Below are 72,089 nucleotides of genomic sequence, written 5' to 3' on the forward strand. Positions count from 1 at the left end.
TTCGTGGGCATCCCACGCACTTAAGGCCTCTATCAATAAATCAATAAATAATATTATCTTCAATTGGAAGACCACCACAATTTAGAGTAGCTAAGTCTCTAACTCAATATCATCTAAAGTCTTCGACATTGAAAACACGAATTATTTGTCAATTTAAATCAACATTGATGTGATCTTACCAGGAAAATATGGGATTCTGATATCCAATATTTAACACAAAATAAACATTTAGATAATAAGTTTTTTAAAGAAAAACAATGAAATAATTTTTACCTCGGATTAGAGAATTGATACCCAGTCTGTTCATAAATAGATTGTCGAGAGATTCACTTCCGGTAAATAATTCAGCTATAACATAGAGATCGGGTCGGATCTTTCTAGCTACGTCCATCATATACTACAGATAGAATATAATATAAGAACTATAACATAGAGATCGGGTCGGATCTTTCTAGCTACATCCAACATATACTACAGATAGAATATAATACAATAACAATTTTACACAAGCACTGGATCATAGAATGGATGAATGAATGGATGAATTAAATGGATGGATGAATGAATGAATGAATGAATGAATGAATGAATGAATGAATGAAATGGGGTTTAAAATCTTAATTTTCTGCACCAACCAGGCTATGATGGGCATTTCGCCAAGGATTCTTTTACGTCACTAGACAGTGTCCTAGCCATTGACATGGGGAAACCAATTGTGTCATATAGCGCAAACAAGTTTTTTTTTAATATTTATTTTTTACTCTGTTATATCAAGTTAAAGAGGTCTTTAGCAGTGGGAGGAAACTTGAGTAAAACCCATGAGTTTAGACAACCAATCTTACTTCTTGTCACTTATAATCCTGGGATAGAAACCACACCACTTGACTCAATAACAGACCTTATGATCTAAAGCATACGCAACAGATCGCTTGACCATCCAAACCTCCCATAGTGTTCTGGGATAGAAACCACACCATTTGACTCCATGACAAACCTTACGGCCTAAAGCACATGCAACAGATCACTTGACCATCCAACCCTCCCATAGTGTCCTGGGATAGAAACCAAACCATTTGACTCCATGACAGATCTTACGGCCTAAAGCACATATGATAGATCACTTGACCACCCAACCGTTCCATATTGAAAAAAACCAAATTCATACCTCTGCTACATGTATAGGTGTACTATGACAATTATCCAGTCTGACACCATGAAATATTCTAACTGTATCTTCGGTATATTGCTTCATATGTTGCCATAGATACGGACTATCTTCCGGACATTTACCGTATCGTAATTTAACGCTATCACCCCACGCAACTAATTCTCTTCGTAAATAAATAAGAGATCCTGAAATATTAAATATATCAAAAATATTACAAATGAAATGGGGTTTAACATCCTGTATACGCCATACAAGGTGCTATGTGGGGAAATTTTGCCCGGACAGCAGCGCTACGTTTTACTCTTATATCGAATTCTAACTGTTACATGAGTGCCAATGTGTACATGGGACATTGATGTTTCATACACCGGAAATTCCCGATGAACTTTCTCGGTCAACACAGGATTCGAAAACAGGACCTCCAGGTTAGCGAGCCAACATGTTACTCACTGGGCCACCGTTGCTCCCATATGTGTATCTACAATATGATTAAAACACAGGTCCTATTTCGTTTAGTTTTTTTATTTATAGGGCAAAATTTCGTTTTATTTGTCTTTACAACACTAGGATCTGGAAGAGTTGTTATCATTGACGTGTTCTGAATAGTGTGAGGGTTTAGCCAATGAAACGGCCTGTTGCAGCAAGCTTTTGGCATGTGGTGCACTGAACTGTGGGTAATCCACTAGAAACATCAATGTTGATTGGTTAATCAAATATCTGATGCAAAGGGTCAAAAGCTGCTTGTATGACCTCTGACGCGACCTATTGCTACAACCGGTCAGATCTTCATGTAGTATAGGCCATCGAAAGTATAAAAAACAAAACGAAATATAGATCTGTATTTTAATCAGATTGGTATATCTAATGAATCAACGCTACAGCGGATAAATACAGGTAAATCATAAGTCCATCAGACGATATCTTGAAACTCTAGAAAATGTGGGTGCATAAAAATTAATCTAAATATGTACCTTCCTCAGCAAAATTTCTTAGAGGATTATCGTTCATAACCCAACCATTGACTGCAAAAACAAACTTGGCTCCATCTCCTTCGATCATAGATTCTTCCTTAGCAACAGATCCTTCGTGAGCGGGTGGGATCACAAAATACCTGAAATAAATCAAACAGTTCCTTAGCAACATATCCTTTGTGTGACCGGGTGGTATCACAAAATAAATGAAAAAAAAAAAATCAAATAGTTCCTTAGCAACAGATCCGTCTCAACTGGGTGGTATTACCAAATACGTGAAATAAATTAAATAATTCTTTAGCAACTGATCCTTCACAATGGATGGGATCACAAAATACCTGAAATAGATCAAATAGTTCCTTAGCAACAGATCCTTCGCGTTTTGGTGGGATAACAAAATACCTGAAATAAATCAAATAGTTCCTTAGAAACAGATTCTTCATGAGTGGGTGGGATAACAAAATACCTGAAATAAATCAAATAGTTCCTTAGCAACAGATCCTGCATGAGTGGGTGGGATCACAAAATACCAGAAATAGTTTTAACAGATCCTATTGACTGGGTGGGATAACAAAATACCCAAAATAAATTAAAAAGTTCCTTAGCATAACTAGAGAAAAAAATGAATCAAAAGCTTAGCATAGATATAGTTTATGTCATGCAGTAAAAGTCCATGATCATGTGGTATGCTTTGAACGAATTCCTACTTGGTTCTTGGCAGGGATACTAGGCTGAAGAGAGAAAGAGAGAAATGGGGTTTAACACCCACTTGACGCAAACTAGGTCATTTCGGGACTAAATTATGGTACAATTTTATTTCAATAATTTGCTGGTCAGTAGGGGTCTTTAGCAGTGGGAGGAAACTGGAAGATCCGGAGAAAACCCATGAGGTGGAACAGGCGACCCTAATCCTTGTCACATACAATCAGGAAATTTGGAAAAGACAAAAATGTGACTTAGATCGTTCTTCCTCTGGACTCATCAAATAAATCTCAAAATATCGTGATTTTATTTCTTTGTAAATCATAAAACAAATAAATCTCGATATTTTATTACCCAAACATCAACGGTTCTTCGTCTGTCACAGTACCAATCTTCGGTCCATCTGGTGCCAGGAATCTCCAGCGTACATTCGCCAGGAAATTGTCTACAGCCACACCTATATGTACGTCTAATTCTCGTTTTTTCTCATTGTTCAACTCTTCTAGTTTCTCTCTCAAACTAACACAACATCGAGTGATTCGTTCCTGTCGATTCAATGCCCCAGGTCTGAAATAATAACATCATGCTTAGTTTATTGTTACATATTGTAATATACAACCAAGTTTGAAAGGTGAGTCGAAGATTTCACAGGAGGCTGTAAATAAAAGTAGGTTTAACTTTGCGTAAATAAGTTGTAATACATGACAGATAAAATATGTTTACCAGACAAAATATGTTCTACACACATAAAATATGTTTTACGGGTAAAATAGCTTTTACAGGTAAGTTTTACAGGTAAAATAAGTTTTACAAGTAAAAGTAAGTTTTACGCAGGTACAAAAAAAGTTTTACACACAGAGGTAGAATATGTTTTACACACATAGTTAAAATAAGTTTTACACACACAGTTAAAATAAGTTTACACAGGTTAAAAAGTTTTACACACATAGGTAAAATATAGTTCTACACGGGTAAAATATTAAGACAATTATGTTTTACACCAGTAAAATTAGTTTTAAGCAGGTAAAATATAGTTTTAAGCAGGTAAAATATAGTTTTACACAGGTAAAATATAGTTTTAAGCAGGTAAAATCATATGCCTATTGTTAAAAGATGCAGAAGTACTTTAAACTTCAGTGACAAAAGCAAATCAGTAATTTTTTAATTTGGAAGCGATTTAAATTGAACCTATAATTACAACAACTTTCTTCATATTAAAGACTATCCTGGACAATTTATAGAAATTGATAGAATGCCATTTTAAAGTTAGAGCAGTGCCATGACGTGAAAGTGATCAGTTAGATACCATCTTGGTGTTGATGTTCTGGGATAGAAATGAATTATCATTCAGGATATCAACAGACTTTCAGAAGAAACAAGCTTATTGCAACCAAACTGCCTGGTACACAACAAGAAGATCACAGGTCTGACCAATCTGATTAAAACACAGATCTTATTTCCTTTCGTTTTTTATAGTTCAAAATTTCATTTTACTTGTCTTTACTACCTGGATGGTGTGAAGGATTAGCCAATGAAACCATCTGTTACGGTGATTTCTTAGCGTGTGATGCACGGAACTGTGGGTAAACCACTAGAAACGTCAACGCTGATGGATTAATCAATGCCTGACGTCATAAGGTCAAAAGTCGCTCATATGACCTCTGACGCGACCTTCCATTACAACCGGTTAGATCTTCATGTAGTGTTGGCCATCGAAAGTATAAAAAAACGAAACGAAATACAGATCTGTATTTTAATCAGATTGTAAGTCTGACATACCATGCCGAATGGTAAAGATCGATGCAGCGGTATTGAAGGTAGCCTATGTCCCCGGATAAACAAACCAACCCAGAGAACGGAGAGAGAGAGAGAGAGAGAAATGGGGTTAAACGTCCACTCGACACAAACTAGGTCATTTTGGGACTAACATATGGTCTAATTTTATTTCAATAATTCGCTTGCACTTAGGGGTCTTTAGCAGTGGGAGGAAACCGGAGGACCTGGAGAAAACCCACAAGGTTGGACAGGCGACCCTACTCCTTGTCATGTACAACCGGGGAATCGAAACCACGCCAGTTGACTCGATGACAGACTTTATGATATAGCGTGCATGTGCTAACCATTCAGCCATCCAACCCAAGAGAAGGACATCTCTACGATAAGGGTAAACATTCCGCTGCACCGGTTAACTAATAAAAAGACTATTCATGCACTAAATAAAATCTAATTAATAAATGTGAAATTAAGAATGTTTAACTATCAAATCTAAAACTAATTAATCAGAAAGGTTATCAGGCAATGTGTTATACGGCATACGACCACAGCAGCTAAGTTGTCTAAAACACAGAGGTATCTTGAAAATTTTGAGAGGTTCAGATCCCAAGTTTGGAGGTTGAAGACCAGGGATCTTAATCGGCTGTTTTTTGTCGCCTTTAGCCGCTTGAAGTTCAATCAAGCCGATTGGTAAAATGATGAACCGGCCACTATGGTATCATAAATCAATCTACTTTCGACTAATGGATGGATCACCTTGATTCGCAGCATCAAGAGTAATTTAAGGCATAGTATATAATGGAATTTAAATGAGATTTGAGCCATATTGGTATATTGGTAATAAATTATGAGTAAACATCTTTATCAGAGAGAGAGAGAGAGAGAGAGAGAGAGAGTGTTTAACCTCCACTCGACACAAACTAGGTCATTTCGGGACTAATATATGGTTCAGTTTTATTTCAATAATTTGCTTGCACCTCTTTAGTAGTGGGAGAAAACCGGAGGACCCGGAGAAAGCCCACGAGTTTGGACAGGCGATCCTACTCTTTGTCACATACAACCAGGGAATCGAAACCATGACAGGCTTTATGATATAATGCACACGAGTTAACAGTTCGGCCATCCATTTTATGCGTAAAATAGTTTGGGCACCCATATGATTTACGAAACAAATTGGCCCTAGATATTCACTGTGAACAGTCAATAAAATCTGTCGTATATTTAGTCTTTGTGGGTAATAGGAGCATTTACAAGAGACAAATAACTGATCAGGGAACAAAATAACTGTCAACAATTAGTTAGCAGTGTGAAACAGTTTTAATAAATCTTTGCTAATCAAATCAAATCAAGGAACAAAATAACTGTCGACAATTGGTTAGCAGTGTGAAACAGTTTTAATGAATTTTTGCTAATCAAATGAAATTTTGATTAGCAGTTTTGTTCATTTACAAAACACTAATAACTGATCAAGGAACATAATAATTGGTTAGCAGTGTGAAACAGTTTTAATAAAATTTTTACTGATCAAATCAAATTTCGATTAGCAGTTTTGGTCATTTGAATGCAATTACAATCTATCATTAATACTCAATAGGGACCTTTCGCATCGGTACGAAAACGAACACCAAAACGAACATATGTCCGTTTTCGTTTTCGTATCCTCTAACATGCGGTTTCGCGATCCGACGTACAATAATAACTAGATGGCGTTAATTTCCACTCCATGAACTTCACGGTCAAGTCAATGTTTTCAATCAATTTTTTGGCAGATGTACAACAAATTAAGCAGAATATTGCTTTTGAGCACATTCTACGAACTTCACACAATCAACAATATACACAAATCATCGACAAATGGTGCATAATTCAATATATGAGGCAGGAAACATATTCGTTTGCATACCTACGTAAACCCAGGTCCATACGCATAACGTTTTTCACTGGTCGAACACTCATTACGGATTGACGTCACAAGTACACACGAATCGATGACGTTTTCGTATTCGTACCGATGCGAAAGGTCCCTAATATTAATTAAATGTATCAGTTTACTTTTTATTCACCATAAATAAATAGCCGATAAACTTTGGCAGTTTTTGTAATTTTGGAAAATATTAATATTTTTGATCCATATTTTGCACATAACTTGGAAGTTACTGACGTCACATGACATAAAATTGCATTGTGGATGATATTTTCGACACCAATCATCTAAATAAAGTTTCACTAATCAATTTTTCTATTGACTTGCAGTAAAGTTGGAGATGGATCGCAAACTGCGATGCGAACCCAGTTATTTTGTTCCCTGTCAAGGGTGTCAACCCATGAAGAAATTATCAGGAATAATCAACATTTTATAGACTTTCTACATGTCTTTCTTCCTATTGTTCCTTTTGGAATGGTCAGAGATTGTTACGAAAGGAACTTTTCTCCTAACGCTAACATTTATCATATAAACTCTGTACTGGTAATAACATGATAGCCGTTATAGCTGTTTGAGATATTGAAAATCGTTAATAATCAATAACCTTCAATGTCAATTGGATGATAACTTTCAACCTCTAGAGCAGTGGTGTCAAGCATGGCCCACCAAGAGTTTAAATTTGTCCCATGGAACAAACTTCAACAAACTGATGTGTCAATAATTCTTAGAACTAGCAGTGGAAATCATTTATTATTGTTATCTTGGCAATTTGGAAACCAGTCTAAAAACTCACCTGTATCAAGAACGTTTGGCTTCGTTTTTAGAATTCAATAAAGTTCAAGGAGTGGACGTTTGACTTTGTTTTTAGAATTTTTGTATATCTCAAGCCCACTTGATGTAAAATTTTAGTTCATGTGACCCCTGAATAGAGTTTGACACCCCTACTCTAGAGTGTCAACAAGCATTTGTGGACCACAGACAGACAATGGTGACGAGAATATATATACACAACCACATTTCAATATGGGTGTATAAAAAGTGAAAATAAGAACCGTAACAATGATTTTCAAGCTGTAAAAATCTCAACACTGGGGGAATAAAAATAAATTAGCTTTACTCAAATCTATAATTTGGTAATAATAACAACAGCCTTCTAAATCTACTTTAAAAAAAAACTTCAAAACTTAATTCCGTTAAAGTCTCTGATCCCCATTTCAGTGATTTTGTATCCCTTGGAGAGAGAGAGAGAGAGAGAGAGAGAGAGAGAGAGAGAGTTTAATGTCCACTTGACATAAAGTAGGTCATTTCAGGACTTACATATGGTTCAATATTATTTCATTAATTCGCTACCGCGTAGGGGTCTTTAGCAGTGGGAGGAAACTGGAAAACCCTGAGAAATCCCACAAGGTTGGACAGGCGACCCCTACTCCTTGTCACGTACAAGTAGAAAACCAACATCATTTGATTCAATGACAGACATTATGATACAATGCGCATGCGCTAACCTTTTGGTCGCTCAACTCCCCATGATCTCGACAGGCGACCCTATTCCTTGTCACTTACAAGCGGAGAATCAAAACCAAACCACTTGATTCAATGACCTTATGATACAACGTGCACGCAGCCACCCATCCCCCCCACAATCGGGACAGGCAATCTTATTCCTTGTCACGTGGGGAATCGAAACCAAGCCAATTGACTCAATGACCTTATGATACAACGTTCACGCAACCACCCCCCCACGATCGGGACAGGCAATCTTATTCCTTGTCACGTGGGGAATCGAAACCAAGCCAATTGACTCAATGACCTTATCATGCAACGCGCATGCAGGCCACCCATCCCCTCGGGATCTGAGACTTTAACTAACTATATAATAAAGATAATAATGTGCTCAAACTGAAACTGTTGACAAGTCAAGATGGGTGTGGCAAGTCATCTAGAAAATAGAATACTGTAAGTGTGAACTAAATAAAATATAGGTATAAAAATATCATTAACTACCTGTTATCATCATCACTGTTTAAATTAAAAATAAAATAAATTTATACACATATTAATCACATATTCACATTGTTAAGGATTTATGCACCACTCAAGCTAAGGACATTAATATTCATACTCTTGTCAAAGTAAGGATTTTAATATTCACTCTTGTCAAAGTAAGGATTTTAATATTCACTCTTCTCAAAGTAAGGATTTTAATATTAATATTCTTCTCAAAGTAAGGATTTTAATATTCACTCTTGTCAAAGTAAGGACGTTAATATTCATACTCTTGTCAAAGTAAGGACGTTAATATTCACTCTTGTCAAAGTAAGGATTTTAATATTCACTCTTGTCAAAGTAAGGACAATAATATTCACTCTTCTCAAAGTAAGGACTTTACTGTTCATACTCTTCTAAAAGTAAGGACAGTAATATTCATACTCTTGTCAAAGTAAGGATTTTAATATTCATACTCTTGTCAAAGTAAGGACGTTACTATTCACTCTTCTCAAAGTAAAGACTTTAATATTCATACTCTTCTCAAACTAAGGACTTTAATAGTCACTCTTCTCAAAGTAAGGACATTAATATTAATACTCTTCTCGAAGTACATGTAAGGACCTTAATTTTCATACTCTTCTCAAAGTAAGGACAGGCTAAAACGCATCTGTTAGACCATTCGCCCACGACACTCCACCCCTCATATATGACTATGAATAAGCTGACACAATCATTGATGCTTTAACAGAGAACTGTATTTGCCGCTGTCTCCATTGTAACAGGTGAGTTTTGTTTAAAGTAATGTGGCTTCGTTGATTTGGGCAAACTGAAAATCGTTTAATATTGTTTGAACTCTAATAATCGTTACCTGTCAGTATTATACAGACGTAAAACCGTTTCCATGTCAACGGTACTCTTTAATCGTCTATAATTTTTATCTTGTTTTATAATTAACTCCTTCTCGCCCTGTTGTACCAGACGATTATCTGAAATTATTTGGAGACAATTATATTTACGCTTTATGAAACTTGTGAAAAGGATTGATTTTAATATTTTTGAACCAGTATGCCTTTTGATAAGACCGTCATTTAATTATGTCTGGTCCAGAAGTTTGTACAGTGGACTCTGTTACGTCTGACATCTGTCTGGTCCAGAAGTTTGTACAGTGGACTCTGTTACTTCTGACATCTGAATACTATGGCATTCTGTGAAATCCGTCATCATTTTCATGTCCCAATTTTGAGTAGTCCGGATTCTGAATATTCCGAATTATGACATCAATCAGCGGCACATACACACGATTTGTGTTGAATTAACATTGGATAATTCAGCCTTCAATAAAATAAAACCATTAGACAAAATTCAAAGTCCTAAAAAACGGTATAGGCAAAATAGTGTAATAAGGCAAAATAGTGTAATCAGCATATGGACTGTTCACCGTGTACAAAATACATGACAAACAGTGGTAACAGGTGTCCGAAAGAGTAAGCTTACCCTGCCTGGCGCCATTGGTCCTGTCACACGATTAGCGTTGAATTAACATTGGATAATCCGACCTTCAATCAGTGGGTGTTAACCGACAAGAAATCACCAATCAATTATCCGTGAGCATAAAACACATGCCGGTCTTTGTTGATTACCTCTATAATTTAATAATCTCTTGTAAAGAGAGAGCGCTTGGCATTTGATTTGAGGTTCTCACGTCAAATACACACTCGGCAAACCTCAGCAGATTACGGTACTCTGCTTCTAGTATTTCTGGCATAATACTTCTGGTATTGCAGAAATTGAGTATTCCGACATGCTGTCTAATCTGGCATATTGTATTGATCCCGTAAGATGTCGGAATTGCCAGAGTCCACTGTCTTTGCCTTTTTGTCTGAAATATTAGGTTTCGAAGTCTTACCCTCAATAGCTCTTCGGAATTCTTTTAATATAGTTTCTTCTGATACAGTGTAAAACTCATACAGATTAAACTGTGGAAAGACATCTGTTAACAGTATACCCTCCATTAGCTTAAAATATAAACACAACAAAACATGAATACCTATATTATAGCAGTTAACATAACATGAATACCTATATTATATCAGTTAACACAACATGAAGGCCTATATTATATCAGTTAACACAACATGAATACCTATATATTATATCAGTTAACACAACATGAATACCTATATTTTATATCAGTTAACACAACATGAATACCTATATCATAGCAGTTAACACAACACGAATAATTATATTATATCAGTTAACACAACACAAACACTTATATTATATCAGTTAATACAACACAAATACTTATATTATAGCAGTTAACACATACTTATATTATAGCAGTTAACACAACACGAATACCAATATCATAGCAGAACATGAAGGCCTATACTTTAGTAGTTGACATGGAGATTAATAGAGCATGTTTATTGTAGAACGTTGCTTTTATTACAACTGCCAAGGGATTTTTCATGTAATTATAAAAAAGCTTTATAAAACTAATGGATCCATTTTTGGTTGACAAACCATGAACATTCTTGTTTTGAGGACCATGTCCCAACTATTTGATTTCAATACCCTGTTGAACAGAATAAATTGACCTACCTGTAAATGGCTTTCTTTGTCTATTTTTGGTGGCACTCCTTTCGCCTCCCATTTCCCGTCTGCTACTTGTAAACTAAAATGGTGGAATATACGATCCATCAGGTAAGCTGGTTTCAGGTGAGGGGAATTATCTAAATTAAATACACTTTCTGGATGTTCAAGTATCCAGGGACTGTCCTTGGCTGTGTGATTGTAGACTAGATCAGTCAGGGACAAAACCTGCCACTCCTTTTTCATCATTCTTACGATATCTTCCACATCGTCCAGACTGTTCTGTTTGCCTTTCTCGTAGTAGAGGGGATTCAGTCGAAGCTGATTACGGATGGAGTAAGCAGAGTTGGATATACCCAATTCTTGTACAGGAGTAAAATGGATCAGGTTGTATCCTGTTTCCATGGCAACACGTAATCGTCCCTTCCATTCGTTAAGAGGGCCAAGTAGTTTTGTTACGACCGACTGGCTCTGGATACAGTCTAATGTGATTTCTTTATCGTTAGATCCGACAGAGAGGGTTGGTTCAACCAAAAAACATCCTGCACCATTTGGGTTGCGGTGATCTTCACTGAAATCAAAAATATAAATATTTTAGCTAACCCTAATATTGACTATTGGAGAGAGAGAGAGAGAGAGAGAGAGAGAGAAATGAGGTTCAACGTCCGCTCAACACAAACTAGGTCATTTCGGGATTAACATATGGTTTAATTTTATTTCAATAATTCGCTTGCGCATAGGGGTCTTTAGCAGTGGGACGAAACCGGAGGACCCGGAGAAATCACACGAGGTTAGAATTGACTATTGGAGAAAAAGAAAACATGAAATGAAATGAAATTAAATTGTATTTAATGTCCTACTGTTCTGCTTCAATTGGGCTAATGAAGACAGGCATACGCCAGTAACGCCATACAGTGCGCTATGAGGCAAATTTTGCCAAGGCAGCGGCACTATGACCTACTCTTATATATCAAATTCGAACTGCCAAGGGATCTTTTACGTGCATGCCAATGTATACACGGGAAATTGTTTTTTTGTCCCATGCGAATGACATAACAGCTGTCCGTGTCTGGCCTTCTGTCCTGAACCACTGACATGGGGAAACCATGTCGGAAAATCCTGATGAACTTTCCCGGTCAATGCAGGGATCGAACATGCGATCTCCAGGTTAGCGAGCCAGCACCTTACCCACTTAGCCACCGTCGCTCCATGACAATAAATAGTTATTATGTTTTGTAGCTCATTTTCAAAACTGCCTGAAACTGTGAAACTACAGCTCCTGAGAACAACTCAAATCACTTGTATCACAGAAATATAATACCATTCGTAAAATTTTACCAGGATATTTATGTGATTTGAGGTACTGAGTACTGACGGTTAAATATTAACAGAAAATTTGGAATAACAAAAACATTGGTGTTTACCTCCTTTCAAGAGATGGACCTTGAAAATAGAGAGAGATTGAAATGGGATTTAACATTCACTTGACACAAACTAGGTCATTTCAGGACTAACATATGATTCAATTTTATTTCCACAATTCGCTTGCGCGTAGGAGGTCTTTAGCAGTGGGAGGAAACCGGAGGAAACTGAGAAAATCCACGAGGTTTGACAGGCGACCTACTCCTTGTCACGTACAACCGGGTAATCAAAACCACAGCAGATGACTCAATGACAGACTTTATGATACAACGCACACTCGCTAACCATTCGGCCAATTAACCCCCTAACCTTGAAAATAAAAACAACACCCACTTGTGATGATTATTTATTGAGAGAGAGAGAGAGAGAGAGAGAGAGGGAGGTTTAGCATCCATTCATGAGTCAACACAAAGTAGGTAATTTCTGGTGTAACATTTGGTACAATTATATTTTTATAATTCATTGGCGAGTAGGGGTCATTAGGAATGGGAGACAGGGGTGTAAAAATAACATGGAGACCATACCTGTATTACATACATCACAAACAATGCTTTCATTTTCTGCTGTATAAACCAAGACCAGTAATTTTGGAGGAATATTACTGCCCTGGGCTAGTAGATTCAAATTTTTTTTTTATGCTCCTGATGGGAGGTAACGTGTGGGCCTGGAGAAAACCCCAACTCTTGGCCTGTAGGAAGAGCTGTTAGCCTTCATGAATATTGGTATACTGTTTATTGTTATGATCAAAATGTGATAATCAATTTACCCACATACCTTCCATCAATCGTGAAGAAAAAATTAAACGATCCAGCACAATTTATGGGTATTTCAGCAAACACATCGACTCTATCATTTTTCATACCACTTGGATTTCTCCACGCTAATTCATAGAATGACAATCTGTCAAATGGAACAGACTTGTCCTGGGGATGATTGCAGAAGAGTCGAACTGTTTTCGCATGAAGAGATGCTCCAAGCACAAATCTTAACGTCCATCCTGAAAGAATAACAATGAAAGATATATGTGCCAAGAAACAACGCTCCTTTTCGGTAGCAGCACCGAAACTTTGGAACAATATATCCTTTAAAACCAGGACCAGTTTAAAGATACATTATGGGAGATAAGATAAAGAGATGGCAGTTCTTGCTATAATAGTTAAAAACCAGATAGTGTAAAGGTAATTTGCTGAAAATTTCAGTCAAATTGATCCACTATGAGCCGAGAAAGAAGCGGGTGAAATTTTTGCATAGTCTCGGTTATCATTACTAAAATCATTAATATAAACAGCATAGTCTCGATTATCCACTTTTTCTGCTTTAATTATCAATGGCCGTTAGCGGCATATAGGAATCTAATCCGGCCAACATCGAAGGCTAGCCTTGACATCGAGAGTTTATTATGGTCTGGATAAGTTAATTAATGTCCAATTGATAATTTAGATAACATTTCAGGCCTAAAGAAAGACTTGTAATAAGCAGATTTTGCTCTTGCATAATGCATGTTTAAGTTTCGATGTTTTTAAAAAGAACCTAAAAACAGAACTGTTCCGAAAAACTTTCACGTAATTATCTCTTTTACCAATTATTTTAATGTTTTATATTTTATCTGTACACTGCTATATATTTGTTTTACCAAATAGTTTACTTTTAATTTGTTAGGATTTTCTATCTATATTTTATCTGTACCCTGCTATTTTATTTATTTATTTTAACACAAGGTACAATTTTATGGATACAATTTTAGGGGTCTTTAGGGTTTGAAACAAACTAGGTCATTTAGGGACTAACATATGGTTCAATTATATTTCAATAATTCGCTTGCGCGTAGGGATCTTTAGCAATGGGAGGAAACTGGAGAAAACCCACGGGGTTGGACAGGCGACCCTACTCCTTGTCATGTACACCCGGGGATTCGAAACCATGCCAGTTGACTCAATGACAGGCCTTATGATACAGCACGCACATGCTAACCATTCGGCCATCCCCCCCCCCCCATAAAAACCCAACATCTTTAATTAAATTGAAATATTGTATAAGATGTGTTAAGTTTTTATTTTACCTTTCTCTAGACGATATAAAGTCGTTTCAGTACTTTCTCCTGCATTTATAGTCAGGACTCGTACTTGATGCATCGGCATTTTGATTACTTGCTCTGAAAAAAAAAAAAGACAAATACTTTATTTTATGTGTTCATACAAAAAGATGTATTAAGCTGTGTGCAAGATCTAAATAAAATCAAGATTGTCAATGGCATTAAGCTGCACATGTGGGACATTATTTCAAAATATCATTAAAAAGAACGAAAATAGGCAAATCTGTGCCGAATAAAATAACAGGCACAACAAGGATTTGTTCCGGACAATGCTGTCATTGAGTCAACTGGCGTGGTTTCGAATCCCCGGTTGTACGTGACAAGGAGTAGGGTCGCCTGTCCAACCTTGTGGGTTTTCTCCGGGTTCTCCGGTTTCCTCCCACTGCTAAAGACCCCTACGCGCAAGCGAATTATTGAAATAAAATTAAACCATATGTTAGTCCCGAAATGACCTAGTTTGTGTCGAGTGGACGTTAATCTCTCTCTCTCTCCCCCCCCCCCCCCCGACAATGCCTGTGATAAGTTTGAGTAAAATGTAAGTTTTTGAAAAATCCCTAAACATAAAAATCTGTATTTATAGAGAGAGAGAAATGGGGTTTAACGTCCACTCGACACAAACTAGATCATTTCGGCCATCCACCCCCCCCCCCCTTTATTTATAGCTCTCACACAAAAACAAATATTTAGCCATGCATGCAGCACATGCACTAGTGCAGCAATTATTCTTCTAAAATCTGCCTTAGGATCTTAATAACTCCACATATTTATATGTGCACCTAGAAATATGTTTAATACGAAACATAACATTTAACAATATATGGATCAGGAACCATGCAGGACGTCATCACTGCCATCTTGGAATTGTGACATGAAATGAAATGGGGTTTAACGTCCTACTGTTCTGCTCCGACTGGGTTCATGAAGACAGGCATACGCCATACAGTGTGCTATGAGGGAAATTTGCCCGGGCATGGGCACTATGGCATACATTTATATTGAATTCCAACTGTATACATGGGACTTTGTTTTTTTGTCCCATCCGAATGATTAGACAGCTGTCCTTGTCAGGCCTCCCTTCTTCCTGCCCCACTGACAATGGGAAACAACGTTGGAAAATCACGATGAACTTTCTGGGCCAATGCAGGGATCGAACATGCGACCTCCAGGCTAGCGAGCCAGCATCTTACTCACTTAGCCACTGTGGCTCCCAAATCGATATACAATTGTCCAAGGAACAATCATGCCAAGTTTCATGTCAATCACATTTGAATTGACAGAGTCTTAGGATTTTTTTCGAAGAGTGTATCCCCTTATCCCAAAGAGAAGAGGAACAACATGAGTTGAAGAGGAACCATTCCTAATCCAACAGTCTCGATTTGTAGGCCTACCTAGAAATACAAATCCAAAATAAACTTTAGCTTAAAATAGTCTTCCTGAACCAAACCAACCAAAAGTGTGAGCATTCTTCAGACAGCTTTATACACAAGTTAAAATCATTGAAGAAAACAAAATCTGCACCAATTCAGAACAAACTACCTTCACCTAAAAACCCTGAACCATCATGAAATATGACATGTTAAAACTAGAATGAGTGTACTGCACGCTGGTTAAATCACATTTATACAGCTTGACCTTGGTGAGATAATTTTTAACATGTGTTATATCATTTATACATACAGTGACTTATTGTATAAATAAATTCTAGTAAAAACATTGGAGTAAACATCTGATAATTCTAGAGTTGATTTACAAACATCCCACTCCTCATACACATGCATGTCAGTGTAGCCTTGGACTTAAACAGATTGATACAAAAACATTTTACGACCATCAGCAGTTTACACATCTGTAGGCCTACTTATAGTTAGAGAGAGAGAGAGAGAGAGAGAGAGAGTGAGAGAGAGAGGGAGGGTTTAACGTCCACTTGACACAAACCGGGTAATTTCGGGACTAACATATGGTTCAATTTTACTTCAATACTTCGCTTGTGTGTAGCGGTCTTTAGCAGTGGGAGGAAATCAGACCTAATGATACAATATACACGCGCTAACCATTCGGTCATCCAACCCCGCTTTTAGAATTGTGGAGGTTTGTAATATTCATATAAAATAAGTATATAAAATAGGCCTAGTACATTTTATAATGTTTAAGTGGCATTTAACGATTGGGAAACACATTAACACTGTAAATAACAGAACACAATTTCTATGGGAAAAACAATCACTTGAATATACATATACGTTTTAACTTTATGCATAACCATAGTCTAGTAGTTAATTTTCTTAAGCCATATGTAAGCAGATTTTAATTGCCTCCCATACTGCTTTTAAATAAAAAAATAAAAAATCACTTGTGTTTGTGTCATTGCAACAAATATTGACTTTTGTCAGCCACGAGCAGGGCTGCCGACAACCAGTATCACAGCACAATTTGTGATACATATTTTGTTCGTTGCTAATCAATAATTATAATCTAAGGTTTTTGATTCGTGTATAAAATGTCAAATAAAATTTTATAAACAAAACTGAATTCTCTGTCTGACAGTTCCTTCTCGAACTACCCAGACACAATTCATTATGCTACATGTATATAATACAGGGACATAACTCTATGAATAGGGACTATTAAACTGGAAATAGGGAATCAAGTACTGTAGTACCACTCATGTTTCGAGATATATATGTCAATTTCAAGTAATTAAATCAGTATTCAATTTGGAATAAAAAATAAATCCATTGTATTCTGAAGGTATTGTAAATAAAGTAAGAATTCCCGTAAAATATTATTGTTTATATCGCGTGTGTCTATATTAATCGAGTTTATTGGTTAATATCCTTGTGTGTCCGATTGAACAAAAATAGTAACACGATAAAAAGCAGATGAAATTGTTTTCTGACGATGAAATGACAATTAAAATGAGTGGGGCTTCAGAAGCCACTACTAAGAATTGGCTTCAGACAAAGACCTAACCAAAAGACTACATCACATTCACAAACTGTCACAGCGACCTGTAGCAGTGCTAAAAAAAAATTGAAGAATGAAATCTAATCATTTGTTATATACTAATTAAAGTAAAATCTTATAATTTAGTTGTTTTATGTTGAAACTGAAAAACTGCTAATCAGTTTTTAAATTTGCTAATCAACTGTGAAAAATTACCGACAGCCCTGGCCACGAGGAGTTACCAATGATGTGGCAAGTAGGCCTATTGCTTGTTGCTTTGAAATTATACATCAATCACTGTGTCAAACTGACATGGAATAGAGTTAATTAGCTCTCAATACTAAATTTGTCTCCTTTAAATTAAATTCTAAAATTTAAAATGTGATGTCACACCTAAAATATGAAGGCTTTCGCATTGTACCGCTGTGCGACAAATTGCATATCGCTTTCTAGTATGACGCCGTAATCACTGTCTCCTGAAGCAATTTATTGTCAGACCAATCATTACAACGCAAACTAAACTATCAAACATTTTCTTGAAATGGATCTTCAAAATTTCTATTCTGTCACCGTGATTATTGCATCTGAAAGGGAAAATCTGCTTGGTCATGCCACAAGTAATTCATCATTGCATGGACTTACAAAAAAATACACCCATTTCATACTTCAACAGCCCTACGTACACCTAAACATAATATTTGTCATTGACCCATTCACATTGCAAATTAACTTTTCAAACAATAACATCAATCATTATTATGTCATGATCATGTCATGTTGATCATGTTAACAAGGATGACAGACAAGGGCAAAATAAATAGTGCAGAAATATTAAACAGTGCGACACAACATAGTGAATGTGCAAAGGCATTATATACAATTTAATTCTTACCTAATTCTATTTACAGAAAATAGGACATTCTCTTTGCGAACCGAATCAGCAAAGCCCAAGGATTGAAGGAAGTGTCAAATCAACGTTGTTGAACTTTGAAGGTCACCGGTGAAGTTCAAGGCCACGGAAATTGCGCCGGTTGATCGAGTCAATTTACTATTTTTCTAAGACGGCTAATAATTACACGACGAAAACAAATAAAATGATCTATTTTAGATAGTAACTGATTTCAAATTCAACAATTCGTCCTTTTTATACTAGGTCCGTGTAAAAACGTTTCAAATAAACCAAATGCAGATCATCATGAAAGATCGTCATTTTCAAGGGAGATCACTCTACTCTTGACCTAAAAAAGTTAGATTTAGTTTCTGGTAACGTGATGACAAAAACGTAAACGTTGAATTTATATCTTCAGTCTCAAGTTGATCGAGTCCCGATCTACAGAATTTTAAACCGACTTTCAAACAACAAAACAACATGGTGAGTATGAAAAATTATGTAGAGGATATAACATGAATGATTCAAATTGATTATCGAGAAGAATTATGAGGCCTATTCATATTGTGAAAACTTAAAAAAGTAAAATCAAATAAAATTGTTTGATTTATCTCCTCTTTAAGATCAGGCCCAATCTGATTAAAATACAGATCTATACTTCGTTTTTTTTTTATACTTTCAATGGCCTCTACTACATGAAGATCTGACCAATTGTAGTGGAAGGTCGCTTCGGGTCATACTCATACGAGTGACTTTTGATCCTATGACGTCTGACTTATGATTAACCAATCGGCATTAGTGTTTTTAGTTCCGTGTACGTCACGCCAAATCAGTGTTCATGTTTCTAGTGGGTTACCCACAGTTCAGTGTACCTGACGACAAAAACTTGCCTTAACAGACTGTTTCATTGTCTAATCCCTCACATCATCCAGAACGCGACTTATATAACAACTCTTCCAGATCCTAGTGTAGTAAAGACAAGTAAAACGAAATTTTGAACTATAAAAAACGACACGAAATAGGGTCTGTGTTTTATTCCGATTGGATCAGGCCTGGACAAAAGGAACCTGCCATAGACGTTGTCAGACACGATTTATCACACAGCATTTTTATTATAATATTAGCTTAAAGATACATTATGGGAGATTCAATAACGAGTTGGCAGTTCTCACTATAATAATTAAAAACTAGATAACGTAAAGGCAATTTGCTGAAAATTTCATTCAAATTGATCCACTATGAACCGAGAACTAAGCGAATGAAATTTCTGCCTAGCCTCGGTCATCGTTACTAAAGTCAGTACGATAAACAGCATAGTCTCGATTATCCATTTAATCGTTTAATCGAGAGGGAAAGTTATGCAGTAAATCGGCTCACAATCCACGTAAGATCGCAGGCTAGCGATGCCATCTAGAGTTGATTATGGTCTAGATAAGTTAATTAATGTCTAATTATTAATTTAGATAACATTTCAGGCCTAAAGAAAGACCTGCAATAGACAGATTTTGCATAATGTATGTTTAATAATAATAATAAATATAAATTGTGTGATAATGTTTACATGACAAAGTGTCTGTGATCTTTGCCTTATGTCCAGGCTTGCTTAAGATATAACCTTATGCAAGTGACTCTCTCAAAACTATATAATATTGAATTTATGTATTTTATTCATATAGGCTGAAAGGAAAGCTGTTAATAAATATTACCCTCCAGACTGGGATCCAAGTAAAGGATCGATAAATACTCATGTTGGTCAACATCCACTCAGAGATCGAGCCAAGAAAATTAAACAGGGCATTCTGGTTATAAGGTAAGAGAAATGGGGTTTAATGTCCAATCGACTCAAAGTGGGTAATTTTGGGACTAACATATGGTACAAATAAAACACTTTTTATGGAATAACAATTACTATGGTTTATTACACCGCTACGTTTCAATTTTGGTAAATTTTATTTCAATAGCACTCAGAGAAAACATACAAGGTTGGGCAGATGACCTTACTACTAGTCGTGTACAAGCTTTGGATCGAAACCACCCAACTTGACTCAGTGGCAGACCTTATCCCGAACAACCGTTGTATGGAAGATCGGATTTAAATCTGTTTGAAATCATACCCATCAGATGGCATCGAGATTTGATTATGGTCTTGTCATGTTAATAAATGTCTAATTAATAATTCATATAACATTTAAGGACTAAAGAAAGACCTGCAATAGTCAGATTTGCCTCTTGCATAATGCATGTTTAAGTTTCATTTCGACCATACACGATAAATAAATAAATCGGCTTAACTCTTGTTTAAGCTGAAGGATTCAGACCACAAAAATCACCCGCAAGAACAAGACTACAAAGAGTATGTAACCAGTTATTGGGAAATACTACTTATGAATAATATCAGGCCCGTAGCTGGGGGGGGGGGGGCATGCCGACCATAGCTCTAAAATACCTACTGTAGACTGCCCCCCCCCCTAAAACCTTCACTGCCACTCCGCAGTGAATAATATTTATTATTAAAAGCTACCATATGATGCTGTGGGCTTATGTTTTGTTGTCTGGTAACCTATTTTTACATTTTATATCTTTTAGATTTGAGATGCCGTACAACATTTGGTGTGGTGGATGTAATGCACATATTGGAATGGGCGTCCGATACAATGCTGAGAAATCTAAAAACGGAAACTACTATTCAACACCTATCTACAAGTTTAGGATGAAATGCCATCTCTGTGATAATTATTTTGAAATTCAAACAGATCCACAAGTAAATAATTTCATTTTTAAGATTTATTTAGATAAAGTCTTTGATGACTCCTCTCCGTAGCCTAGGTAGTACCCAAGTTTTCCACTTGCCAGTCAATCAACTTTTTCATAAACATTGTGTACTTCATATATTAGTTTTTACACATAAATTATTTAATAATAAAACACAATTTATATGGAAAAAAAGTTTATTTCACAAGAGGAACTTGTTGAAACGTAGTGTGAAATAAAATCAGTGATTGTTTTCCATATAAATTTGTGTTTTTATATTATATGTAAATGTTAGACCTGAAATGACCTAGTGTGTGTGTCAAGAGTGGAGGTTAAACTCTTTCTTCGATTTATTTGTGATTTCAGCAAGCAACACAATTTTTGCATGGGTCCAATTTAAAGAACAATTTTAGTTTTCCCTGAGCAATACATGCAAACAAATGTATTAGGCCATCTGATTCTTTTTATTGCCATTATGGACAAAATAAACCCATGTACATTTCCTTTTTTTAAAAAGAACAAAAAAATGAAATTAAGGGAGACAACTCTCTTTTAAGGAAATTTACCCTTGAGTTGAACAGCTTTAATATTTGATGCTGCCATCTACTTATCTAAAATACATTTTAAATTGAATGTGCAGATTAAATGTGAAGTTTTTGATTTAAATTTTTAATATTATATGTGAAGTCTTTAATTTTAATTCAGCATTATGGAAGATTAGATAAAGAGCTGACAGCTATAATAGCTAAAAATAGATAATGTAACAGGAATATCCTGAAAGTCTCAGTGAAATGCCTTCACTCTGAACCGAGAAATACCCATTTTAATAACACTGTAGCCTCGATTGTCATTTTTACCGTTATGATAATAAACAAAGTCTTAATTATCTGTTTAAAATTGGACCGATCAGATGGCATCGAGAATTGATTATGGTCTTGTCATATTAATAAAAGTCTAATTAATAGAAGAAGGCCTAAAGAAAAACCTGCAATAGGCAGATTTACCTCTTGCATAATGTATGTTTAAATAAAATTAAATATAATGTTTTAGATATTAAATGATATGTTTTTGTTTTAGAATCATGATTATGTGATATTGAGTGGTGCTAGACGTAAAGAACAAAGATGGGATCCTAAAGAAAATGGCCAGATAGAAACTGAAGGTAATGTGTGAGAGAGAGAAATAGGGTTGAACATCCATTCAACACAAACTAGTCATTTTTGGACTAACATGGTTCAATTTTATTTCAATAATTCGTTTGCGCATAGGAATCTTTAGCAATGGGAGGAAACCAGAGGACGAGGTTGGACAGACTACCCTACTCCTTGTCACATAGAAACGGGGAATCGAAACCATGCCAATTTACTCAATGACAGACCTTATGATACAACGCGCACATGCTAACCATTCAGCCATCCCCCCTGCCCCTGCCCCTGCCCTTGAAGGTAATGTCTCTGTCACGATTGACATTGATCATCTTATAATATGTACCCAGATGTTGTTTACAGAAAGTAGGAGGTCCTGGGTTAGATTCCGTCGTTGGTTGAGAAACTTCCTTGAGATTTTTTTAGTGTGTAGGGCTGAAAATACGCAGAAATCACAGAATTCGGCACTCAAAATGGAAATTTAAATCTCACATGGAAAAAAAATGGAAAATCCAATAAAGCGAGTGGCACTGATATTCCTATTAGAGATTCATCTTTCACAATATTGTAGTTTGCAAATGATTCCTTTAGTACTAAAATCATGCAATGTGGTTTTAAGTTTGACTTTTCTGTCAAAATAGTTTTTTATTTTTTTATTTAGATAAACTTACTCAGAAGAAGATGGCTACCGATGCTATGTTTAAATTAGAACATGGAAGTGATGATAAACAGAAGGGAGAGAAGGCTGTGATGACGATATATCAACTAGAAGATCGCAAGGAATCTTATAAAGAGGATTATTTATTAAATAAACTAGCCAGAAATAAATTTAGAGTAAGACAAACTTCTGAAGGTGGCGGGTGGGTGGCTGAGTTCTTTAAAGGAGGCTATCCGAAAATTTTTATTCTGAAATGTTAAAGCTATTGAATTGAAAATAGTACAAGTAGTTAGGAAATGTAATAAACAAGGGAAAACTAGCATTAAAAAAAAAAGGTTGTTGCCAGGGTAACACATTTTTGGGGAAAAAATTATGAAAAACCTAGGTACAATATATCTCTGTAACTAATTAAGATATCTTCGCCAGATTTGCAGGATATATAAACTAATATCCACCACAAAATCAGACAGAAAGCAATTTGAATTATCATTAATATTTAAAAAGTTATCAAAATAGTGTGGTGAGGCAAATGTTTTAAAGGGACTATCCCGATTAGAACAGAGTCTCAAAAATTAAAGTCCGGGTACATATGAAATTTAAGCATCAAAATATATAGGAATGGTTTATTGACCTTGTCTCAAAATTGCAGCTCAAAATATTGAGTCGTTTGGACGTGAACGTCAAAACTGCTTATCCGGACACGTAACCCTTTTAAGATTTCAGATCAATTTCTTCGTTGGGTGACCTAATAATCGATTCCCGTTTCTTGAGAGGTCTATACAGTGAATGACCCATGTGCTGTACTTGATAACGGACGGTAAATTTCACCTACACATTATTTTTATAAAATAAAGGTCTGGTTTTATCCAGATACCATATAATACAGTTTGGGACACCGATCTCCATTTCCAGATGAAGACTGACGGGTTTAAGTTGTTTGCAAACGTATCACAAATATTGAGTTACTTGCTCAGCCAGTAGGTATAGGGTTTTAAGGCATTTTAACTCAAAATTAAGCATTTTATTCTCCAAAAAATTATCGGGATTGGCCCTTTAAACACCATTTTCCAAGAAACTATAAAAATTTATCTTCATTAGTGCCAGAGATATAGCGTACCTAAGTTTTTCATACTTTTTCCCCAAAAATATGTTTCTTTATTTTTATACGCCCACATTGAACTGTGGTCGTATATTGCCATGGCCCGCATCCGTCCATCCGTCCGGCGTCCACAATTGCTTGTGGACGCTCTAGAGGCTAAAGTTAATATCCGATTGACTGTAAATTTATACACAGTGTTTAAGGTCATGAGACGAAGAATCCTATTGAATTTAAATTTATGCACAGTGTTTAAGGTTTTGAGACGAAGAAGCCTAATGATTTTCAGCAATTTCCGATAATTACTGCCAGAGTTATGGCCCTTGATCGCTTCAAAATATCTTGTGGATGCTCTAGAGGCCAAAATGAATTTTGATAACTTTAACATAGTAAATGTTTCGTATACAAAACATTAGCATGGGGCAGAACTTTATAAAAACCAAACAAATTCTAATGATTTTCTGATAATTACGTTGTTACTCTTAATCAGATATTAGTGTATTATAAATTTTTCATTACCGAAAAAAGTAAAATTATGCGACAACTCTTGTTGACTGCCCGGACGATTTAGCTGCTGTGGGTGTTTTGTTGCCTGGCAACCTATATTTAATGTTAGTTTTGCCTTGTTTATTACATTTCCTAACTACTTTTGCCATCTTCAATTCACTAGCTTTAGAATTTCAGAAAGCATTTTTCGGGTAGCCTCACTCACCCCTTAACGAATTGGCAATCCGTGAAAAATACCACTGTTGTATTGCACATGCAACTATTGAAATGAAAAGTTCAATGTTAGTCTCAAAATGACCAAAGTGTTGTGTTTGTGAGACATCAAACCCCTTTCACTTGATTGTAGTGACAGGTGACATGTATGAGGCAGAGAATTCTCACTCATTCTAGAACACCTGATATCACCTTGCCCATCCCCATGCTGTTAGCTATAAGTAGTAATTGTTGTGTACAAGATAGGGTATGCTTACTCTCTCTAGAACATCTGATATCACTTCTTATTTTGAGGGGATTCGTTCACATAGCCAACAGATTCTGCTAATTAGATACCACTCAGGAAACCTTGGCAGATTTCGTTACTCTACATCTAGCCTCGGCTGCATGACAGTAAGTGATATGTATCTACACCTATACAATTGCGATGCGGCTACCCGTTTACTTTTTAAAAAAATCTGCTGTTTTTAGAAAGAAGTTCTCCAAATTGCGTGGTTCAAAGAATGTGCAGAATTTTCAGTACAAAGTTGTCCTTGTTTTAGTTTTAAAAAAATCGGATAAACTTGAAAGAAAAACAGCTTCAGATTTTGAAAACTTTGTATGATAAAACATTCTTCAAATCCGCCGTCAGGAGTGACGTCATTTGTAACCTGGTAACTTGAAAGTAGTTCCAATGGCAGACTTCGTCATACAGCCGAGGCTAGATGTAGGGTACGGGAGTCTGCTGAGGTTTGCTGAGTGAATTAGATACTATAAGGATTTATATATTTTCAGACAGAGAAAAATAATATCCGTGATAAAAAGATGTCCGACCAGGCTTTATTAGATAAAAGTTCGTTAGATATAGAGTTAGTAGAAGAAAATGCTGATGATAAAAGAATCGCTGGCTTAATGAAATATTCAGTTACTGATTGTAAGTAGACCCATTATTTCCTAATGGTCCTGGAAGATAACTCTCAATACCGAGTGAGAAAGACGAGATAGTCCAGTCCCTTGTTTAGTGATTGGCTGTTGTTATCTACCGTTGTTACTAGTAATGTAAGGATTTTGTTATTTACAGATTCCTTATAGTAGTGGGTGACATTGCTGGATACGGTGATTTAAAGGTCTAATTATAAGAATGCTCATTATTTCCTACATTTAAAGGCCTAATTATAAGTAAAGCCATTTAAAGGCCTGATTATAAGTAGGCCCAACACTTGCTACATTTAAAGGCCTGATTATAGGTAGGCCCAATACTTCCTACAGTCTGATTGTAAGTAGTGATTGTAAGTAGACTCATGTTTAATTTCGAATCGCAGATTTCTGAAGATTGGGACTCAGTGCCAACGCCACATGTTAGTCCAGAAATGACCTTATTTGTATCGAGTGAACATTCAACCCCATTCCTCTCTCTTTCTAGGGGCCAATAGTACTAGAGCTTGTTGTATTAAGGTCACTTGAAACCCTTTACTTTGTTACGCCTAGGGAGGTTGGATAGCCGAATGGTTAGTGTGTGCACGTTGTATCATAAGGTCTGTCATTGAGTCAACTGCCAAGGTTTCGAATCCCCAGTTGTACGTGACAAGGAGTAGGGTAGCCTGTCCAAACTCATGTGTTTTCTGGTTTCCTCCCACTGCTAAAGACCCCTACACGCAAGCGAATTATTGAAATAAAATTGAACCATATGTTAGTCCCAATCTGATTAAAATACAGATCTATATTTCGTTTTGTTTTTTTATACTTTCGATGGCCTACACTACATGAAGATCTGACCAATTGAACTGGGAAGTCACGCCAGGGGTCATACCAGCGGCTGTTGACCCTATGACCTCAGACATTGATTAATCAATCAGTGTTGACGTTTCTAGCGGTTTATCCACAGTTTTGTGGAGAGCATGCCAAGAACTCGCCGTAAAAGACAGTTTCATTGGCTAATTCATTACATCAACTAGAACGCCTGTTATATAACAACTCTTCCAGATCCTAGGGGAGTTGGATGGCCGAATGGTTAGCATGTACGTGACAAGGAGTAGGGTCGTCTGTCCAATCTCTGGGTTTCCTCTGGGCCCTCCGGTTTCCTCCCACTGCTAAAGACCCCTATGCGCCATTGAATTATGTTAATAAAATTAAACCATATGTTAGTCCCGAAATGACCTAGTTTGTGTCGAGTGGAGGTTAAACTCCATTTCTCTCTATCTCTCTTTCTTCCAGATCCTAGTGCTGTGAAGACAAAACGAAATTTTGAAGTATGAAAAACGAGATAAAATAGGATCAGTGTTTTAATCAGATTGATGTTGAGTGGACGTTACCCCCCCCCCCCCCACATCACCACCCGCCCTCTGCCTTTCATCCTGTCTAAATTCTAATCCTTTTTTTTTCAGCTTATGAGATAAAACAGAAAGAAAAGAGAAAAAGTATTTGTAATCAGCCGATATTTAATGTTTGTAATTCTTCATCACCATCAAATAATTTCTTATCAAGAACAATAAGTCGGCCGGATCCTTTCAGTGTTGGATTAACAAAACGTAATTCAACATCGCCGAAAGATGTGTACACCAATCTGGGAATAAGACGGAAATCTAAATCCGATCTTGTGTCAAATTCTAGCAGTCCGACATCAATAGATTCACCAAATAACATTGACAAATTATTACCCGATGAAAAATTGGTGGAAAATAAAAATATTGAAAATCTGTTAAATCTATCTAAAAATATGGACAATGATGTGAACAAATGTGTGAAGGCATCTTCCTCTGAAATATCTGATAATGGAGTGACGTCGTCATTATTAGTGGATAATATGTCAAATACAGGTTTAGATGTATTAATGACATCATATTCTGATTCTGACAGTGATGTGTGATGGTTGTTTTATAAATACATAAATAAAACGGAAAATTTGTTTGTTATTCTAAGGAGAAAGATCACAAGGTCAGTCATGAGTCGGGAGCCACGGTGGGTAAGATGCTTGTTAGCTAATTTGGAGGTAACGTGTTCGATCCCTGCATTGACCATGAAAGTTCAACAGGGTTTTCCGACACGGCTTCCCCATGTCATTGGTGCAGAACGGAGGGCCTGACTAGGACAGCTGTGTAGTCGTTCGGATGGGACGGAAAACTGAGGTCCCATGTACACAGTGGCGTGCACGTAAAAGAGCACACTGTATGGCTTATGCCCGTTTTCATTAGCCCAGTCGGAGCAGAACAGTAGGACTTTAAACCCAATTTCATTTCATTTCATGTCATGAGTCAAGTGACATTGTTTCGATCCTATGTGACAAGTGGACATTAAACCCTATTTATCTGTCTAGTTGTTTGGATTGGATGAAAAACCTAGGTAATTTGTACACACTGGTGTGCACGTTCAAGAACCCTTGACAGTTGGAATTTTATATAAGAGTAGGCCATAGCGCCACTGTCTGGGGAATATTACCTCATAAACACAGTGTGGCCGTCTTTATTAGCCTGGCAGTGCAAAATAGTAGGATGTTAAAACTCAAGGTTTTTTTTTACCTGCACACTAATGTGTACATGTTGTCCCTGGCCAGGCTCTCCGTCCTGCACCACTGATAAGGGGGAACCACACCGGAAAGTCCTGATGAACTTTTCTCTGTCAACACCAGGTTAGCGGGACAACGTATTACTCACTGAATCACTGTGACTCCTGCCAACCGTATCAAAAACCAATCCTATCTTCAGGATTTCTCACTTAAATATTTTTTGGGAGGTTTCAAATTCAGGGGAGATAACTACAAATACAGATCCTAGTCTATGAAATTTTGAACTATAAAAAATCGAAACAGGATCTGCTTTTTCATAGGATCTGAATGACTAGGCATGTTTTCTAATCAGGTATTGTCGAGTGAGATTCAGACTTAAATTATAAAAGTACTTTTTGGTTCAGTCTCGTGTGTTTTCTTTGGGTCCTTCCACTTCTAAAGACCCCTATGCACAAGTTTCTGTCGAGTGGACGGTAAACCCTCATTCCTCTCCTGTGCTGCTGCTGGACCACTGTCCCTGGTTAACAAAGTACTACCACTCAAAATCTGTTTTATCGTAACAGAGCTCTCGATGGGCTCTATAAACATATGTCCATATGAGGCTCTGGGAGTAAGCCACCTGCTGGTCGAAAAGTTCCTTATCAGTTGTGCAATACGAAGGGCCTTACAAAGAAAGATTGGTAAAGGTAGGACATTATAACCCCACCCATTTTAATTTGTCACTGAATAATCGGGATTAGACATTGTTGACCAAATTGGAAAAATCCAGAGAAACAGACAACCAACTTTGGTGCCTCGTGGTTAGTAAGTCAGCCCCTTAGTCACTTTAATTTTGACTAGAGTCCAAACTAATACTAAAACAATTATGTAATTCTGTGTGCAAATGGGGAGAATTTAGGCCAAACAGTGGTAGTTCTGCCCACTCTTAATTCCAACGTTAAAGAGTTCTATGTAAATGCCAATGTCGACACATTTTGTCCCATCCAATCCGCTAGACACATTCAACACTGCATGCATGGCTACAACCCTAACAATTGGTCTTGTAACATTTCTTTGGTAGGGTGGCCCATATGCTCTACAGAAATAAAGTCCACCGCTGATAGTTCGAGACTACCACTGAAGCGTACACATTCGCCGTGCCGAGACCAACTTTCTGACAATATGATACTATAAATAGCCATGGCACGTGCAATTCTCTACAAATCTATCAACTATTACAGCCGTAACAAATTTATTGTTGACGATTTTGAATAGCAGTGAAATTAAGCTTCTTGGTTATTACAGCAGATTTAGAAATTACGTTCGTTTCATTTTTTAAATCGCTTTATCATTAACTGTACCGTTAAGAGCGGCATCTTTTGGTTTAGTACAAATAATATCTCTGAATCACTCGGATTAGACAGGAACATGATACTTGCAGTAGTTTCATTTTACTTTTACAAGCTTCTTAAAACGATTGTTGAGCTACCTAACGTGCTTATTTCTAAATTCAATTTCTTGTTCTAGCTTTCTGTTATGTTTCGTAAAAAAGTAGTCTTGATTATCCCGACCTGTCAATCAGACGTAGAATGGTCGATAGACTGGTTAAGCGAGACTAATTTCAAAACAAGGGCACGTAACCTATCTTTTACTCAAAAGTGTCTGGATGTAATGGACGACACTTGGAACCAGTTTTCAGTCTATTATTTATAGATGATTAATGGTCATAGCTTATTAAGTACAACATGATCGTTTATTTAGTGACTATAATTGTGTGAAACTGATTTGAGGCTTGGCATATATATAAATATTGTGGCGTAATTGTCCAGATATAAGGAGATATATGGAGATATTTATTTATGGTGGGTCACCCTATCTTTGGTTAATCGCCCATACCTTTCTGGTCGCAAAGCCAGTGCCCTACCACGAGTCCCAACCCTATTCCTGAACCAGTCTAATTTCAACTGCTAAGCATTCCACTGCATGTATATAGAGAGAAATGGGGTTTACTGTCCACTCGACACACACTAGGTCATTTCAGGACTAACATAAGAGTCTTTAGCAGCGGGAGGAAACTCACCTACAACCAGTTAACCGAAACCACGCCAGTTTCCTCAATGACAGACTATGATATAAAGTGCATGCGCTAGCCATTCGGCCATACATCCGCCCTACATGTATATAATGGGCCTCAGATTTCCGTCCCATCTGAACGAATCAATTGTTCCTTGCCAGGTATTGCTTACTATATACATCTGACAAGGGGGGATAACCCACACAGAAAAATCGAGAATTGAACTCAGGTCCTCTCATACTCATAGAGTAAGCAACAATTGTACTGGACTGCTGTCGTGGAATAAACAGGACGATAGTCTACATCAAATCTCAAGTGAATGTGGTGCCACCCCCCACCTTTTCTTAGAAGTGTTCAATCCAGTTAAATCACACAGTTGAACTTTTCAAAGTCAGTCATAAGTCTCTTTTTTAATATCTCTGAGCACTGCAAATAATACAATACATTCGATTTAACAATTAGTTTTACTAGTTCAAAATATATAATGATCCCCTGTTATGGCTGTTGTATACAAATATTATCCTGTCTGTCATATTACTATACATACACTATTGACAATGGAATAATTTACATCTAAATAAAATGTGTTTAAGATGTACATATTAACACAAAAAGAGTCAAGTCGACACTGCATTAGATATTAAATTTAACAGAGCAGAATAAATTACATCTAAAATAATCAACAGTTGTGTGTGATTAAAATAAATTATTAGAATTTCTCACAACTTCTTGGTCAAAAGCTTTTCTCTATTTTGCCACATGAGCACTCGTTTCATGCACACCAACAAAATGTTATTATATATATAAGGATGAATTCTTTAAACAGTGGTTCGCTAAAAGTTATTATCAAAAATTTCCTAATTCTTTGCTCCTACTTTCCATGAAATGTATACCTCCTTGAATTTATCGAAACCAGCCAATACACCAGCGCCAGCAACACCTCTCAGGATATTTGCTCCAGCTCCCTTCATCATGGACATGAACCCTTCATTCTTCATAATCTGTACAGCACAATCCATGGATCCCTTGTATTTCACGGCTTGTCCAGATGTCATCATCATTCTTCTTCTGATAGTATCAATGGGGTAGGAAATCAAACCGCTAGTAATTGTGACGGTGTAACCCAGAGCGAAAGAAAATAAAAGGCTAGCATTATCTCCTAACAAAATGGGTTTCAATGTATCGTAAAGACCAAAGTAGAACCCTCTGTATACAACGATACCAACACATGATATAACGAAACCTCGGTAAAGTCCAACAAAACCATCAGATTTGAGGGTCTTTCGATACACATCAACAAGACCATTGAATTGACGTTCTCCACCTCCTTTAGCTGAAGATTTGGCGTCGTTGGCTAACCGTGTTCGGGCGTAATCCAGGGAGTAGACGAAGCATAGGGACATGGCACCAGCAGTACCACCAGATGCAATATTCTTTGAGAAGTTGACCATGTAGGGATCTGTTTTTTTCTGCTTGAACAATATTTTGATCTGATCTTTGAAGGCAAAGTTGAGGGCTTGAGTTGGGAAGTATCGGATACAGTTGGCCAAGTTACCTCTCCAGAAGGGGAGGACACCTTCCGACCTGAAGGTTTTGACTGTACAATCGATAACTCCTTTGTAGGGCTCAGTTAGACGACCTTGTTTGATCATCTCATCTTGATTTTGTACTAAAAGCTTGACTCTCTCGATAGGAGCAGCAGCTGTTTTTGAAATGATAGCTGCAGCACCACTGAGACCAAAACTTTCAGCAAAGCTGAGGACTTCCTTCTTTTTTTCCGGCATCTAAAAATATACAAAATCAACCATTAGTCAATGTTTAATTAAATGACACAAATTATATTACATGTAGGGTTGCTACAGTCGTTTGTATTTTAGAGGAGAGCCGAAAAAAGCTCCACTTAAATCAAGAAATTGAAAAAAATCGCGCCCCTAAATAAGCTCTCCCAGTTTCGATAGAAGAGTGATTTAGAAATTAAGGAGAGTGATCTGATATTAAGGAGAGTGATTAGTTGTGTGTATGGGAAATGGTTCTGAATTCATAAATGATAATACCCCCCCCCCCCCATGACTTTGTAAAGGAGAGCAATTTTAAGGAGAGGGAGAAAAAGCTACCCTCGGCCGACATTCAGGTGAGCTGCAGGCACTTGAGAGCGATCGCTCGCCTTAAAAAAACAATGACTGGTTGCTATAGTGTAACAGTAACAAGTTTGTTGCATAAAGGACAACCCTTATCCAGCATTTGTGTGCCATGGGCGGTTGTTTATGCCCCATAAAAAAATGAAATGGGGTTTAACGTCCTACTGTTCTGTTTCTATACCGGGCTAATGAAGAAGGGCATACGCCATACAGTGTGCTATGAGGGAAATTTTATCCGGGCAGCAGCACTATGAATTCCAACTGTCAAGGGATCTTTTACGTGCGTGCCAATGTATACAGGGGGCCTCGGTTTTTCGCTCCATCTGAACGACTAGACAGCTGTCCTTGTCATGCTTTCCGTCCTGTACCACTGACAAGGGGAAACCATGTCAGAAAATCCTGATGAACATTCTTGCCAATGCAGGGATCAAACATGTGACCTCCAGACTAGCGAACCAGCGTCTTACCCACCCTGGTCCATAAGGAGAACACGAGAGGCACTACAGGGTAAATAAGAACATACTAATTACCAATGTGAAAAGATTAAAAACACGTTCAGGATGACCTCTCAAGCATTTCAATTGTTACAAAGTTTCCAGACAATATTTTTCATCTACATGGTTTCAATTCAAGACAAAAACTGGAATTTTCAGGAATAGATTTTTAACCAAGAGTTTTATTTGGAACAATAATGGCTATAAATTTGCTCAATATCTGACGAGGACACTATCATTACATGCTGGGCCTATGTGAATATACATGTCTCTAAATGGTGGCAAGGTCACAGCTATCACATGCCAAGTACAATGATAAAACCGTTTATCACTCGGGTTTTACAACAAATTAAGTCCATTAATTATGATTTTTGATCATCACAAAAAAAAAACTGCGAGCTTTTGGGGTTAATCTTAAAACCCGGTGCGTTTGTAAAATGACATAAGACCTTTTTACGGGAGTTTATCGACCCTTCCACCGGAGAGTACAGGCAGAACACGCGAAGTCGGTCATTCGCTGTTAATTGTATCACTGGGTTAAGATCGTTTATGTCGGAAAATCTCAATGACCCTAGTGACAAGACAACTATTGTATCGTTCTTTAGGTCCTTATGACACACTTTCTGTCAAAATCCGGATAAGACTGGGGTCGGCTTCCTTTCATCATCGATACAGCCAATGACGGCAATGTGACTTTCACCGGCTTCTAAAGTAGGCCAGTGGGTTTTGATAAAATACGCCATTCTAATGATATATGCTACATATTATAAAGTATTTTAGTGTTCCCCACACTCGGAAATATTATAAGAAGACATAATCCATACCTTTAAGAAGTAGTATCAAAAGAATTTCGAAAGACAATCAGTAACCAACTGCTCTCCCCCAAACCACGTTGCAAAGAGAAAGACTGAAGTCAATGGTTATAGACAATTCTATTGGATAAGCAGGTCATGTGACACGGCAACACGACTTTCATTGGTTGGTTGTCAAGGGTAAAGGGGTTAAATGTGTCGGCGCACGCACGTCATATTACCTCATTGAGCATAATGAATTTTATTTTAGTTGAAAGTCTTCAGGGCGTAGAAAGTTCACAGATTACCTCAAAGCATGGATTATCTACTTTATGAGCTAAAAATTACGTAATAAAAACTTCTGGAATGGTGATAAAGTGGTGCTTTATTTAATCCCAGTGTTAATAACAATAATCCATAGGCTATTAATAAAACAAGTTCCTGCAAGTCGAGAACTGTATGACCTTAAATGGATGGGGAAATCCCCCAATAATAGACTATAATTTTTGACGTTCTGTGGGCTCGGGTAATGTAGGAGTGACGTACCCCTCAATGCACAGGTGAAGGGGATTAGGTAATAATATGATAAAGTGAAGGGCACAAAAATACTTAATTTTTGACCTTAAAACCAACTTGGGGGAAAACAAACATAAAAATAGCAGGCCTTAGTCCTACTGGTTATCAGGCCCGCGGTAGCCAGCTTGTTGGCTGTGGAGGGGCCGTGAAGGTTTTAGAGGGGACACAGTCTATAGTAGGTATTTTAGAGCTATGGTCGGCAACTTTTTTTTCGGGGGGGGGGGACATTTTCTCAGGAGGGCACCCCCCCCCCCTGCCCCCTCCTGACTACGGGCCTGCTGGTTATAAGGTAGGTCCTATATAAAAGCCCCCATGTTTAATGTTACCATCCTGGGGTTGAGCGGCCATAAACCAAAACGGCCAAAAACTTGAGCCAAAGCGGCCAAAGTTCAATTTTAACGGTTAATAAAATAATTGTTATTTATTATAAATCCAGTGATAGTTAGGGCCTTTTTGCAATTAGCCTACTCAAATAGCCTGTGGAATGAAAAAAAGACATACTTTAACATCAGTTACTTCGGACCAGTGTATTCCATGAACTTTATATATTGTTTTTCTGTGGCTGATAAGTGACAAACAATTTCAACAACAAGCCAACAACCCTTAATGTTTTCCAATTAGGCCTACCGGAAATTTCAAAATCATAATAAATAGGACCAGGTCCGACGAGTACCCGTAGTACCAAAAGGTTTTTTTCCCCTTCTTTTTTGAATGTTCTTGATAAGTACATTGGACTGCCAGGATTGATATTAAAGATGCATTATAGGAGATAAGATAAAGAGCTGGCAGTTCTCACTATAATAGTTAAAAACTAGATAGTGTAAAGGTAATTTGCTAAAGATTTCAGTCAAATTGATCCACTATGAGCCGAGAAAGAAGCGGGTGAAATTTTTGTATAGTCTCGGTCATCATTACTAAAATCATTAATATAAACAGCATAGTCTCGATTATCCACTTTTTCTGATTTAATTATCAACGGCCGTTAGCGGCATATCGGAATCTAATCCAGCCAACATCGAAGGCTAGCCTTGACATCGAGAGTTTATTATGGTCTGGATAAGTTAATTAATGTCTAATTGATAATTTAGATAACATTTCAGGCCTAAAGAAAGACTTGTAATAAACAGATTTTGCTCTTGCATAATGCATGGTTAATAAAACAATACATAGAACATAGTTTTGTTTACTAGTAGGCCTATTTGAGACAGTATGCACACAAGATCGTCTCAAATATTAAAAAAATGGCTTCTTAATGTATAATTTATCACGATAGGCCTACTTGATAAATTATTATCACGATATATTTCTTTTTTCATTATCGCCCAACCCAATTGGGTCTATTTCTCAAATCCTATATAGGCCTGTCAAACTTTCTCGGCAGGCCCACTTTTCTCCCTGAGCATTAATATCTTCCTATTACTATTATGATGGTTACAAAAACTGTGATTAAAAGCAGAAAAGGCATTAATTACTATAAACTTATTAATAACAAAGATTGGTAAACCATCATTAAAGGAACTAAGTCTTTAACTCAATATTTTCCATAATATTCGAAATCAAAAACACGAATTAGAATTCAATATTGATAAATTTTAATCAGTATTGGTGTTATCTTGCCGTGAAATTATAGGACCCTATAATATCCAATATTTAAGACACAATTAACATGGTTAGCACGTGCGCGCTGTATCATAAGGTCTGTCATTGAGTCAACTCGGGTGGTTTCAATTCCCCGGTTGTACGTGACAAGGAGTAGGGTCGCCTGTCCAATCTCGTGGGTTTTCTCCGGGTCCTGCGGTTTCCTCCCACTGCTAACGGCCTCTACGCGCAAGCGAATTATTGAAATAAAATTGAACCATATGTTAGTCAAGAAATGACCTAGTTTGTGTCGAGTGGACGTTAAACCCCATCGTAGTCCAGCTGATTGTTGTTTCGTATCGTCAATGTGGATGAAAAGAACACTGGGAAAACGAATCCGCTTGCTTTATGTAGAAAGCATCGAGATTTTCCGACGGATGCAGGACGGAGGGCCTGACAAAAACAACTGTCTAGTCGTTAGTATGGTACGAAACACCGAGGTCCCGTGTATACATTGGCATGCACGTAAAAGATCCCTTGACAGTTGGAATTCGATATAAGAGTAGGCCGAAGTGCCGTTATCTGGGCAAAATTTCCCTCATATATATAGCACACTGTATGGCGTATGTCAGTCTTCATTAGCCCAGTATAGGAGCAGAACAGTTGGAAGTTAAACCCCATTTCATTTCATTTCATTTCAATTAAGGGTGCATGGGATTGTTGAGTTGATGGTGCCCTAGATTTGAACCGCCCCCTCCCTCCGCCACCCCTCCGTATTAACAACTTCTATAGATCTGCTACTGCCCAAAAGATACGAAAGGTATTATAATGTCAGGAATGTGATTGATACTTCTAATGACAAAAACATTTCTAATGTCCATCTCAGCGTTCATAAAACACGCTTCACAATGGCAAATATCACGCGGTTTCAATGCGGTTTTTAACATCATAATCATAACAGGTGTCAAACATATACCGTGGGTCAGATATACTACAATCGACTCTAGCATGTTCCACACAGCTCAATAGCCTATTACCAGGCGGCACTGGGAGCCCCCCCCCCCCACACACATATAAATATTGTTCTTTGGGGGGCTCGGACGGGTTCTTGTTCCTCATGCAAAATCATGGTCACCACGCCCCTGGGCGGACGATTCATCTTCTCGCGTCGTCATAATAAAACCACGGACCGTGTATAAATCCAGTGATATTTAGGGCCTATTTTGCAATTAGCCTACGGTCCATGATAAAACCAAGTTAAAACGAAGGGCCCAGTTGATTGTTGTTTCGTATCGTCAATGCAGATGGGGAAAAAACGTTGGGAAAACCAATCCGCTTGCTTTATGTGGAAAGGCCAAGTTTTCGCAGTAAAAACCACACCAGGACCTGCGGATTATTTACAAATTCAAATATGTTCGTGCGTCCGTCTGGAAAAAACTTGTCAAGTACGTGTTATATTGTTTACATTAAAACGTCAAATAGGCCTACATTGTATAGGCCTATATAAGATAAGATTTTATTGTATTGAAACATCCATTGAGGGCAGCATACAATATAAACATGTACATAAATATATAACAATATGACAAATAATATAAATATATACAAACAAGACAAATGATAATTTTAATCTAGGTCACACATTCATTAACAGGACAAACAGTATGATAATCATCTCAAAATACACATTTACCTCAAACTGGTCTGACAGTGACACAACATTCAACACAAGTGTGCTGAGAGAGAGAGAGAGAAATGGGGTTTAACGTCCACTCGACACAGACTAGGTCATTTCGGGACTAACATATGGTTTAATTTTATTTCAATAATTCGCTTGCGCGTAGGGGTCTTTAGCAGTGGGAGGAAACCGGAGGACCCGGAGAAAACCCACGAGGTTGGACAGGCGACCATACTCCTTGTCACGTATGACCGGGGATTCGAAACCACGCCAGTTGACTCAATGGCAGGCCGTATAATACAGCACGCACGTGCTTACCATTCGGTCATCCAACCCCCCAAGTATGATGAAAGGGTATAAATATAATAAATACATAAATAACAGAAAGACTGTTGACATGGTAATTAGGTATAGGAATGGTAGAAGCATTACATGAATCGAGTAATAAAACATGGGATGAAATATATTAATACATGAAAATCTAGATAATAATTTTGATACAAAGAGGTAGTGACACATGTAGCTGTACACAATTTATGTTCTTAGATTCATTGCATGAAATAAAATAACACTCTAACTGAGTTTGCAACTGTTTTGGGTGGGTTAAATAGATTTTCTAGAGAATAGGGTACATAATTATCTGTAAATGTTGGGTATATGTGAACATTCTAGTACAAAATGTGCTTCATCTTCAAGATGTGCATAGAGCATTGTTGGCATATTCTTAGATCTGGGGGGACATTTGTTTGTATCTGCCCATTTCAATTTGAAGTGAGTGTAAACTAAAACGGAGTGCGGTCATGGCTGTTTTAAAGCGAGAATTTCATATTTTCTAAGAAAGTCAAAACATAATTATTTCTATGTCTTTAGCCCAATAGGTTGTCAAATCACTATTATACGATCATAGGTATCATTATCACACTTATAAAATCATTCACACCGGAAATAATAACACAATTACCTCCCTTGTTTTTCTACCCCCCCCCCCCCCATGGAATAGCTATCTTCAAACGTTTGATTAACAACGACGCCATGTTAAATGTTTTAAATACGCCGTTATGTTATCATCAATCATCATCATAGTTTTTCTTGCAATTCTAATAGTTTTTATATCATTTCGGAATTTGATAAATTTGCAGTTTGTGGCCGACAAACTGAAACTTACAGATCTGGCTTTTTAGATGTTCGTAGGTGAGTATTTTGTCATTAGGCCTATCTATCTGTCAAAGTTTCATTCATTTAATTGACATTGTTTCAAAATCAAACTTGATCTTATTCTTAGGCTAACCCAACCTGTACACTTTCACTTTTACAATTAATTTTTGTGTTTGTGATCACATTTTAGATAGGCCTGTTCAATCGACCTAAGAAGAGTGTAAGACTTTTTCTTTCACGGTTATTCAATTATTTAAATTAGTTAGCCTAACGCGGCAACGCCATCTTCAACAAGCTTACGCCTTTACGGTAGGCCTATCTTGAAATGAATAGCCTCACTCACTAACAAATAGAAATAATTATCTTCTTAATCTTAGCAAGTACGGTATCTGATAAGTGATATTACTTCTTTTATCCATTTTCAGACCAAGACTCCAAGGTCAAAGCCTGAAGAGATGGAATGATGGATGGTAAAGTTGAGTAGCCTGCTCCTTACCGCGAGGACCCGGGTCGCCATCATCGCCACCGCGGCCTTACTTGCATTTACACCTGACGGTGACCTACCAGTACCAGCACCAACCAGTGTTCCGAGTGATTATCACCGAGACTACCTTTAAGCCCCGTCAAGAGAAAGCCACCATGTCCTATTATATTTTCACATGTTGAAATTAAAAGTCTTTCTCTGTCTTTTTTTCTGTTTCAGTCTTGTGATTTAACTTCAAGTTCAACACCCATTTTGCATTTCTTGAAACGCAAATGTCACCTACGAAGAGCGGCACATCTCAATTTCGACCCAACAAATATGGGTCAAATTTGACCCACAATTAATATTGGGTACAGACATGACCGACCCAATATATTTGGGTCGCTTTGACCCAATAATTTAATGTCATTACGACCCAAATTTATTGGGTCAATGCGACCCAAATTTATTGGGTCAAAGTTACCCAAAAATATTTTTTGGGTCGGTCATGTCTGTACCCAATACTGTTTGGTCAAATTTGACCCATATTTTTGGGTCAATTCGACCCAATTCTTCTAACAGTGTAAAGTTCTTATTATGTACATAATAGAGATATTCAGCAGGTTTATAGATTTTCGTTTTAAATAAACCGTAAGTCCTAAGCTTTGTACCTTTAAATGGACTGGAGTGGCATGATTCAGTGAAAAGGAAGTTGAATTTGGATTGAAGTGATGATTTGATATTAAATTTAGTGAGGTTGGACGGAATTATATTGAAATTTATTAAGTGTGTTATAGAGGCAGTCCATGAAAGTTTAATATTAGACTTAGCTATTTTAATATCATCATTAGGCTTTAGCCAGTAACGGATTGGAATCTTTCATGTCAGGATGGTTTAATCTTTTATAATAGAGTATTATGACAGATTGAATTAAAATTATTTTCATATGAAGAAGGCATAAAAAAGATTATGTACATGTATATAAAAATGTCACTTTAAAACACGGTGTTAAAATGGGGTGTTCCCACTTTGCCGGCAGGCTTTGGTGTCAAATTTTGCCTCTAATCCAGAGTTAATCCTAGAACAATGGTGTTATAAACTATAGTCCATATCTTTTTTAAAGAATAAAACTGTATTGATTTTAACAAATTTTTGATCGCGAGCGGTATAATGGAATAAAAAGTTGGCACAGACTGTATAACTTCAGTACCTTCATCAGTTCGTAGACCTGGAACAATATAAACAAATAGACATATAGAACTTACTCAATAGAAATAATATCAAAACAATTACTAGTAATTTATTTTCAGTTAGGAAATAAGGTTCAAGATTAAATGGGAGATCACGTGGCTAAGTGGGTAAGACGCTGGCTCGCTAGCCTGGAGGTCGGGTGTTCGACCCCTGCATTGTCAGTGATGCAGGATGGAGGGCCTGACCAGGACAGCTGTCTAGTCGTTCGGATTGGACGAAAAAACCAAGGCCCTGTGTACACAGGGATCTTTTACGTGCACGCCAATGTGTACACGGGACCTCGGTTTTTCGTCTCATCCGCACGACTAGACAGCTGTCCTTGTCAGGCCCCCCGTCCTGCATCACTGACAAGGGGAAACCACGCCGGAAAATCTGGATGAACTTTCTCGGCCAATGCAGGGATCGAACACCCGACCTCCAGGCTAGCGAGCCAGCGTCTTACCCACTTAGCCACCGTGATCTCCGATATCGCGTTCAAAATGACAAGGAGTAAATTGTTATTTTATCGAATGATTATGAACTACGGTGGCTCATCAGTGGGTAAACGGGCGCTTACAGGAGGCAGTGTTTAGTCCGTCGGATGGTACAAAAACTAAGGTCGGTGTACACAATGACAGAGACAAACACAGAGATGTTGAAATTTGCAATAAGTCGGGCCGTGTGAGGATTCCACCCCCAAACCCCCATCGCTCACCTCAGCCACAGCCACAAATTCTTTTTTTTTTTTTTTTGAAACAACACTTTTTATTAGAAAAGTGTCACGGTCGTGTGCTTTATCGTCAGATGGTGGGATGGGATGGAAGATGATACGCGAGATAATGATATAGACATATGTGATATCACAATTAATGCTTTGCATCAATAAAACTGAATCACAATGTGATCCTATTAATTCATAATAAAAATTAACAGGAACCGGGCAAACCTCTTCCTGCAAAAAGTCCTGGATCCGCCCGAAGTACCCCCCTTGTTAAACTCTACCGTAAAATGAATTTATTGGTTGAGACCATGGAACACGATGAGGTTGGTTCTAATTGGGTGAGAGTGATGAAACTTATAGTATAGATTCATTACATCAATACCTTGACTAAGTTCGATGATGAGAATTTTCTGCTTAGTTTATTTGAAACTAGAGATTGCCATTCGATTGAGACTTTCGCTGAACATAACTGATTAGAAATTACAGTAAAAACAGACAAAATTGAATGTAAACCAGTTTATATACATTCATAATACATTATTATATGCGTTGCGACCAATTTAATTCAATTTTTAGGCCCAAATATTAGCGACTTAGCTCCTTTAATGAGTCAGGGTTAGGTATCAATACGTAAAATGTAATTTCTAGGTCCCAATTGTTAGCGATTTAGCTCATTTAATCATCCGCCATCATCCTCGGGTTTGCTCAAAATTATTTTTAAAACACACTTCCATCTTCCTCTAATCGTGTGGGAGGGAGTTTGGGAGGGCTCTCAGATGTGGAATATTCCACGAGACCTCTCTTCGTCAAAATTCGACACTGTCTGCATTTTTGTTAAAATTTTCACCATTGTATGAGATATCATGCATGAATATATCATTGGCCTAATTTTCACCATTGTATTATTATTACAGCATATTTATAGTGTGCCCTTTCATATAACATGTTCAGGGGCACTTTACAAAGTCACAATGTAATCATAAAGAAAAAAAAAATATATATATATTGTGCAAAATATTGTGGACATGTTAACAGTTGTATACAGAGTCAGTTAAAAGCCTGCTTAAATAAATATGTTTTAAGAGTTGTTGTTTTAAAAGAATATAGAGTTGTACAACATCTTATACTAAATGGTAGATTATTCCATAAAACAGGTGCTTGAAAACTAAAAACAATAAGAAATTAGTTGAACATTTTTGGGTTTTAAAAGTAGTTTATCTGATGTACGTAATGTTCGGCCAGGTGTATAAAGTTCTAAAAGATCTGAGAGGTAAACAGGAGCTAAATTATTTAAACATTTAAAAGTTAGTAATAAAATCTTAAAATCAATTCGATATTTAACAGGTAACCAGTGTAAATTATATAAAACAGGAGTTATGTGGTCGCATTTCTTAGTTAAAGTAACAAGTCTAGCTGCAGTATTCTGTATTTTTTGTAATTTATCTATAAGTATGAGACATCACGCATGTATATAACATTGACCTAATTTTCATTCAACATATGAAATGAAATGAAATGGGGTTTAACGTCCTACTGTTCTGCTCCTAACCTGGGCTAATGAAGACGGGCATACGCCATACAGTGTACTATGAGGGAAATTTTGCCCGGACAGCGGCACTACGGCCTACTCTTATATCGAATTCCAACTGCCAAGGGATCTTTTACGTGCACGCCAATGTGTACACGGGGCCTCGGTTTTTCGTCCCATCCGAACGACTAGACAGCTTTCCTTGTCAGCCCCTCCGTCATTCAACATAACTAGTAAACCATAAGCCAGCTATATGAGATGGAAAGGACTTTAACGTCCTACTTTCCTGCACCTACCTGGAGATTGGGTGGTCTAGTGGTTTAACGCGTGGTCCGACATTGAGTCATGGTTTCGATTTCCCGCTTGAACGTGACAAGGAGTAGGTCACCTGTCCAAACTCTTGGGTTTTCTCCGGGTCCTCCGGTTTCCTCCCACTGCCAAAGACTCCTTCGCACAAGCGAATTGTTGAAATAAAATTAAACCATATGTTAGTCCCGAAATGGCCTAGTGTGTGTCGAGTGGACATTAAACTCTCTATCTCTCTCTCTCTCTCTCTCTCTTCTGCACCGACTGCATGGGCTAATGAAAACGGACATATGTCATAGCCTACAGTGTGTTGTGAGGGACTTTTATCACGGGTCTTCTCTTATTTCGAATTCAAACTGTCACGAGTTATTTTACGTGCATGCCAATTTGTACACGGGACCTTGGCTTCTCGACACTATCCTCGACAGGCCTTACATTCCGCTCCAGCATGCGCGTTGTATCATAAGGTCTGTCATTGAGTCAATTGGCATGGTTGACAAGGGGTAGGGTTGCCTGTCCAACCTCGTGGGTTTTCTCCGGGTCCCGAGGTTTCCCATCATTGTCAGAGACCCCTACGCACAAGCGAATTATGTGTTAGTAACGAGGTTGGACAGACGACCCCACCCCTTATCATAAACACGCTTGGGATCGAAACCAGACCACTTGACTCAATGACGTCATGATCTGAAGTGCACGCGTTACAACACCCACCGGTCACGGATAAATATAATCACGATGAGTATGTATGGTAAGATGCGATTCACTATTCCTATTTCTGACGTTTAAGGTCAAGGGGCCTCTCTCAATCAAATGAAATGAAATGGGGTTTAACGTCCTTTTCTGCAACGACAGAGCTAATGAAGACGAGCATACCTTATACAGTGTGTTATGGGGGAAATTTTGCCCGGGCAGCGGCGCTACGACATTTTTTTTTATATCGAATTCAAACTTTCATGGGTTGTTTTACGTACACGGGATGTGAGTTTTGTCGTCCCATCCAAACGACTAGACACTGTCCGCCGTTCTGCAACACGAATAGGGGAAACTACGATGGAAAACTTTCTCAGACAACACCGGAATCGAACCCCGGGCCTCTTGGTTATCAAGTCAGCGCCCTGCTTCCTCATACACCGCGAGTCGAGGCCACTACGCTTAATCCCACTTTGCTTTCCATGTGATTTTTCAGCGTGGCTTCACCTTGTCAGTGGTGCAGGAACAGCGTCTAGTCGTTTGGATGGGACAAAAATTCAAGCATGCGCGTGAAACAAACTTTGACATTTCGGCGAAGCGTAGGCGGTTGGTGTGGAAAGGTAGAATGTTTCAATGGCACGTGAAGGCAAATCACAATGTGTAGTTTGTCTATTTATAGTAATTCTCTCTCTCCATTTTCTGGGCCGAATGGTTGGCTATTATAAAGTCTGTCATTGAGTCAACCGGTGTGGTTTCGATTCCCCGGTTGTACGTGACAAGGAGTAGAGTCGCCTTTCCAACCTCGTGGGTTTTCTCTGCATCCTTTGGTTTCCTCCCACAGCTAAAGACCCCTACGTGCAAGCGAATTATTGAAGTATATGTTTGTCCCGAAATGACCTAGTTTGTGTCGAGTGGACGTTAAACCCATCTCTCTCTCCCCATCTCCCTCCCCCTCTCTCTCTCAATTTGCATAGCCATTTTTGTTGAGTTTTGGTGACGTTTTTTTTTGTAAATACCCATGGTTTAGAGGCAGAGGGATAACAGGGTTAAGAGGTTAGTTACGATGGCTAAGTCTATTTGTTAAGGCCAGTTCAATTTTCGTCAAGGTCGCTGAGATGTAATTTAATAAGGTTAGGACACGTGATTGTTGGCGAGATTGTAGGTTAGGGTTAGGGTAAGCATTAGGGCTAGGTACAGAGTTAGGGTTAGGGTTGGGATTAGCGTTAGCCCTGTTTACATCTCGTGACCTTTGACCAAACTTGAAGTTGGCCTAATCAAATAGATCCAACCGGTTATGATAATGTTACACTATTTCGTATACTACTTCAAGTTTCTTATCTCTGTCTAAAAGTTACAGTGGTCAACTTCATACAAAATTTTGAGCCAAGTCATGGTCACTTGCTGCTCTGTCTGTAGTGAAACATGTTCAGCCCAATGAAAATGTGGGGAAAAGTTGAAGCCAGGGACGGACCCTCGAAGTCAGCGAGGAAATTTTATTGTGGTATTGTGGTCCGCAACCATGTTATTGATTGAATATAAGAGTTACCCCCCTTTATTAGTAAACGGTCAAGGAACGCTCTTTCTGATTGGTAAGTTATTATTATAACATGTTGCACATATTTTTACAGTTGTTGTGAGTGAATGAAGTCGGTTGATATTTTATACATCCAGTTGGAATTCGGCCAGAAAAGCGCCATGGCTGACTGTAAAGTGTACACTGAATGTTACGGTTTCGAATCCCTACCGGATCTTTGACATGGGGTTTAACGTTCTACTGTTCTGCCTCGACTGGGCTAATAAAGACGGGCATATAAACATAGAGTGTGCTATGAGGGACATTTTGCCTGCACAACGGCGCTACGTCCTACTCTTATATCGAATTCCAACTGTCAAGGGATATTTCACGCGCACTCCAATGTGTACACAGGACCTCTGTTTTTCGTCCCATCCGAACGACTATACATGTACATTGTCCCTTTCCAGACCCTCTGTCCTGCACCACTGACATGGAGGATCCATGGGCTCATTCTCTTATGTTTGTGTCCGAAAAATGGAAATACATTGGCCAAAAAAAAGACGGTTCACCAAATCGAGACTGTCTAGTAATATTCACCATATGTTTGGCGCAATATAGCGCGGTTGGAGCTGACGTGCCATAAAACCACATTTCATTTCATTTCCAAATCGGGGATGTCTATGTTGAAAAATGTGAGAACTGTGTTTTCAAAAAAGATATTAATTTTGATTGCACGCCCTCTTGAAATGTATGTCCCGGGCCGTCGCTCCATCTGATCCCCACCCCACCCTCCAACATATTTTCTGCACGCAACTGTTTAACCCCTGTACATCGCACGTGCAATACATGGGATATGATTGCTGGGTAGATTCAAGCGAGAGAGAGAGAGAGAGGGAAATGGGGTTTAACGTCCACTCGACACAAACTAGGTCATTTCGAGACTAACATATGGTTTAATTTTATTTCAATAATTCGCTTGCGCGTAGGGGTCTTTAGCAGTGGGAGGAAACCGGAGGACCCGGAGAAAACCCACGAGGTTGGACAGGCGACCCTACTCCTTGTCACGTACAACCGGGGATTCGAAACCACGCCAGCTGACTCAATGACAGACTTTATGGTACAGCGCGCACGTGCTAACCATTCAGCCATCCAACCCCTCTAGATTCAAGCAAATATTTCAAAACAAATTTCTCCATATAAAATGACTGATTGTTATTATTTAAATGAAATTTTCGAACCAAAATTCGCCCACGCACAAATTAGTGTATGTTTTTGGCGTGAGGCTATAAATTAATCGATAGATCAAATGATATTGGCCTACAGGTGTTTTATTGGTATTTGATTCATTAAACACCTGCCCTTCATCCGGGGTCCTGATTAACTTAAGCCCCCTTCACACATAACGAAGACCTCTAGCGCGCTTACTACTGGCAGTAATTATAGAGCTTGTTGAGGTCGCGGTGAAATGTTGAAAACCCCTGCAAGTGTGAAGGCATCTACGCTCTCAGTACGCGCAAAATCGCAGACATTTTCACACGTTTTCACCACGCGTACACCACACCCAATACGTCTCCGCTGCACTCATGCAACGCGATCAAGACGGCTAACCAGGTCCCCACCGCGCCAAACACGTTGCCGCCACGGCTCAATCCGCAAGAAATTGACTACACGCCCATCACGCGCGCTCACTACACCCAGCGCGCTCCAATCAAGTTCTTAGCCACGTTCTATATTTTTTTGCGCAAAGAGAGTACGGAGCGAGTACCTCGTTATGTGGGGGGGGGGGGGCTGAATGGTTAGCGTGCGCGCGCTGTATCATAAAGTCTGTCATTGAGTCGACTGGCGTGGTTTCGAATCCCCGGTTGTACGTGACAAGGAGTAGGGTCGCCTGTCCAACCTCGTGGGTTTTCTCCGGGTCCTCCGGTTTCCTCCCACTGCTAAAGACCCCTACGCGCAAGCGAATTATTGAAATAAAATTAAACCATATGTTAGTCCCGAAATGACCTAGTTTGTGTCGAGTGGACGTTAACCCCCCTTCTCTCTCTCACCTCGTTATGTGTGAAGAGGGTTAACATAAAAACCAGGAGCGTGGTGAAAGCGTGACTGGTCGCAGAGAGAGCGTGGCGAGGTCTTTGTCAGCGCAGTGAAAGCGTGGCCATGGGCATTCTCTCCGCTCCCACTACGACTTCGCTACACAGATAGGGTGCATGCCCCATACCCACGTTCGCCTGTCCAACCTCGTGGGTTTTCTCCGGGTCCTCCGGTTTCCTCCCAATGCTAAAGACCCCTATTAAAATTATTGAAATAAAATTAAACCATATGTTAGTCCCGAAATGACCTAGTTTGTTTCGAGTGGACGTTAAACCCCATTTCTCTCTCTCTCTCTCTCCATACCCACGTAGTGACGTCGTGGCGAATGCCACCTCCACATTCAATCCATGGTCCAACCACCGTGTGTATGTCGTGTTCATCATCATGACAGAAGATATCCAGAACTTGCTAACACCACAACAATTGATTATTGTGCAGCAACATGCAGACAATGATGCTTCAGCTGTAAACATCGCCAAACGATGAAGAAGGAGGAGTGTAAGGCGAAGAAGATGCTGGGTTAGACCATGGCTGGGTGTAATTACTTTAGTAACGGATTCTTATCGGCTCTGGCCTCTATCCGTTACTGTCTGATCCTATACACAACTAACTAATATGAAAATAAGCCCCCCCCCCATCTCGGTTCTGAGGCTATTTCGGAATCCCTACCGTCTATTTTTCACTGTGATTTCCTTTTAATCGCCAAAAGGAATCATTTCTTGCCGTCTTCGACACAAATATATAATAATCCAACACTATATACATGTAGAATTTAGAGATCCAAAAACACAAACAAGATTCGTTTGAATTGATCCGCCATTATGAAACTTACGCCTGCCCTTGCCCACAAAAGTAGGGCGTTAAACCCCGTTTTATTTCAGCAAAGAGACCATAGTGCACGGTGCTTTAGAGAAAGTGAGGGAGAGAGGGAGAGAAAGAGACGTACACGTATATAAGTTCTGTCCAAAATTAGATCAAAATTTCATTTACTGACCGCCGGGGTTACTAAGCAAACTCCTGACTGCCAACACAGTTACGTTAAGAAGGCTTCAGAATCATTGATTCATCAGTTCAGATGGAGATTGTGTGGATAGAGATCGAGTATTATTTATCGTTATTTCAAATCCCTATATCGTATAGTGGTATGTGCAGGTAGACCACACCACACTCAAACAATTACACAAGACAAACCCACGGACATCAAATATCATACTAGTGTGAGCAGGAGCGGATCCAGGAATTTTTGCAGGAGGGGGGTTTCCAGGTTCCTGAGACAATGTATCTCTCCTCCCACCTTCCGCATGGTCTCTATGGTCATTTTCGCTTATATACATACACATTGAGCTTTTTAAACAGAGAAATTCAACACCTCGTTTGACGTCAATTTTTATTATGAATTAATACAATGACATTGTGATTCAATTTCATGGATGCAAAGCATTAACTGTGATATCACATAATGTCTATATCATTATCTCGTGCTTTGAGTGCCCATCCTGTCCCACATCTGACGATAAAGGATAAAGCACACGACCGAGAAACTTTTCTCATAAAAAGTGTTGATTTACAGAAAAAATATGTAGCAATCGACCCCCCCCCCCTCTCTGGTTCCGCCCCTGGTGAGTCATGATCGGCTATGTGTTACAAGAAATCTCAATGAGGCATATTGAAGGTAACAACACCTCAATAAATAACCATTTTCGTGAAATGTAGTAAAATGCCAAGTAACATTAAATGGCTTAAGTAGTAGTTAAAATAGAGATCAAAGTATGTGCGCCATGGATTCTATCCCAGGGAATACGACTATTTGTCTAACCTCGTGGGTTTTCTCCGTGTACGCCCATTTCCTCCTACCTCTAGAGACCCTACACGCAGGTGAATTGCTGAAGTAAAATACACCACGTTAGTCCTTAGCTATTGTTGACTGGACGTTAGGTTTCAGGTCAATGGTCGGTAAATCTATTTCTAAACCTTAAGCCACCCCACCCTACTACCCCACATTCACCATTAACCCAGAATTTCCGATAAATGAAATGGGAATGATCTCCCAAACTCACCGGAACTTCCCAACTCAACCGACCTGATTTTCCCAAACCGACCTGATTTTCCAAACCATCTGATCTGACCTGCCAACCGGCCAAACTTCCCCAAGCGACCAGACTTTCCCAACCGATCAGACTTCCCCAACCGACCCGATTTTCCGAACCCGACAGATCGGACCGCCCAACCGACCGGATCTCCCCAATCCTCCTTCCTGGATAAAAGACGACACTAACATTTTAAGGTCCATCCGAAAGCTTGGGACCCAGGTTGCCGCTAGGATAATTCACCAATTGGTAGTTAGCCACTGCAGCAATTTGTTACTATGGGTTCAATATTAGCCCCAAGCTATCGTGATATATCATCGTGATCATTAGGCCTGTAGGATTAAAATACAGATTAACCTATATCATATACATGTACAATCCTCTTCTATCCAACATGATTAACCTTCATATTACACACGGCATGATACAGGTACAATCGCGGCCATATTAAAATAATACAGGTACAATCCTATCCTTCTGAAAGCCTATAGCGGCCATGTTATAATCTCGAGCCTTACACACCTATATCGGTTAATTTCTTTGATCTTTGGGGTATATTATATGGCAGGAATAACCTGCGGATAAAATTATACATTGGAATTTGGGGTTATTCTTTTGAAAGTTTTTCTTTAAATCTGCAACGGGTTATTCTTCCAAGGTAGGTGTTTTGTTCCATATTAATAAGAAAACGTGATATAAGATTTTTCTTACTGGAATTCTGGTATATTCTCATTTTACGTACATGTAAACATAAACGGTGTATAAGCAAGATAAAGTCCTCGACTTCGGTTATGCTGGGGAAGAAAGGCCTCAGAAAAACCCTTCCGGTTTCGGTTTTTCTTTTTCTCGGGTTAATATTCTTCAGTCTTTCATTCCGCAGCACAACCACAGTCTCGCGCTTTATCGTACACAGAAAGCGAGAAGTCGAGAAGTTAAGAGAGTGAGTAGTCGACTCGAAGGCGACGGTGCGCGAGGATGGTTGGGGTTTGGGGGTTGGGTGAACGGTTTAACGCAAGCGCTTTAGACCAGAAGCTCTGTCATTAAGTCAACAAAGTGACAAGGAGTAGGATTACCTGTCCAACCTCGTGGATTTACTCTAGGTCCTCCGGTTTCCCCCTACTGCTAAAATATTGAGCCATATGTTAGTCCCAAAATGACCTAGTTTGAGTCGAGTGGACATTACCCTTGGATGAAGGGTAGGCGGAAACACGGCCCATAGCACGTCTCCGTAATTCCATTTAAACTTAATCTCATTACAATAGATCTATATTTCGTTTCGTCCGGCGTGGTTCCCCCTTGTCAGTGATGCAGGACGGAGGGCCTGACTAGGACAGCTGTCTAGTCCTTCGGATGAGACAAAAACCTAGGTCCCGTGTATACATTGGAATGCACGTAAAAGATCCCTTGGCAGTTGGAATTCGATATAAGAGTGGGCGATAGTGCCGCTGCCCGGGCAAAATTTCCCTCATAGCACACTGTATGACGTACGACAGTTGGTTAACCAATCAGCGTGATGTTTCTAGTAGAATACCCACAAAGAACTCACTGCAACAGACCGTTTCATTGGCTAATCCCTCACATCATCCAGAACGCGAGGTATATAAAACCTCTTCCAGATCTTACTGTATTAAAGATAAGTAAAATGAAATTTTGAACTATAAAAGAAAGAGAGAGAAATGGGGTTTAACGTCCACTCGACACTAACTAGGTCACCTCGGTACTAACACATGGTTCAATTTTATTTCAATAATTCGCTAGCGTGGTTTCGAATCCCCGGTTGTACGTGACAAGGAGTAGGGTCGCCTGTCCAACCTCGTGGTTTTCTCCGGGTCCCCCGGTTTCCTCCCCCTGCTAAAGACCCCTACGCGCAAGCGAATTATGGAAATAAAATTGAACCATATGTTAGTCCCGAAAAATGACCTAGTTTGTGTCGAGTGGACGTTAAACCCCATTTCTTTCTCTCTCTCTCTTTCATTTCAGTCGGTGCAGAAAAGTAGGACGTTAAACCTCATTTCATTTCAGTTCATTTCAGAAAGTTGAACAGTTATAATTGTTTGTATATACTTTAACGCATTCTTTTGTGTTGTAAATAATCACAGATCTATCTTTAGATAATTCACCAGGTGTAAATGTTACATAAGTAACTATCTCATATAAATATTTATAATTGTATTACATTTTATTTATTTTATACCATCTCCGTATATCAGCTGATTTTTTACTGAACAACAAAAGAAACGACGAAAACAAGACGAAATATAAAATCTGATTCTAGGCTTCTAGTCTACGCTGGTTGCTTTAGTAGCAACAGATGCAATGTATTTTATTTGTTGAGAGGACTGAAATGAAATGGGGTTTAACGTCTTACTTTGCTGCACCGACTGGTCTAATGACGACGACAGCGGCACTACGGCCTACTCTTATATCGATATATAACCAACTGCCCAGGGATCTTTTACGTGCACGGCAATGTGTACATAGGACCTCGGCTTTGGCTTTTCATCCCGAACGACTATACATTGTCCCTACACCACTGACAAGGGGGGGGGGGGAGCTCTGCCGGAAAATCAGATGACCTTTCATGGTCAACACCGGGATCGAACACGGAACATCCAGGTTAGCGAGCCTACGTTTTGCTCACTGAAAGAAAACCCGCCATAACCCAATATTTCGGCTCTTTCACACAGTAAAATCAATAAAAAAACAGAAGCGGGTTTCCAAAACAATAAAGAAAAATTGACTGTTGATGGAAAACCCGTCATGGCCCAACGTTTGGGCTTCATCAAGCAGATGAAATAAAAAATAGAAGCGGGTTGTCGAAAACATACGAGATCAATGGCCTTTGTTTTGCTGTTCATTATTTATAGGGAATACGTTGTGTATAATTGCGATCTGTTCTTGTATTTGTATACGTCATAGAATGTTATCCGGTCACCCAGTATACCAAGATGCTTAAATCCGTATAAATTTATCTCTGAAATGGTATAGTAAGTAAATAAAATGAAATGAGATGAAATGAAATGAAATGGGGTTTAACGTCCTACTGTTTTGCTCCGAACTGGGCTAATGAAGACCGGCATACGCCATACAGTGTACTATGAGGGAAATTTTGCCCGGACAGCGGCACTACGGCCTACTCTTATATCGAATTCCAACTGCCAAGGGATCTTTTACGTGTGTACACGGGACCTCGGTTTGTCGTTCCATCCGAACGACTAGACAATAGTAAATAAAACAAAAAAATAAATAACATATATTGTGTCTTAAATATTATGCATTATATAAATATACATTATGGGATTAGATAAAGAGCTGGCAGTTCTCACTATAATAGTTAAAAACTAGATAATGTAAAGGGAATATACTGAATATTTCAGTCAAATCGCTCCACTCTGAACCGAGATATTAGGGTTTGAATCATCATTACTAATGTCATTAGACATTAAGTAACTTATCCAGATTATAATCAACTCTCGATGCCATCTGACGTGTCAGATTTTCTCTGGATCATTTAATCCAAAAATGGATAATTGAGACTAAGTTACTTAATGTCTAATTAAAAATTTAGATAACATTTCAGGCCTAAAGAAAGATCAATCCTAAAAACGGTACCTAAAATAGATAATAGAAAGTTAAATATATTAAAGAATTTCAATTAAATTACTGACAAGAAATAGCGGGTGTTCTAATTCACTCAATATCTCAGCCACCCGATGGTCTAGAGAGTTGATTATAGGCTTGTTATGTGACTTTAGGTTTAAATAATAACTTAACCAGACAGATTTAACTCTGATATACTTCACCTTTAACAAAACTTACTTTATTTTTAATGACTATCCGCTTCTGATTCGACTATTAAACGCCCCCCCCCCCCCCCCTTTGTTTTACCAAGATGAATACTGTCTACGATATCACCCTATATAGTTGGAAGCGGACGTTATATGCACGACAAGAAGAAAGCGCAAAATTGAAATTGAAATGTTCTACGCAAATTGAAATCAATTGATATAATATGCACACACTGAAATAAACGCACACTTCATGAAATGTTATGCCCACATAGAAATGTTAGGCATATGAACACTTCAAAATAAACGCACAATATAAATGTTATGTGCACATTGAATAAACGCAAAATTGAAATATTATGCGCACACTAGATCGTTTCATTGGCTAATCTCCCACATGATCCAGAACGCTGGTTATATAACAACTCTTCCTGATCCTAGTGTGTAATAAAGACAAGTAAAACAAACTTTTGAACTATAAAAAAACGAAACGAAACGAAATAGGATCTGTGTTTTAATCAGATTGAAATAAACACGATTTAGTTTCTAAAAGGCCCAAATTTGCTTTTGGGTATTAAAACGAAACGAAACGAAATAGGATCTGTGTTTTAATCAGATTGAAATAAACACGATTTAGTTTCTAAAAAGCCCAAATTTGCTTTTGGGTATTAAAAGAAAATTAAAATATAGCTTAGATTACTGACTGATCGTCAAATAACAATTATTATCTAATAAAACAAACAGTTCTGTAGGATGGAGGTGGGCGTGTGTGAGTCTCATCCGTTCTATTCAAAATCTTTTCAAATCTTTTTATGAAGATATTAATGTTTGCTAAACTGCTAAATTGACATTCTTGGCAACAGAAATAGAAGATATTATATTTACTAGTTCAAAGATTTAATCCGATTTAGATTTAAATCGCTGTTTAGGTTTTAAATATAAAACAATTACGGCATCCTGTTTATTTAAACTGAAACTAGACTCTGTTAGTCTTTCTACTTTAGTAAATTTAAAAAAAAAATGAAAAAAAATGACCGTCTCGACAACAATGGCCCTTATACTAATGTTAACGGCATTCATTTATCCAACGGTTATTCGTCGAAAATTGGGGTTTAGATATAAAACAATTACGGCATCCTCTTTATTAAAAATGAAACTAGACCCTGTTAGTCTTTTTACTTTAGTAAATTTTAAAAAAAAAAATGAAAAAAAAATGACCGTCTCGACAATAATGGCCCCTATACTAATGTTAACAGCATTCATTTATCCAACGGTTATTCGTCGAAAACTGGGAGTTTAGATATAAAACAATTACAACACTCTTTATTAAAACTAAAACTCAACCCTGTTGATCCTTTTACTTTAGTAAATTAAAAAAAGAAGAAGAAAAAAAAAATGATCGTTTCGACAATAATGGCCCCTATACTAATGTTAACAGCATCCATTTATCCAACGGTCATTCGTCAAAAACTGGGGGTTTAGGAAATGAAATGAAATGAAATGAGGTTTAACGTCCTACTGTTCTGTTCCTAAACTGGGCTAATGAAGACGGGCATACGCCATATAGTGTGCTATGAGGAAAATTTTGCCCGGGCAGCGGCACTACGTCTTTCTCTTATTTCGAATTCCAACTGCCAAGGGATCTTTTACGTGCACGCCAATATGTACACGGGACCTCGGTTTTTCGTCCCATCCGAACGACTAGACAGCTGTCCTTGTCAGGCCCTCCGTCCTGCATCACTGACAAGGGGAAACCACGCCGGAAAATCGGCATGAACTTTGTCGGCCAATGCAGGGATCGAACACCCGACCTCCAGGCTAGCGAGCCAGCGTCTTACCGATTTATCCACGTGATCCCCCTGGGGATTTAGGTATTCGAATGGTTAAACGCGCGCGCTTTAGGTCGTAAGGTCTGTCACTGGGTCAGTTTATAGGGGGATAGATGGTGGAATGGTTAGCGCGTGCGCGCTGCATCACAAAGTTTGTTTTTGAGTCAACTGACGTGGTTTCGATTCCCCGGTTATACTTAAACCATATGCTAGTCCCGATATGACCTAGTTTGTGTCGAGTGGACGTTAAACCCCATTTCTCTCTTTCTCTCACGTGACAAGTATGGTCGCCTGTCCAACCTCGTGGGTTTTCTCCCGGTTCTCTGAATGAAATGGGATTTAACGTCATACTGTTCTCTAAAGACCCCTACGCGCAAGCCAATTATTGAAATAAAATTGAACCATATGTTAGTCCCGAAATGATCTAGTTTGTGTCGAGTGGACGTTATCTATCTCTCCCTACATCGAAAACTGAATGATCAGCGAGGATGTCTCGGGTTCGGGAAAGCTCCTTGGGATTTTCCAGCCCTGTCAGTGGTGCAGGACGGGGGGGGGGGGAGGATCTGACAAGAAAAATGTATAGTCTTCCGGATTGGACAGGTAAATACCTAGGTCCACCCTAGGTTTAACCCGTGTAAGTTGGAATTCGATGAAGGGTGAGCATTCCCCACTTCGCACAGTGCATGTGGTAAACCCACCTTCATTAAGTTAATTGGTGCAGAAACATAGGACGCCAAACCCCAATACACTTGGAAGGTGATTATTACTGTATCTATTATACAGAAGCTTGGGAAGGTTTTAATCAAATATACAAGGATGGTCAAAAGATTATCGAATTCTAATTTGGGATCATTAGCCCCCGGTTAAATAAATGTGTACATGTCAAAGGTGCGATATTCACATAGTGTCCACTTTAAGGAGAGAGAGAGAGAGACACACACACACACACACACACATAGAGGCGACCCTATTCTTTGTCTCGTACAACCGGGGGATCGAAACCATGCCACTTGACTCAATGACAGAACTTATGATGCAACGCGCACGCGTGTTAACCATTCGGCCACCCAACCCCCGTCTCTTTAGGGTGTCTATCTCTCTGTTTAGGAGTGCGGTGGGTGGGTCAGTGCGTAGGGTGCTGACTCAATAAACAGCAGTTGCCGGTTCGATCCAGGTGTAGAGCAAGAAAGTGCCTCGGGATTTTCTATTATGGTGTCTCCCCTGGCAAGGGACAATGTCTAGTCTTGCAGATGGTTAGCGAGCTAATGGCAGTCAATGGCTTACTCACTGTGTCACGGCGGCTTTCTGCAGATTTTGTAAACTTGCCGTCAATGTTACACGGAGTTGCACGAGACCACAGCCTACCTACTCAAGGGTTCTGTTACGTGCACGCCAACTTGTACACGAGACATCAGTTTGTCGTCCCATCCGAAAGACTAGACGCCACTGAGGAAATTTCTCGGCCAACACTAGGATTGAATCTCGGACCTCTTGTATAGCGAGCTAGAGTCTTACTCACTGAGCAGAAGCGGCTCCTGGAAAATTTGCACGGGATTAAGATAAATGTCAATCTACATTTTTGTTTGGTTTTTATACTTTAGATGGCCTACATTACACGAGGATCTGGCCGGTTGTACTGGAAGGTCGCGTCAGAGTCGTATGAGCAGCTTCAACCAGAATGCCGGTAATATAACAACTCTTCCAGTGTGACACTATCGTGTAGGACTTTCTTTGATTTCACATTGTGTGATCAATTATTTCCATCATCAATTAACTGACTCTAGAACACTGTTTATGTTGTGGATGTGGGTATGACTTTCTCCTAGGAGCTCACAGATTATGTCTTCTATACGGTCTCATCATGATGTCTAAAGTGAAATAAAACTCGCTCTTTCTTATACAGAAAGCAAATGCCTGGAAGATAGCAACCCCCTTCCAGAAATGGATACTGGCATAACTGTCGGTGAGTTAGTCTAAGAAAGTAATAGAATAATGCAAGGTACTTCACTGGTCTAGTTTTCGTCACACATCATGTAAGTAACGAATTTCTATGTTAAAGATACATTAGTTAAGAGTTTTATAAAAAGTTGGCCATTCTTGCTATAATAATTCAAAGATAGATGATAAAAAAAAAGAAAATGTTGAAAATTAGAGTCAAATTACTTTGTTCTGAACGGAATTGTCACTGTTGGAAGTTTGGACTTGAAATATGCATAAATTGTATCTGCACCGTCTATGAGAATTGGCGATCGTTTCATTGACAAACGATAACTCCACCCACATATTTTCAATTATCAAGTAACATGCTCAATGGCTATGGTAGCTTCGCATGACAGGCCTTTCATCACCAGTTTCCGGTAGTGACATCAGCGACTAACGGTAAACATTAGCTTGGTCCGCCATTTATAGATTTAATTTTAAATTTACGACTGTTTGAATCCAAACCATCCGAGGGTTTTCAGAGTTGATTTTTAGCTTATCGTGTAAATAAAGGTCTAATTAATACTTTCTATAACATCTGAAGCCTAAATAAAGACTTGCAATGGGCAGATTTAGCTCTTGCATAATGTTTGTTTAAACATTTCTTGGAACTTAAATAACCCTTATAGTATTACACTAGATCCTAGTGTAGTAAAGACAAGAAAAACGAAATTTTGAACTCTAAAAAACGAAACGAATTAGGATCTGTGTTTGAATCAGATTAAGATAAATGTTTGAAAAAGCTAATTAACAACCCAAATGGCCTCCGTTAATGTTTACTCATTAATGATTTACAAAATCTTATTTTATAGCCTACGGACACCTTTAATAAATTGTGCAAAATATGCAAAAAATGTAACGAAGTGCAAAAAATGTAACGAAGCGCACAAAAAACGGGAGTTATCCCCCCATTAATCATGTTACATATATACCCCCAGATGTAAATGATTGACAGCTGTCAATTATTATTCTAATTGATTGATTGGTCTGAAAACTCACGCCACATAAAACCTGTATTTTACACACCACTGTGTATACACACGTTAAGGTCACACGTAGTCTATACGTGAACCTTCAACCATGAATAGTTTTTATATAAATATCATGACCCTGCTGAAGTACATAGGGACTTGCCACCATAATCGGGGGTTGGATGACCGAATAGTTAGCACGTGCGTACTGAATCATTAGGTCTGTCATTGAGTCAACTGGCGTGGTTTCGATTCCCCGGTTGTACGTGACGCCTGTCCAACCTCGTGGGTTTTCTCCGGGTTTCCTCCCAAGCTGTTAAAGACCCCTACGAGCAAGCGAATTTTGTAAATAAAATTGAACCATGTTTCTCCCGAAATGACCTAGTTTGTGTCGAGTGGACGTTAAACCACATCTCTCTCTCTCTCTCTCTCCCTCTCTCTCTCTCAGATTATAGATAATCGGCCCTTTGACAAGTTTTATCAAAAATGCATTATGTAAGAGCTAAATCTGCCAATTACAGATCGTTCATTTGACCTCAGATGTTATATAAACTATTAAAGATACAATACACAAAAAACACATACTTATGGAAAAACAGCTACTTATTTATTTGGGCGACGTTTCGAAGAGTATTCTCTCAACGTTATCAAGCTAATACAGTAATACAAGAATAATGAGATCAATATATACAGAATACTGTAACAACAATTCATGAAACCATACAGGACAACAACAAGTTCAAAGGGGTTTATTCTACAAAAAACTAATTAAGTGTGAAGAGTAGCCATTGAGTATAGTTAAGCAATTAGGTAGCTATGATGATAGATACAATACTACCGACAGAATGGGATAGTACCTACAATACAATTATGATATACCATGGTTTGTTTAGATAATGGTAATTAACTTTATATGTCTGTGTGATTAAATGTACAATTAGACTAGAGTAACCCATATGTTGTAATAAATCTAAGAAATAGATTGGATATAACTGATAAATTGATAATAATATTAGAAAAATGAAAAATAATAAAACTCATAAAAATTCACAAAGGTTTCTTATCCACTGTACTGAAGAATGAGTGGGGGTGATGGAAAACACATAATTTAGGTATATTTAATAAGTTCATCATAAGCACTAGGCAGGAATATCCCTGTGTCGCGGTTGAGGTCTGGAGTGTTTCTTTTAATGTGTATGGCTTGATAACGTTGAGAGAATACTCTTCGAAACGTCGCCCAAATAAATAAGTAGCTGTTTTTCCATAAGTATGTGTTTTTTGTGTATTGCTCTACCCAGTTACTAAATGCCTCTTAAAGATTATTAAAGATACATTATGTAAGATTTAAATAAAGAGCCATAAGCCATTCGTGCTATAATAGTTCGAAAAAAGGTAATGCAAAATGAAGATATTGAAAAGTTCTTTCAAATTACATGTAGTCTATCGCGATCGAAGATGTTAGCCTTTGAAGGTTTGACAAGTTTTGTGCATTAATTGTAACCACCGTACTGGTTGTTCGAAGCTTAGCCTCGCTTCACCATTTTTAAATTAAATTAAAATACTGTACTAATCTACTTAATGTCGGAGAAATCCGAATGCATCGAGAGTTGATTATGGTCTTGCCATGTTAATAAATGTCTAATTAACAATTTAGATAACATTTCAGGCCTAAAGAAAGACCTGCAATTGACAGATTTAGCTCTTGCATAATGTATGTTTAATTAGACATTTTATTCACATGACAACTCTCAGATGGTTGTGATTTTGAACGGAATGAAACACGATCGCCATTTTATAATTTAATATAAAAATAGATAATCGACACTTTGTTTATGATAGTAACAGCGGTTCTTCAAACATCTTTATCACCCAATAATATATTCTACAGTAGATATCGCTTGTGTGATAAATTTCATAATCTGCTAATTATGGTGTTGAGACAGGTTGCAGCCCCCCCCCCCCTCTCACCAATAAATTAATCGCCCTACATATGGTTTTATTTATGTGAAATTTAATTTAGAGTAATCTCACTAAAACACAGATCCTATTTCGTTTCGTTTTTATAGTTCAAAATTTCGTTTTGCTTGTTTTTACTACACTAGGATCGGGAAGTGTTGTTATATAACTCGCGTTCCGGGTGATGTGAGGGTTTCACCAATGAAACTGTTTGTTACGGCGAGTTTTTGTTGTGAGGTTCACGGAACTATGAGATCTGACGCAACCTTCCACTACAACCGGTCAGATCTTCATGTAGTAGAGGCCATCGAACGTATAAAAAAACGAAACGAAATATAGATCTGTATTATAATCAGACTGAATTTAGAACGACGTTTAAAACGTAATGTTGACCCTTGGCCTGGCCATCGATCATGTTTGACCGACATGAATTTGATTGGTCAGTTAAAAAGGAACTAATTTTTTTTATTTTCAAAGAACAGTTCATTTTTTTCTTAAAAATGAACCATTTTTATGTAATTGACCTTGATGGAAACACTGGGTCAATATAAAGGACTTTGCAATGGTTGAATTGCTGTCAAAAATGATGTATCACTACGCTGTAATGTTTTCAGGTTCAGTAAAAGTGAAATCTATATAGCAAAGAATTATATTTATTTATTTGTGCATGTAAGAAAGGATTGGATGATAATAAAATCTCCTACTCGTACGGATTCCCGGGTTGTACGTGACAAGGAGTAGGGTCGCCTGTCCAACCTCGTGGGTTTTCTACGGATCCTCCGGTTTCCTCCCACTGCTAAAGACCCCTACCCCATTTCTCTCTCTCTCGCTCCTGCTCGTAGGAGATTCTCTATATAACCTCGCCCAGAATAAAGTAAATTGACTAAAATTTTCAAAAGAGAGAGAGAGAGAGGGAGAAAGAGAAAGAAAGAGAAATGGGGTTTAACGTTCACTCGACACAAACTAGATCATTTCGGGACTAACATATTATTCAATTTTATTTCAATAAATCGCAAAATTCTACTTGAAAATAGTGTTGAATTATTCTAAATTTGTGTCAGATATGGCGAGAAATGATTCCTTTTGGTGAAAAATAAAGAACCACGGTAAAAGAAATAGCCGGGAAGGATCCCAAAATAGCCTTAGAACAGAGGTTAGGAAGGGCGGTATTTTCATATTGCAGCTATATAGGGACGGATAGGAACGGTCAGCGGACATCGTCCGATCAGAGACTGTTTTTAAAGAAACTAGGTCGCTAAGCCTCAAGCGACTAGACACGCCCCTTGCCAGGCTCTCGGTCCTGCACTACTGAGACGTAGAAACCGCGTCGTCGCGACCAACACTGGGGGCGAACCCGAGACCGCCTAGTTAGCAGCGTCTTACTCTCTGAGCCACCGTGGCTTATAAAAAAGGTGAATAACACTATGTAAAAATATGTGAACAACACCCTTGAAAAAGAAATCAAAAGGCCAAAGACCCGTAACAGTTATTTTATTGACAACATTCTGCTATAAACACCCCAGTTGTAATTGTTTATGTTATTGGCCTATAATGGCGAATTTTAGGAATTCTTGACGACAGTACTGTATACAATCTATCTTTAAATAGGTCTACATCATGTTAACACGTGCACAATTAATTACATTTTAACTAGTGTTTTATAAATATATTCCAGATTCTCAGTGCAGGAGGTGGAAGCAAGGGAGGTAGTCTAGATCCGTTGTTTGTGGGCCTGAAACATATCGTAAACACGGCCCAAATCGACTTCAACATTACAATTCAACCTAATTAAAAGACAGATCTATATTTCGTTTCATTTTCTTTTATACTTTCGATGCTAGACATATTCCACAAGTTTTGTAACTGGTGACGTCACATTCTTATCTGGAGAGCATGCGCACTAAATACTATCGGTGTAGACTGCAATAACCAGACTCTAGAGATTGCCATTCGATTGAAACTTCTGACGTATTTCGCCAAACATAACTGATTTGAAATTAAGAGTAAAAACAGAAACGATTGAATGTAAATAAGTTTATATACATTCATATTACATTATTATATGCGTTGCGACTCACTTGTGTCAGTTTTTAGGTCCAAAATATTAGCGATTTAGCTCCTTTAATGTGTGCTTTTATATCCATTTTCGTCAATTGTAGGTTCCAAAGAATAGAGGTCTAACTCCTTTAAATACAGACATTTGGTACAAATATTTCCCATTGCTTTAAAATATTGGAATTATTGCCACTGTTTTGTTTTATCTGTAAAAACTACTAATTCTGGAGGTGGGACTGGTTTCAGCCCCCTCCCCTCCCCCAATAAATAAATAAATCGCACTACATATGTTTTTTTTATGTGAAATTTAATTTAGAGAGATGTTTAAAACCCAATGTTGACCCAGCGCTGGGCCCCAAGTTCACAAAGCATTCTCAGAGTTAAAGATACATTATGGGAGATTGGATAAAGAGCTGGCAGTTCTCACTATAATAGTTAAAAACTAGATAATGTAAAGGGGATTTGCTGAAATTTCAGTCACATTGATCCACTCTGAACCAAGATTTTAAAGATTGAATTTCGGCCTAGCCTCGATTATCATTACTAAGGTCGGTAGGATAAAAAAACCCCAACATAGTCTCGATATTCCAGTTCATGATTAAATTAATTTAAGTCTGAGAATGCTTTGTGAACTTGGTGCCCAGCCCAGGGTCAACATTGGGTTTTAAACATCACTCTAAATTAAATGATTCCCCGGTTGTACGTGACAAGGAGTAGGATCGCCTGTCCAACCTCGTGGGTTTTCTCCGGGTCCTCCGGTTTCCTCCCACTGCTAAAGACCCCTACGCGCAAGCGAATTATGGAAATAAAATTGAACCATATGTTAGTCCCGAAATGACCTAGTTTGTGTCGAGTGGACGTTAAACCCCGTTTTTTTCTCTCTCTCTCTTAATTAAATTTCACATAAATAAACCGATATGTAGGGCGATTTAGAGAGGTGTTTAAAACCCAATGTTGACCCTGGGCATGGTCATCGATCATGTTTGACCGACAACCGTCATATATACAAAGACTGGTTATATTTAACGACCTTGTGAGAAAAATAGGGTTTAACGTCCACTCGACACAAACTAGGTTATTTCGGGACTGGTTCAATTTTATTTCAATAATTCGTTTGCGCGTAGGGGTCTTTAAAGGACCCGGACAGGCGACCTTACTCCTTGTCACGTGCAACCGGGGAATCGAAACCACGCCATCCAGCACCCCCCCCCCCTCGGGACCTCTAGGTTAGCGAGCAAGTGCATTAGTTCCTTAGCCACACCTAACCCCGAGTTCACATCATAACGCATTTACTCAACTTTTAATCACTGTTTATAAGAAATATCTTTGATTCAGAAACAAAAAACTTTGCACATAGTTTCTTATTGGTGTATTTGATACATTAAAACAACAAAGGTTTTATTAAAGGGCTATATTTTAGTTAAAATAAGGCGAACAATTTTGAATAAATTCTTAACTTAACTCTGAGAATGTTTTGCGAAACCGCGGCCTGGTTGTGCGTGGCAGGGATTAGAGTTGCCTGTCCAAACTAGTGGGTTTTCCCCGGGACCTTCGGTTACCTCCCACTGCTAAATACCCCTACGCGCACTGAGTTAATGAAATAAAATTGAACCATGTGTTAGTCCCAAAATGACTTAGTTTGTGTCAAGTAGACGTACCCCCCCCTCTCTCTCTAGAAGTTATTTTGGGTGTTTAGGGTGTAAGTACCAAATATTAATAATTTTCTGCTGACTATGATTGAATTAGACACTCATATTGGCTATATAATCGTAAATATTGCGTTAGTGACCAGACTCCCCTACGTCACGAGTTGATGTGAATGTTGAAGGTCTGTGATATAATAAGCATCATTGATATATAAAAGTGGTATCGATGACGTAGATGGGGTATATATACTACTGTATATAGTATTGATCACAGAGCGCGTGCGTATTTATTGATTTATGTATATATCATGTATTAGGTTGTAATAATCCCGATGAAAAGATCATATTAACCCCCGCTTGATACTGTCAAAATACAATCATTAAGGTTAGATGCCGTATTATGGATTTTTTCCTTTTTTCAGAAACAATAATAATTTTCCATTTGTGGTGGTATAATTGTTCGCAAAGCAAAACGAATGAGACGAATGAAATCGAGTTTACCGTCCTACTATAGGGTAAATTTTGTCCGGACAGCGGTGCTACGGCCTACTCTATTATCGAATCTCAACTGTCAAGGTATCTTTTACGTGACAAGGACAGCTTTCTAGTCGTTCGGATGGGACGAAAAACGAAAAACCGAGGTGCCGTGTATACATTGGTATGCACGTAAAAGATAAAAGAGTAGGCCATAGTGCCGCTGCCAGGGAAAAATTAACCTCATTGCATACTGTATGCCCGTCTTCATTAGCCCAGTCGGGGCAGAACAGAAGGCCATTGGACCGCTGCCCGGGCAAAATTGCCCTCATTGCACACCACACTGTATGGCGTATGGCCGTCTTCATTAACCCAGTTGGAGCAGAACAGTAGGACGTTAAACCCATTTCATTTCATTTCTTTCCATCAACGTCTACCTTGAATGAATTAAGTTTCCAATGCAGAATAATTTCATTTTACCCGGATGTAGACAGATCTTTAGGCAGTGGCGGCGCCAGCCTCGGTGATTGGAGGGGCAAAGCTGGGGCAAAGTCCAAGGTTAAGGGGGCAAAGGCACGAGCTTTAACTAGGGGTAGGGGGCCTCCCCCAGAAAATTTTGAAAAACAGGTTGCCGGAAATGCAGCCTGGCAGTATTTCAGGCACTGATCGATGAGGTAAAGTGTCAAACGAACGGACTTGCGAATCACGACGAAGCCCACTCAAGAGCGTCAAAGTAGGGAGTCCTCCCCCAGAAAATTTTGAAAAATAGACTGCCGGAAATGCTGTCTTACAGTATTCTGTCAGGCACCGATCGTCGAGATAAATAGATCTGCCCAGATACCGTTCGTCGCCTGATCGCTAGTTTATCCGACTAGAGAACAAAATGTCAAACAAACGGACTTGCGAACCTCAACGAATTCCCCTTGTGAGCGCTAAAGTAGCGAGTCCATTGGGGACCTCGCCAAATGGCCCCCCTTCCCCCCCCCCCCCCACTGGCGCCGCCACTGTCTTTAGGGGTCTTTAGGGTAGCTTCAGAATTATATTGTATAATATATGATAATGCCCCCTACTGGATTGTAGGCCAAGTTTAGTTTTGAATAAATCAAACTGAAGTGCAGAATATTTTATCATGCAACCCGGATATAAACGGACCAACCACTGCGAATCAAGTGATAAATTAAAATATCACGACCCATTTTTTCTTGAATACAGGAAATGGATACTTTAAACAATAACTGAATCCTATTCTAAGAATGCCCCCTCCCCTAATGTTTTAATTCCCGGAAAGAATCTCAGAAACAATGCTAATGAAAAAAAAAAAACCCAACAAAATAATGTAAAAACTAAATAGTTGTGACACGTCATTGTTTTTTTTTTATGGAGATATGTATATCGTATTTCGATAACAATACTCTATTCTTAGCACACTGTCTGTTGTATTGTTGGTAAGGACAGAACAAAAAATGTAAACATTAAAGGAGAGAGAGAAAGAGAGAGAGAGAGGGAGAGAGAGAGAGGGTTGGAGGTAACGTCCAATCGACACAAACTAGGTCATTTCGGGACTAACATATGGTTTAATTTTATTTCATTAATTCGCTTGCGTGTAGGGTTCTTTAACAGTGGGAGGAAACCGGAGGACCCGGAGAAAACCCACGAGGTTGGACAGGCGACCCTACTCCTTGTCACGTACAACCGGGGATTCGAAACCACGCCAGTCGACTCAATGACAGACTTTATGATACAGCGCGCGCACGCTAACCATTCAGCCATCCAAACCCCCCCCATTAAAGGAGAGAGAGAGAGAGAGAGAGAGAGAGAGAGAGGGTTGGGGGTAACATCCAATCGACACAAACTAGGTCATTTCGGGACTAACATATGGTTTAATTTTATTTCAATAATTCGCTTGCGTGTAGGGTTCTTTAACAGTGGGAAGAAACCGGAGGACCCAGAGAAAACCCACGAGGCTGGACAGGCGACCCTACTCCTTGTCACGTACAACTGGGGATTCGAAACCACGCCAGTTGACTCAATGACACGACTTATGATACAGCGCGCACGTGAAACATTATCATTTTTGGGACCTAGAAATGGGTCTCACTCAACGCCTATAATAATGTTAATGTATTATCCCCAATTGTTGTGTAATGAACATGGATTTGAATGGTATTTAAAATCGAATATAGCCTAAATGTGACCTCTAGCTTGAAATATCCGTAAGACCCCCCCCCCCCCCCCCCACACACACACACACGTGTACCATTTCACTTTAGTAACAGAAAAATAAAATGTTTCCGAATCTAGAGAAATACTTAAAGGCGCTAAATCGCTAATATTTGGGGCCTAGAAATTGACACAAATGGGTCGCAACGCATATAATAATGTAATATGAATGTATATAGACTGATTTACATTCAATTGTTTTTACTGTAATTTTAAACATTCAATCGTTTCCGGTTTTACTCAAATTTCGAATCAGTTATGTTCGCCGAAATACGCCAGAAGTTTGAATCGAATGGCAATGTCTAGCGTTTGGTTATTCCAGTCTACATCAATAGTATTTATTGCGCATGATCTACAGATAAAAATATGAGATCACCGAGTCCCATGTTACAAAAAGCGGTAAAAAGCATTATGATACACGATGGTAAAATGTTTTTTTTTGTCTTAAATATTGGATATCAGAAGCCCATCTTTTTCTGGTAACATCAATATTGATTTAAATTGACCAAAAATTTGTGTTTTCAATGTCAAAGATTTTGGATGATATTGAGTTAGAGATTTAGCTACTTTAAATCGTGTCGACTGGCGTGGTTTCAAATCCCCGGTTGTACGTGGCAAGGAGTAGGGTCGCATGTCCAACCTCGTGGGTTTTCTCCGGGGCCTCCGGTTTCCTCCCACTGCTAAAGACCCCTACGCGCTAGCGAATTATATAAATAAAAATTTAACCATATTTTAGTCCCGAAATGACCTAGTTTGTGTCGAGTGGACGTTAAACCCCATTTCTCTCTCTCTCACTTTAAATCGTTGTGACAAAGTTTTTTTTTTGTGGAGACATGTACATGTATATCGTATATTAGAAAGCAACATATTTACTTTACACTGTGGTTGTTTTATAGATAACAACATCCTATTCTCTAGGTACACCCCCTGTGTTCACTGTTCTCAGATCTCTGGTCATTTACCGGGAAAACAGTTTTAATTACATAATACATGGATTGTTATAAAATACCTGAAATAATTTAAATGAAACGAAATAAAATAGTAATCTTTCAGAGGCATTTAGTAACTGGATAGAACAATACACAAAAACACATACTTATGGAAAAACAGCTACTACTTGGGCGACGTTTCGAAGAGTAACTTTGAGAGAATACTCTTCGAAACGTCGCCCAAATAAATTAAGGGGTCTTTAGCAGTGGGAGGAAACCGGAGGACCCGGAGAAAACCCAGGAGGTTGGACAGACGACCCTGCTCCTTGCCACGTACAACCGAGTAATCGAAACCACGCCATACAAACCCTCAAGAGAAAGCAACAAGCCACTGTCCGAGTAAAATGTTCATCACAGCACACTGTCTAGCGTACGTGCGTCCTCAGTATCCCAATTGCTACAGACAAATAGGACATTAAAATCCATTTAATTTCATTTCTCCTGGACGTCTCATCTTTGACAAATCATTCATAAATTATATTTCGTATAATTTTAAAACTTTGACATGTGTTGATCAGAAAGCTAATGGAGCGGTAACCAGGCAACGCCTGCCATTTATCAACCATTGATAACACTTCACACTTCAAACAACTCATCAGAGAAAAACAAACCATTGATCATCACAGGGAAATAAAACACCCATATCTTGTATATCATCTTCTAGACACCTGTACGTCTTCTGGAACAAGGAGGGGAACCACCGAACACCTTCCTTGTTTTGGCTGGGTGAATAAGACGTTGGCTCGCTAGCCTGGAGGTCGAACTTTCGATCCCTGCATTGGCCGAGAAAGTTCATTGGGATTTTCCGACGTGCTTTCCCCCTTGTCAGTGCTGCAGGACGGAGAAACGAAAAACCGAGGTCTCGTGTATAAATTGGCGTGCACGTAAAAGATCTCTTGACAGTTAGAATTCGATATAAGAGAAGTCCATAGTGCCGCTGCCCGGGCAAAATTTCCCTCATAGCACACTTTTTGGCGTATGCCCGTCTTCATTATCCCAGTCGGAGCAGAATAGTAGGACGTTAAACCCCATTTTTTTTTTCTAAACAATATTTATTCACAGAAACTGGATTGGAGAACAGGCAAAAGCCTATATACCCCCTCTCCATAAAAGTACAAACATAAATATATAATGAAAAGTAAAGTAAAGTAAAGTAAAGTAAACGATTAAAATATAAGATGGCTATATACACGATATGTACAAACCACAATCAGAATGTTTATATTTCATAAATTTACATACCGAATTTTCAAAATCTTTGGGAGATGTCGAGGAAGTTATGTACTGCCGAAAAAATTTCTTCAGAATTGTTTCTGTCTTCAGTTCCGAATAATAAATTTTGAGAATTTTGATAAAGTTTTGGAAGTTTTGATATTGTTGCAGATCGTGCATCTGAACGTAAGGGACACATTAAAAGAAAATGTTCAGAGTTGCGGCACAGTGAGTAAGACGTTTACTCGTTAAAATGGAGGTCCCGTGTTTGATCCCTGTGTTGACCTGGATTTTCCAACGCGGTTCCACCCTTGTCATTGGTGCGGGACGGAGGTTCTGGCAAGGGACAACGTAGTCATTCGGGTAGGACGAAAAAACGAGGTTCCGCACCACTGCGATTTTCCGGTGAGGTTTCCCCATTGTCAGTGGTGCAGGGCGGATGGTCTGAAAAGGGCAGATGTATAGTCGTACGGATGGGACGAAAAAATGGGGAGTACGTAAAAGATCCCCTGAAAATTGGAATTTGATACAAGAGTAAGCCGTAGCGATGTTGTTCTGGTACAATTGCCCATCTTCATTAGCCCAGTTGAAATAGCAGAGTGCGACATTAAACAAAATTTCATTTCGTTTTATGTTCCTCCTTGCTGATCTTCTCAAACCACTTGACCACAACTGGATAGACCCCTATGCGCAAGCGAATTATTGAAATAGAATTGAACCATGTGTTAGTCCCGAAATGACATAGTTTTTTGAGTAAACGTTACTCTCTCTCTCTCTCTCTCTCTCCATACTTCAAACAAATCAGCAGTGAGGAACACACAGCTATTGTGTTCTATCAGCCGTAAATCTCACGGAACAAGATCTAACAGAAAACTACTGACAGCTTTCCTTGTTGACCTCCTCAGATCATCTGACCACATCCAGATATAGAAAGTTTCGTTTCGTGTGAAGAAGCTGCACATTATGCCCCAGGGTTAGGGTTAGGGTAATAAAATTTGTTTTTTGATCATTGTTTGAGTACTACATTATTCTAATGTTGACATGTCGAGCCTGTAAAACAGATACAAAATCTATTGTTTTCAAGCCCTGTGTATTTATATATAGATATATAACAGATCCCGTTTTCATTAGCCCAGTTTAGGAACAGAACAGTAGGACGTTAAACCCCATTTCATTTCATTTTATTTATAACACATCTTTCCTGGAATAATACTACTACTGTTTCAGGGGGCGTCCACTCGACACAAACTAGATCATGAGAGATGAAATGAAATGAAATGGGGTTTAACGTCCTACTGTTCTGCTCCGAACTGGGCTAATGAAGACGGGCATACGCCATACCGTGTGCTATGAGGGACATTTTGCCCTGACAGCGGCACTACGGCCTACTTTTATATCGAATTCAAACTGCCAAGGGATCTTTTACGTGCACGCCAATGTGTACACGGGACCTCGGCTTTTCGTTCCATCCGAACGACTAGACAGAGAGTGAGAGAGAGATAGTTTAACACCCACTCGACACAAACTAGGTCATTACAGGTCTAACATATGGTTTAATTTTATTTCTATAATTCGCTTGCGCGTAGGGGTTTTTAGCAGTGGGGGGAAACCGGAGGACCCGGAGAAAACCCACGAGGTTAGGCAGGTGACCCTACTCCTTGTCACGTACTAGCAGAAAGGATACATCAATTTTCGCATCAACGGAAACTGTAAAACATCTTTCATAAAATAATACAACTACCGTTTCAGATCACGCGATTCAATAAGACAATAACCACACACCAATGTGCGCATCAACGAAAACTAAAATATCTTTATCGGAACAATACACCTACTGTTTCAGATTCTCTATTATAATTAGAAACGACACACCAATACACGCATCAACGAAACCTAATGCGGAGTTTACCTGCTGCGTAGTGAAGCGTGGTAAATAGGCCTGCATTATATTTAAAGATACTTTACCGCGTACAAACTGTGTGATTTGATTATATACTCTTCAAAAAAAGTAGGGGATATTCAGAAACAATACAAAACTGCGGAAATGCACTGCTGTTTTTATTAAAGGTAACCAGTGTATGTTAATAATAGGCCAATTGCCTACACATGAACATAAACAGTTCATGTGGGCGGCTTATCTGACGGCCCCATTTCACTCGCAAAGAGATACACTGTCAAAAGTGAAAATGGACGTTTTTGATTTTTGTCTTAATAATGAGTAATTGCTCCACCAATCCTCAAACATTCCGCAATTTGTCGCGGCATGCTCCTAATCAACCGTCCAATCACGATTAGGGGCAATCTGACCCACTCCTCTTGCAGTGTTGTCGGTTGACGTTGACGCCGACGAACACATCTCCCGATCAAATTAAACGTGACACACTAAAGCAAAGATACGCTAAACAGTAAATCTTATGCAAGAACCGATAGGAAAGCAAACATGGATAGGATAAACCAGCACGCGGCAGTTTTCATCAACCCTTCCTTGAAATGTCAAATTTGACAATGAATCCCTCCCACGTGTATGACGCCATTGCGTGTCGCACATGCAGCTCAGTGGTTCTGTTGGGGCGATAAGTTCTTCATCTGTGAACATACTCTCACAGCATGTCAATAGTTTAATAATAGTCTTGTGTGTGTTTGAAGGGTAATAGTGATCGGACAAGTTCTTATAGATTAAAATTAGGTTACAAATTCTTTTAAACATACATTATGCAAGAGCTAAATCTTCATATTCCAAGTCTTTATTTAGGCTTCAGATGTTATAGAAATTATTAATTAGACCTTTATTTACACGACAAGCTCAAAATCAACCCTGTAGACCCTCGGATGGCTTGGATACAGCTTGGATTTAAACAGTCGTCCATTTAAAATTAAATCAAGAAATGGCCGACCAAGCTAACCTTTACCGTTAGTCACTGACGTTACTACCGGAAACTGGTGATGAAAGACCTACCAAGCGAGGCTACCATAGCCATTGAGAATGTTACTTGATGATCGATAATATGTGGGTGGAGTTATCGTCTGTCAATCAACCGATCGGCAATTCTCGTAGACTGTGCGGACACAGTTGATGCCTATTTCTAAACCAAACTTCCAACAGTGACAACTCTGTTCAGAATAAATAGAGAATCTCCAACCAGTCTTTTTTGATATAAAAAAATATCAACACAAGTTGATAAAGTAACAAAAAACGAGGCTCTGCCGATTTTTCTTTTACTTTATCAATTTTTTGATATCAAGAAAGACGAGTAGGAGATTTTATTTATCACCCAATCCCTTGTTACATGCACAAATAGATAAATATAATTCTTTGCTGTAGATTTCACTTTTACTGAACATTACAGCGTAGTGATACATTATTTTTTGACAGCAATTCAACAATTGCAAATTCCTTTAATTTAAAAAAAGTTACTTTTAATAAGAATTGAACTGTTCTTAGATTATGAAATATATCACACAAGCGATATCTTCTGTAGAATGTATTATTGGGTGATAAAGTAATTTGAATGAAATTTCCAATATTTTCTTTTTTTCATTATCTAGTTTTGA

At 38.4% G+C, this 72,089-nt stretch overlaps 3 protein-coding genes across 4 annotated transcripts; 1 reads left to right on the forward strand and 2 right to left on the reverse strand.

Moving 5' to 3' along the window:
* Positions 1 to 390: 390 nt before the first annotated feature.
* Positions 391 to 18,777, reverse strand: LOC126817777 (glycogen debranching enzyme). Its single transcript, XM_056100179.1, has 10 exons — positions 18,475 to 18,777; positions 14,607 to 14,699; positions 13,322 to 13,544; positions 11,135 to 11,696; positions 10,434 to 10,542; positions 9,396 to 9,513; positions 8,543 to 8,557; positions 3,196 to 3,408; positions 2,445 to 2,477; positions 391 to 397 (listed from the first exon to the last, which is right to left on the reverse strand). Exons 2-10 carry the CDS (start codon positions 14,683 to 14,685, stop codon positions 391 to 393), a joined length of 1,359 nt encoding a protein of 452 aa, XP_055956154.1. The 5' UTR covers positions 14,686 to 14,699; positions 18,475 to 18,777.
* Positions 18,778 to 18,804: 27 nt separating this feature from the next.
* LOC126819107 (probable splicing factor YJU2B) lies at positions 18,805 to 27,721 on the forward strand. Of its 2 annotated transcripts, none has more exons than XM_050546977.2 (7): positions 18,805 to 18,954; positions 20,148 to 20,281; positions 21,058 to 21,232; positions 22,300 to 22,384; positions 23,029 to 23,201; positions 25,616 to 25,754; positions 27,205 to 27,721. In XM_050546977.2, the coding sequence occupies exons 1-7, from the start codon at positions 18,952 to 18,954 to the stop codon at positions 27,684 to 27,686; spliced, it is 1,191 nt and encodes a 396-aa protein (XP_050402934.1). In that variant the 5' UTR covers positions 18,805 to 18,951; the 3' UTR covers positions 27,687 to 27,721. The 2 variants fall into 2 exon arrangements, with proteins under 2 accessions (XP_050402934.1, XP_050402935.1); XM_050546978.2 differs by lacking the exon at positions 27,205 to 27,721 and adding an exon at positions 26,143 to 27,005.
* A 3,045-nt stretch (positions 27,722 to 30,766) lies between these two features.
* Positions 30,767 to 33,984, reverse strand: LOC126819122 (uncharacterized). The gene is made up of 2 exons (XM_050547001.1): positions 33,832 to 33,984; positions 30,767 to 32,159 (listed from the first exon to the last, which is right to left on the reverse strand). Exon 2 carries the CDS (start codon positions 32,157 to 32,159, stop codon positions 31,233 to 31,235), a length of 927 nt encoding a protein of 308 aa, XP_050402958.1. The 5' UTR covers positions 33,832 to 33,984; the 3' UTR covers positions 30,767 to 31,232.
* Positions 33,985 to 72,089: the final 38,105 nt, after the last annotated feature.

Source organism: Patella vulgata, chromosome 4 (assembly GCF_932274485.2).
Source record: "Patella vulgata chromosome 4, xgPatVulg1.2, whole genome shotgun sequence".
Lineage (NCBI taxonomy): Eukaryota > Metazoa > Mollusca > Gastropoda > Patellidae > Patella > Patella vulgata.

Coding starts and splice junctions, on each gene's coding strand:
- LOC126817777 (XM_056100179.1), bottom strand. CDS start 14,685: ATGCCGATGCATCAAGTACGAGTCCTGACTATAAATGCAGGAGAAAGT. Junction 11,697..13,321: donor TTCTTCACGATTGATGGAAG/GTATGTGGGTAA, acceptor TTTTGATTTCAG/TGAAGATCACCGCAACCCAA. Junction 10,543..11,134: donor ACAAAGAAAGCCATTTACAG/GTAGGTCAATTT, acceptor TTATATTTTAAG/CTAATGGAGGGTATACTGTT.
- LOC126819122 (XM_050547001.1), bottom strand. CDS start 32,159: ATGCCGGAAAAAAAGAAGGAAGTCCTCAGCTTTGCTGAAAGTTTTGGT.
- LOC126819107 (XM_050546977.2), top strand. Junction 20,282..21,057: donor CAGGGCATTCTGGTTATAAG/GTAAGAGAAATG, acceptor TATATCTTTTAG/ATTTGAGATGCCGTACAACA. Junction 25,755..27,204: donor GAAATATTCAGTTACTGATT/GTAAGTAGACCC, acceptor TTTTTTTTTCAG/CTTATGAGATAAAACAGAAA.